Genomic DNA, 72,089 nt, shown 5'->3' on the forward strand with positions numbered 1-72,089 from the left:
GAAAACTCTAGACTAAAACCCTAGGGGGCTAAGTGCGAAACTAGTGCACTTTTGTACTAAAGTGCAAAAACCATGAAATTAAGGTGTCTTTAGTCATATGGTTCACATACTTGGGGATTTGCAAATGAAACCCTAAGTTTTGGGCCTATTTGCAAAAAAACCACTTTTGTGACCATATAGCTAAGTCTGAAAACAGTTGATCAGGGCTAACTTTGGAGCTCTGTAGATCGAAAAATTCAAAGAATTTGCCCTGGGTCAATGTAACAAAGTTGTAGAGCCATTGTAGAAGAACAACTTTGCTACAGGTGTTAAGTCTTGGTGCCATGAGGAATTTGGAGATAATTTGATCCAAAGATGGGCTATCAAGCGATTTTTTAACTGAAAATGGCGCATTGTTCATCGAACTTCAGAAAGATCTCGCCGGCGATAAGAACGCCACCGCGGTTGGGGATGGGTCTGCGGCCATGGTAAAGATCATCCGCGACGTGGCGTTAAAACATTGCGGTGGCACTGCCCGGTTAATCGGCGGTCACCGGACCATCGTCGTGGCTCTGCCCGCGCGGGTGAGCTCGCCATCGCGGTTACAGCTCCGCGATTCTCATCCAACTCCGGCCATCGGCCTATAAATTGAGCTCGGATCCTGCTTCTTCACCACATCATGCACACAAGCTCTTGTGCAATCGACTCAATTTCACCAGAAGAACTCACACAGTCCACAAAACCATTCCGCCCCTGTTCTTCGCACTGCCATGAAGAACTCCTCCGTGGACAGCACTCCTCGGGTCAATAACTCCCCGATTGCTTCTTGTTCTAGCTTGTTTATAGCTTTCTATTGCTCTCGGAGCCGACCAATTGAAGTTTGCTAGAGTCCCATCACCGGAACACTCCTCTGCTCCGTAGAACGCCGCCGCGACACCCTATCTGTCGACCCGCTTTTCTACTCTTTCCTAGTCCAAATTCAAGCGTGTACATAACCTCTGGTGAACGCGTGAAGCTTCCCCAAGCTTCAATTTTGTCATCCATGTCGTCGGTTGTTCGGAACGCATTTACCCATCCGATCATCCGCACTGTCGCCGTGAGCCGGGGTATTCAAAGCCCCGCTGGTGAAATTGATTGAGGGGAAATGGGCGGGAGGGGTCCAATCTGGTGTCTGCCGCACGGGAGCCCCAGCCGTTACTGTATCCAGCCGGCATAGGCTCGCCGGAGTTCGGCCTGTGTTGTTCACCGTCGTGGACCTCGGCCTACGAAGAATTAGAACAAGGGGGTCCTTGTAAACTGTCAGCGACTCACAGAAATAGTGCAGGGCACCCAGTTCGGGTTATTCAAAACGCCAGGGGTCTATTCGCAAAGTCTGCGCGGGCGCGCGGGCGCGCTTCTGCTTGTGTTAGGCTGACTTGGGCCGATTTCGGTCCAATACTGTTCATAGTTTTCCTTTTTCTTTTTCTACCAGAGCTAAAGAAATTCTAGAAAATTGTAGAAAAATCCTAAAAATGCAAGACCAATTTTGTTAGGCTTCTAATTTTCTATAGAATTTAACAAAAATAGTTTCATGATTTTTAGTCCAAATAGGAAATTATAGAGTATTTAAATAGCCAAAAGCCTTGCTTCTGGATTTTTAGAGAATAAATAATAAATCCAAAATTCACTAAACTTTTAGGGTAAACTCTAAATAGTATTTAGAGGCCTTGGGTAAAGTTTGGTATGGATTGGACCATGTTTGATACTTAGAACCCAAAACCCTAGCCCCTGCCCTATGAACTTCAATATTGACTCTGGAAACCCTAAGTTCTCGGAGATCCGTGAAGAAAAGTTGTATTCAAGACCTTAGATAATAAGCTTTTATTGTCTTTGCATCTTCATGAGAACTACATGAGCATTCATTATTATAGTTGGCTATATTTAGAAAACGAAGAGGAAGTAGAGGTTGAAGAGACAAGGACTTCATCACCACCACCACCTGAGGAACATCAGGCAGGCAACTGTTTCTATTTTGATATCTACGGAACAGAGCCTAATTCACTAGTAACACAAGGCAAGCCCCGGTGCATTTGTCACCTCCTTGTTCCTTTTAAAAGTTTTCTCACTTGCTTGATGCATTAGGTAATAAGAGTTGTGTGCTAAACCAATTCCTGCATTTCCCTCCTTGGATTGGATTACTTCTCCTCAAATCCCTGTTTTACATAAGGTTTTTCTTATGCTTAGCTTTGCTTTAGAAAAACAAAATGTTTTGTTTTCACAAAAGATGATGCTACAAAGTGGGAGGGATGTTTTCGAAAATAAAACTTGATGGTGGATCCATCATGGCCATGATGGATTCAACATCGGAAAAGATGTACCTCTGCTAGGTACCAAACTTTGGGTTTGAAAAGATAAAGTTGAGACCGGGCGGGTGACTTGCACGAGAAGAGAGTCTCGGTGTAGTGTCTCCGTCTGAGTCGATTAAGGACCGTGCCGATGTAGGCTTACTGACCGAGGACCCTTTAACTGGTCACATGTCTCATCATGGGTAAGCTTTGTCTCGGGCATACTAATACTAGAATAAGATAACACGCAATGGGAGTGGAGAGATGGCGAGAGTAGTGTGTACCCTCCATGGCAAGAGGCTGGACGCTGGTGTATCTATGCTCTCGGTTGGCGTGAACCTGATCTGGTCTTAAGAACCTCAGTGGCGAGTTGACATATGCAAGGGTTAAGTGCTACATATGCCGTGTGATTGGAGATCCTCAGCTGAGTATAATCGATTCGGATCGCCGTAACTTCACGGATATGAAGACTTGGTCACTGCCCTATACGTAGAAATCCAGTAAAGATGAAGGGTTGTTAAGAAATTGGCTAGTACAGGTCAAGTGATTGAACTAGGGTAGAGAGAACTCTAGATGCAGGTAATCTTACTTAACCTGTCAAATTAAAATTGAATTTTTAAGGATCCACTGTTAGTAAGCATTTCTGCAAACCGAGTCATTGATTATTGATAAGCCTTACCTTGACTCCCTTAAAAACAGCATATCCTTGAGAGTCTTTTACTTTGTCGGGTAAGTCTTGCGAAAGTACACTTCTTATTCAGGGCTTTGTCCCATGTTGTTTTAGGTGAAGAAGCAGCAAACTTTTGTTGCTTCTGTTCAAAGGTGGTACCAAAAGAAGAGAATCAAGACTAAAGCTGCGGGAGGAAAGGCTCTCCGTTAAAAACTTTTTACTGTTTATTTGGGAGGAGTTTTTGCCTCACATGTTTTGTAATAATAATACTCAACACTCATATATTTTGTTTTGGTCTGTAACTATATAATTATGTCTTACTTTTCAATAAAAGTAAGTTATTGTAACTGCTTCCGCAATTTCGTATCTCCGATGAATTGTAATGTCTGCGTGACAGGTGAAACGCTCTTGGAAAAGGTAAGGAATTCAGATACCGAACTTGTCAAGTGATCAGATGCATCTGCAGGGTTGTCTGAAGTCCGTTGGATAAGAACAACTGTAGGTGGACCTAATGACTTGGAAGGTTCCGTCATAGTTGATGTACTCTAGATTATCGCTTGCCTTGCGTTGGTAAAAAAATATTGTGCTGGAAAATTGCAATCCCGATCTCCGGCTGCACTGACCTGCATGCTGTAATTATTTGGTATTACTTTCACAAATGTGCATGCTTCATTATTTTGTTTCCAGAAACTCTTGCAAGTATATATGTTCATCACTGATTTGAGTTTCTAAAATCTTGTCGAGTCAGACAAACCCCTCGTAGTCTAGAGTCTAGACTACACCACATAGATCCGTCAGCCCGTTTAAACCAAAGCCCCAAGTCTCCAGGCGAATAGGCAGACAAAACATCATGACAGGGTACAAGGCGAATAGGCAGTCATAAATTAGATTATATATCTGATTCATACTATCAATTGGCTAGGTGCATTTTATTGCGAAACCTCTATAACCTTCCTCTCAACATAATAATGCATCCCTTTTTGGACAAGGGGTAAAACAATAAGGATGCACAGCGACAATGACAACACAAAAACTAACGCCTCTCATCTCTGTATACAACACATATACCACCCCACTCCAAAAACGGTGCCTCTATTCCTGAGTTCTACTGTCCGAGCAAACATTATGCTCCATAGTGATGTGGAATCGCCACTTCGCTGTCTCCTTATGCAGAAATCGAACTCGTTTTGGTACCTACAATCCATCTACTGACCGAAATGCTACAGACAGGATCTGGGCCCTCAGGTCATCTTGCTTTTGCATTTGCCAGCCTGACCCTCAGTTCATGTTGCCTTTGCATTCGCCTGGCCCTCAGGTCATCTTGCTTTGGATCTGCCTGTGGACATGCACGAGAAACTCCTCGTAGGAGAAGACGCCAGGTGCCTTGTCCTCTATTAGAAATGACCGGAAAAAATCTCCTGCAGGGAACCAAATATTCGGTCAGGCGTAAACACCTTGTAGGGTTTCTTTTTCTTTCTCCGCTACAACTAATAATTATGGGTTAATAACCGGTCGGCTCATGAGTTGCTCAGAAGACTAACCAGATGGTTCGCCCCTTCTGCATAGTCTCAACCTCAAGTATGAGCACCTCTGGCGCCTAATTTCATTTACAACTTCGTTAATCTTCCTCGAGAGTTCGTTGTCAAACTGCTCCAATGCTAACTGCAAGGAACTCATTTGACAAACACAGTAATGCAGCATATCTTGTTATATTCTAGCCACACAACAAATGATAAAACCTACAGCTTCAAGAATAGTATAAGAGAGATTGTAAGCAGACTTGCCTGGGCTGGTAATGCAGCCAAAGAAGAGACACCGAATATTTGTTCCAGGGTAGCCGGATTTACCATGTTTCCTACGTAGACTAGACCATCCTCACCGTTTTCCAATAAATAGACCCCATCCTCTTGTACATTTTCACTTTTGAGCATAAGTGGACTTGGTACAAGGGAATCATCATCATCCTGGAAGGTGTCCAAAGTTTAGATAATTTGTTTCCCTCAAGAAAGGAAGATCAGAAATTTGTTATAGCTTTGATTAACATGGCAACTTACCCTGGACGTGAGATCATGGATAGGAATCAATCTAGGGAACACCAGAGGAACAGCTAGTACTACAGAAACTGACGAGACCAGAGATATCCAATAGGAACGGTCATCTAATCGCCCATCAGTTCTCAAGCCTACACTTTTTACCAGTGCTGAAAAATAAAGTTAAGATGTTAGTGGAGCAAATGGGCAGCGAAGAAACTAGTAAAACGCTTACAGGAGGAATCATACCCAGAGTATATAAAGGCAGCAGTTTTAGAGCCTCTGGGAGAATCAACTGCCCCGATGAGGTTACAGATGCACAGTGTTTGCGGTAAGATTGAAGAATATTTATGCATGTGTTTGTTGCTTCATCCCGAATACGAGGTAATGAAGAGGTCGGGATGCCATTAGCAGCTGTATAGTACAAGATGTCGGTGTCATCCAGATACCACAGGTGATCAAGAAGACAGTTTCATTCACGGTGATTTTGCTAGCTGGAAAAAGTGAAGAGATATACTGAAAGTGCCTTCATTGTTTACCTTGCTTCAGGAAGCATGCAAACTGTGTCTCCAAATCAGCATACCGGAAAAGATTGGCAAGCAAATTTGTACATGAAAGTGAGAGGTTTATGACTCGGATCCTCCTTTGTCCATATACAGTAGTATAGAGAAGTGCACACTGAAAAGTGACAGGAAAAGAATGTCAAGAACATAAATGTATAGAAAACTAACCATTTTAGCAATTAATCAAACATAATTTCAATGCCCATGCTAGATGACTCATCAATAAATCATTAATACACAAGAACAGGACAGGGAGAGATCTCTAGGTTTGAGGATAAGCATAAGTCCTCAATGTGACTGAGAAATTATGGTATTCTTAAACTAAAACGAGCACATAGCACAGTTTCAGAAACTACAAGCAAATTGTATAACATTTAACGGGTGGTAATAGAACACTACTTCAAAAAATTACAAGCTGACGTTCCGATAGCTTGCCATAGATTTGCACTTAAATAAATTATTTAAATTTGCTGAGGGAAGTTCCAGATTTTTTCTTCAGTTTTCTTTAGAACTGATTAATATTTTAAAAAGAAGTTTCCAAAGCTTAAAAGCAAATGTTTATTACAGACTAGTTAGCACTCGGTAGTTTCTCTAGAGTAGATTGTTTTCCTGGGTCAATTCTGTCTCATACAAAGATAATAAGGGGGTGTTTGGTTTCTAGGGACTAATTTTTAGTCTCTTTTAGTCCCTAAATTGCCAAACGCAGGGACTAAAATAGAGATAATTCCTCTTTTAGTCACTTGTAGTTCCTAAATTGCCAAACACAGGGACTAAAAGAGGAATTATCTCTATTTTTATCCTTGTGTTTGGCAATTTATGGACTAAAAATTAGTCCCTAAAAACCAAACACACACAGCCAAGAACCTAGTCCAGCATTTGACTAATGGCCAATCCGGGTCTCATAAAAGAGTTAGAAAGTAGGATTAGCTGGGAGCTTTGAACAGATACTAGCAACTAGCAAGTGGCAAAAAATACCGGTAACCAATTTACCAAAACCACAAAAAAGGTAAAAAAAAAATGCTTGTGCATGCTCAATTCTTGCAGCTCATTAAAAACAGAAAGTATTTTCCGGGCCTCTAGATGAGTTTGTTAGGTGGTCTGAGTAGCACTACTAAGGAGCTCAGGTCCTTACACGGTTTCAAATTTCGCTCGAGATTCACCGAATCTCGCTCATTTTCCCATTTTCAGTACTCTATGAAATTCAAATTTCGGTCCGAAAATTATATATTTCAGTTCCAAATACAAAAAACAAAAGTCAAACTTTGTTCAAAAAACGAAATTTCGAACAGTACCAACGAAATTGCAAACCCAGGGTCCTGAGTATCAACTCATGACAGCAAATTTCAGACCAATGTTAAAAAAATCCTCATCTATCCCACACCAAAGCACAAAACATAGGCTACAGTACCGCTATATATGGGTGTGCAGAGGTTCGAAAGTTTTCTCGACTGGTGTGAGGTCTTCTTAATACGCTCGGGGGTTATCTTACGCTCTGAGGTCAAAAATTTTTATTTTTCAGCCCAAGATTTTGCTACATTTCTCCTTGTTGGAATATAATATAAGTGAATTGCTCAACTTCTCCTATCAACTTAAGTTTTTGAGTTGAATTGGTTAGTGTGGCCACTCTAATATGGTACCAAAGCCGAAGATCATGAGTTCAAATACTGGCTAGCGCAATTAAATAAAATAATTGTTGCTCACTCCTATTCCACGTCTGAGACCCAAGAGAGGCTCAAAGTGAGGAGTGTTGAAATATTATAATATAAGTGAATTGTCCACCTTCTCCTGTCAGCTTAATCTTTTGGTTTGAATTTATTGGTGCATGCAACTTAATACTCCTGACTTAGCATTGTCAAACCACCTATGACGTAAGTAGTGCTTAAATACCACGGACATGAAATGCATTACAAATTATCATGCAAAAAAACTTAGCCAGAACAAAAAAAGGGCAGACACAATCTTAAATAAAGAGAAACATTCATTCCATCTCATTATTACCTGGAAGCCACATTCCACATTTTCTGGTAACTTGTCATCATGCTTAAACGTGACCATCACAGTTTTGTCGGAATCAATCTGCACCCAAAAAAATCTTTTATTGTAGAGATTCAAGAGAAGTATAGATTACGAGATTGAAATGAAAAGGAGGATAAAAAAACTCTAACATGCATGAATAACAGAATAAAGTACATAAAAATATTAATAGTTATATAATAGCCTAAGCATCAGAAACAAGGAGCATGCTTCGCAATTTTGCATGCACTATTATCTAAACAAAACTCCAATGCAATTTAAGCCCATGCGTCTACCATATCAATTTTCTATTGTTTATCAAAGAAAATTAATGTTTTTTATAACTAAGAAAAAATAAATTTAAAAGTGAACCATAGAGGCAAAGCTTCACCACAGTTGACATAATAATTTTAACAAAAAATTATGTACACAAGTATTCATTACTGACCGCTGGAAGATCAATGTCAGTGGGAACACGCTTGCAGAAATTGCCAAAATAGTCCTGAACTTGGAGACCCTGATGAAGAGGTGAAAAGAAAACAAGTCACATTCAGACTCATAACGTAGAGTGCTAATAGAAATGACCTGAGATTAAACCCACCTGACTGCACCTTACACGCATAACAGCCTCAAAACCCTGGGGTCTACTGATATTCCATCTGAGATCATTGAAGAGCTTGGCTGGATCTGAAAGAGCAGAAAATGGATAGTAGTAGTAGACCTGCAAAATAAATAAATAATGTCCACAAAACTGTCAGAGAAGATCATTAGGAAAAAAAAGTTTAATAAAAGTACAACATCAAGATGAATAATGGAACAATAGAAGTAAAGATGGATACCACAAATGGGCCCTCCCTATTTCATTTCCCTAAAAACTAAAAATGCATGCCCCTTACTCGGCCGGTAAGGGAAAGACCGCCCCCACGGTATAATGTTGAGAAGAAGCTCAATCGGAGCCCCGACCGAGAAAGGTCACGAAAGTTGGTCCCCCGTGCAGTATGAGGGTCTGTACCGTTATAGGTCGGATATTTACTCGTGCTTTGAGCCCTCCCAGCTACACGAGGATCCGCCTCTCATAAGTCAGTCCATCTCATGCGCACACAACCATGGGAACCAGCGAGTGACCTTTTTTAAACTCAGCCTAAAATTCGCTCACCGGCATTCGAACTCAGCACCCGAGGAGTGCTACTTAGACCAGCTAACCAACTCAACTAGAGGCCCTTTCGCTCCCCTTACAAAATACAAAAAAATTATAGAAAATCACCGTTTTTGTAATTTTATCAGGAGGTCCAAAAAAGACTGGGGAAAACACATGCAAAACATATCCCTCATGTAGCTCTAAAAAACCAATTTGGGAATGGAAGAAAATGTAGAACATGACTTGTTTATAATATATTGGTCCCTTTTGTCTTTTTTCTATGTCACAGTTATAACAATATTTTCTGCCAATATTTGTCATCTAACAGGAATTCAGCTACCTAGTCATATATGCACCAATGGTTTTCCCTCAAACTTTTTTTTCTCGAACGCGCAGGAGAGCTGTGCATCATTATATTAAGAGAGGAAAGGTCCAAAGTGGATCGAAATACAACACCCAGAGGGCAGAAACGAAAAAACAAGAAAAACAGACCAAGACCAAACCCTCAAGCATCCACTCCAGCACTCCCACAAGGGGGGAGCCCCCCGTGCCCTACTAGACCCTATTTAAAGTGACAATAATCCCCAAACTGTCTAAATGCTTCGCTCCCGCCTTATTCCAACTGATCAATTCATCTAGAAACAACCTCTTAGTCAAACTAATGGAAGGGCTCACTCCATCAAAAACAGCCCTATTACGAGTGAGCCATAAGCACCAAACTCCAAGAATAATGACACTATTGAAACCCTTCCTCTTGCACCTACTCTTTTAGAAACCTTTTCCCACCACACAGCAAATGACTGTTCAGCAACTTGGAACAGTTCCTGGAGTTTAACAAGACCTACCTAGTCATAAATGCACCAATGATTTTTCCCTCTAATATTTAGAAAATGACCTGCTTCTCAAATCATTTTTGAGTTGTAAGCTACCCAGGCAAGACAGTTTACCTCCCTTCATTTTCGAGGCCTGTAAGCAGGTATGCCTAGTAGACAAGTTCCCAACACTAAAAAGAGCAAGCATACAACCACAATATAGATGGCAAACTTAGATCAAAAGACTTTATTCCAGATTATGGACACATAATTATGTTTGCACTTCTAAGAGTATCGATATAATAATTACTAAATAAAGTGTTCATGCAAGGCCCTACCACAAGGTCTCTTCCTAGACTAAAGATAATCAACAAGGTTTATAACTTCATATATTGTAGGGAGAATCCCTACCCGGCCACCTGTAGTCTGAGGCACAACGGATATAGAAGCAATATCAACGTAGGATTGTGTTGTGAGGAATACGTCCACACAGACCTGAAAGAGGGGAGAAAATAAAACATAATGTAACAACAACATGACAGCTCTTAACCCAGAAAATAAAAATCAGAAGCGCCGAACATGACATGCCTGATATTCAGCAAATTCTAGTGCCATTGTCTGGAGGGTATTGTCAACAGGCTGCAAAAGTTTATGGGCTTCCTGTAAACCACACAAGATTATTAGTGTTTTAACTGAGCATTCCAGATAAAAGGAACATGTGCTCCTGATGAAACAAATATATGGAGTTAGATAGTATTACATTGCGTCATTGCTAGTAACGCAAAATAAGTATATGGAACAATGCAGACCTTGTCACCAGTTGTAATGTTTGCTCTGCCTTCGGCTTCTCTAGCAGATAAAGAACCAATCCCAAGTGATGGCAGCACTGCCAACAATGCACATTATTAACAAAACAGCATCGAAATTTAAGACTTAAAACAGAAAAATCTCACAGAAGTATATAGGCCAAATTAGCAGCGGCTGAAAAAAAATCCTTTGAAACATAAAAAACAGATACGAGTCCTCTTGCCAGACTTAAAGTAAGGGTGTGTTTGGTTTGACTTTTGGCTTTGGCTTTTGCCTTCCTAAAAGCCAAAAGCCAACCAAAGAGCTGGATCCAGGAAGCAGCTTTTTCTAAAAGCTGACTTTCTCGCAGTGTAAATCTGAAAGCACCCCTGAACCTGCTTTTAGTGGCTTTTCGGATGAAACTGTGAAAACATATATCGAAGAACTTTTAATGACTTTTAGTGATTTCCACTAAACGGTTTTTAGCTTTTTAACAGCTTACAGCCTACAGCAGCTTTTTCTACAGCTCACAGTCCACAGTAACTTTTTTCACAGCCACAGCCCAACCAAACAGACCCTAAAAATGTCAAATAGCTTATGAAGACCAACTATAGATTTATGTGGCAGAAGTATAGCACTAGATCATTTGATATAGCACTGCCATTCCAATCTGGTACCAATAACAGGGAAAGCTTCCTGAAGTAGAATGCAAATATGCTCACTACAAAGACCAGACTCTAACAAATTGAATGCATAGCTCCCCAAATAGGACAGCATGCAACAGCAACAGCAGCAACAAAGCCTTTTAGTCTCAAGCAAGTTAGGGTAGGCTAGAGTTAAAAACCCAACAGAACCCACAAGTCAAGGTTCAGGCACATGGATAGCTGTTTTCCATGCACTCTATTCAAGTCTTAAACCTTCGTGCCGAAATAAGCCAGCATGCATTAACAAAAAAGCACCCAAGTATACTAAATAACCACTTAACAGAACCAGCATAAATGCACATCTTATCTCTGATAAGTTAACAAGCATACCTGATTGGAAAACAAGAAGTTTTCCGCCAGTAGATTTCATCGCCAGGAAGCCAGCCTACAGAACAGAACAATGAGTACAAAGTTATCTGATCAACCATGAGAATGGAACTATGGGAAAAAAAATACTGAGTGAATAAATCGATGAATTTGATTTGTAGCTCAGCCAAACCTGACACCAAAAGAAAATTGAACTAGCACCCATAAAAAATAGGGCACATACCTTCATTGCTGCTCCAAAAGCAGAATCAGCAACCCTATTATTCTCAAACATGTTTGGGATACTTTCTAGCAACTGCTCCAGATTCTCCCGGCACTAAAAATATGAAGAGTCAAAGAGAAATCAAGCACAACAGCTTTCTCTTAAATCTTAATGATGACATGAAATAGAAGTTACTGCCAAATTTCAGTTTAAATACAAACCTCAGAAACTGGAAGAATAAGGTCAGTCTGAAGAGGTGTATATACATCTTGAACATCAGGAACGATGAGCATCAAAGGCTGCAAGGGGAGAAAGGTTGCATAGACGATTCATCTCTCTAAAAGAATATTCAAGAACAAACTGTATTGAGAGAGAGATAGAAGATGGCATAAAAGACAAGAAAATTTGTATATGTTATTTCCACATACATAAATTTATTATACTCTCAAACAACAACAAAGACATATGACTCTATTCTAAACTTAATGGACAAGCAGAGAAATAATTTCTGACAAATTCAGAAGTTTCAGTCCCAAGAGTAAAAAGGAAAATTGAGACAAACTAACATTCCCACTGTAAGTTTCAGAATACCCATAGTGGTATGTCAGAAACAAAAAGTCAGAATGCAGTTACTGTGCTCTGCTGCACTTGGCAGCAGAATGCAGTAACAATTGATGTTGTCAATCCAAAAAGGATGGTTCTACAGTGAAAGCTACGCAACGCAACCAAGTCGGCACTCGGCAACAACTAAGTCATGAGTTTAAGAGAGTGCAAGTTAAAATACAACATCCAGTATGCCTTCAAATCACTGCTGATAAGACTAAGCAAATGAAACAAACTCATGTGTGCAATACCTGCTGCTGAGCACGTTTAAGACTGTAGAAGTGAATAGCAGAATCAAATGTTGCAATTCCAACCATTGTCCGAGGACCTTCCTAAATAAGACAGAAAAAACATTTAGTGTCACAAATCAACCAATACATCTAGTCAAAAAATACTCAAATACATGTGGTCAATTTTGGAATTGGAACAATGATGTCCATTCCATATGGACGAATGCATGAATTCCTTTCATGCTTTTTATTCAAAACATGCCAAACCATCAAAAAAAATGTTCATCTATATTCTGTTCAGTCATTGGGCCATAATGGAGATGCCAAAATCAACTAGATACTTAACAGTTCCTAGAAAAAAACAACACTAAACCAAAAGTAGCACCATAAACTTATTACCTATCTAATAATACTCAAAACTGATAAAATTCAGCAAATGGTCAAAATTAAAGAAATTGCTGTACTACAAATTCATAAAAACTATAATGTTCACTCAGGCATTCTTAAAGTTATGTTTATACACAACACAAGTGAAAGCATATAAGGAATTTCAAATGAAGAAAAAAATCGATTGTAGATTCTGCTAAAGTTATGTTTATTCAACTTATCACTGATGGCAGTTAGTTTACAATAATCGTGAATACAAAACCGGTACAGTTAATACCATGGTAGTGTGGAGTATATGTGTTTCTGAATAAGACTAAATGCAAAAATGTGCATATCCAAGCAGTAGTGAAGTGCAGCTGCTAGCTGACAGTCAGCAGTATGACTCCTGGTTCGTGCTCAAACAAGTTCCTCACCGGCAACCCAAAAGTACAGGGGAGCATCAGCTTGGAAATCCTGGCTGCTCATGTGGTGCCAGCCTGTGAATTGTGATGCCTGGCTACCTCTTGTGCTGGCACAGCGCCTGGTTGCCTAGGGCACCAGCCCAGGTTGGGATGCAACTGTACAAGGTGAAGCCGGGGTTTGGGGATTTTCTCATCTAGCATGGTTGAGGTTTTACTTTTACCTATATGCAATTCCCCAGGGAGGCTTTCCCATCCCAAGTTGACAAAGTTTTTTTTTCTGAACTAGACTAAAGAGTTCAGCATACAGAACTTACTGGTAGATCTGAAATAGACTGGGAAATAGCACTGCAAGCTGCAGCAGTTGCACCAGTTTGTATAGCATTCATGGAGACATCAATAAGGAAGAAGTATACAGCAGGCATTGGATCACGAACCTGAAAATTATTTTGATGGATTCTCACTGAACAGTATAAGCAAACGGCGAAGTAAATAAGAAACAAAAAATACAAGAGCGCACTGGATTGGCCAATGAACTCATTTTTTAAGTTAAAGCCTACCAATCCATGTTCCATAAATTTGCCAGTTTTGTGTGAATAGTGCATGAGGAAACATAAATAAACTGCAGTGTACAGAAGATACAAGTTCTACAATAACTGTTTAACGCATACACTATGAAGATGTTAATCGGAATTCATGGATTAGATTAGACAGACCAGAAATTCCTTCGTAGCAACAAATTCAACAGTTCCTCTAGACAATTCAGGCCTGTCATCAGCATCACGCCGCCTACCATCGGGCCCTAAGTTGCACATGTATTCTCTAGGAGTATCATTTCTGAATCCTACAGAGTTCAAGGATCATAATAAATTAGATTCTGTGTGACATGAAAACAAACAAAATATAATGACTGACAAGGATAATAAAGTAATAAGCAAACAAGAAACGGACGCTAAACAGTAAACGGTGCCCAGCTGTTTTGTTTAGGGGGTAAATGGAAATTAAACAGTTGACCGCTCAAACCGCCAAAAATACAAGAGAAAACAGTCTAAACGCCCCAAATGGAACCAAGGTAAACGGTATTAAACGGGCTAAACAGCTGTTTAAATGGCTGTTTCGGTGAACACCGGATAAATCCAGTTAAGTTTTACATGGATACATTTGTATACTTAAGTTTATTATGTTATATTCATAAATATGTACAAATGATTTGTTACATGCAAATATATGTATATTTGATTCTTTTAACATACACACACACACACGTGTGTAGAAATACTATTTGTCACCTTAGGTGATGATCACCCACCCTGGAATAACTTAACAAATTCATGTTATTTATAATCTTTATAAGTCATTTCTTAAGTCATTTCAGGGTGGGTGATCATCACCTAGGATGACGAATAGTGATGCCCTACACACACGCGCACGCGCACACACACACACACACATATACTAAAATAGTTTATTTTTACATGCATAAGAATGTATGAATGCTAGGATAATTGATTTTACATCAACAAATTTGCATATTTTGGTAATATTATGTAAAACTTTTGGGCCGTTTAAACGCTAAAATGGTGACAGACTGTTTACCGTTTACCTTTTACAATAACACTGGCATTGACACTCTGAGAAGTTCATATAGGGAATTAGGGATGTTCACAGAATGCCAATTTTTTACTCATTTCAAAGCATAGGCACGTAGCAAAATTGAAAGAACAGCAGTAAGTAGTAGCTAGTAGCTACTGTAGCATAAGCTTTTACAGAGAATGCTAATGAACCATCATGAGGATGGAACCAATGCAGCTTAAGCCCTCACCACATAAGTTACAGACGAAATGCCTCCCTTGATCAACAAATTTCATGAAAGGATTTATGTATGCTTTGCAACGAGAACACCGAATGGGTCCCATCTCTCCAAAGTCCACAAGCTAAAATACGAGGGAAGGGGTTAATCTTCAAACTAGCAAGTAGGAACAAAAAAACATATTCAGCGTATTATTTTTGCTGAATAGAACTGTGACTAAATTACATCAAGTGTACAATCATGGAACTGATAGAGTGGCTGTCGGTACTCTGTTACAGCTCCCTAAAATAAGATTGCACTTCAAATTGACGTTACAAAGAAACCAGCAATTAGAAAACCCATAAAAAACAAGTAGCTCATAGACAAGTGAATGCAATGAACACTTCTATGCATCAATAGGAAAAACAATTAACCATACCCAAAAAAACAAAACATTAAGGCATTAACATCATGCATGTGTGTTTAAAAGCTGGACTGCGTCAGCGTCCAGAGAAGGACATACCCTCGACTGTCGCCAAGACGCGCTCAAGGATCCGTACCCAAAAGACTGACTATTGGACCCACAATAGGAGTGTCACCACTCTTAAGACCTTACGACCAAGGGGCCTCCCTTGACCTTGATTAATGAAGAACTTCGACACTAACTACAGTTCATACAAGGGTGCTCCTGACTAAGCCTGCTAGACCAAATGACGTGACGTGCAGGTGTAAGCCCCCGGGCGCCTCGCACCTTGGGGCACCTGGCAGTCTAAGACCCATGGCCCCTCACGCCCCAAGGCACTTAGCAGTATAAGCCCCCGTGGGGGCATTGCTCCATGGGCATCTGACGGTATAAGCCCCTAAGGCCCTTCGCACCCAAGGGCATCTGACGGTATAAACCCCTGGGCCCCTCGTGCCCCAGGGCATCTAGCAGTATAAGCACCAGGGCATCTAGCAGTATAAGCACCAGGGCATCTAACCGTATAAACCCCAGAGGCCCCTCGCGCCCCAAGACACCTAGCGGTGTAAGCCCCCGAGGTCCCTCACGCCCTAGACGCCTGACGATATAAGCCCTCGAGGCCCTTCGTGTCTCAGGGCACTTAATGATATAAACTCCTAGGGGCTAAAAGGCCTCCTGAAGGAGATAAGGACTTGGTGGCAGCCTCGACCTGTTTTGGGTAGAATGGTGTGGCGGCGGGCCCACCGGAGGTAGTACAGCACCAGAATATGGGTACCACATTTAGATGTCCTAAAGATTGTCCCAATGTGATAGCTTAATGGATAAATAAGTCTCGAGTACAACGCATTAAATGTGTGATGTGTGACATGACATTACAGGGTTGTCACAGTGCGCAGGCACACAATGTAGCCTGCAAGGCACTTGAGACCACTAAACAGTGCACGCACCGGTCCTGTAACTACGCGGACACATGCATGTGATACCTAGAAGTATGATAAAACACAAGAAACAGTACCGGCGACCAATCACCTATGGACAGCAAGACCGCATCACTAAGATCGATGTCATAGGTTATAACACCTACCCCAGTAGCCAATATAGCGGTTGTATTACGGAGGGATAACAACAGCAATCCGGCATTAAATGTGATCTTACAGGCACATATTCGACCTAACACGTGGGCAGTCATACCTAGAGTAGCTATATGCATATATTTTAATATATATCACCGCTTCCGAACAAGAGATCCTGCACAAAATAGGTTGTCTTTGTAATAGGTTGTAGAACACTGGGTGAATGTGCCGAAATGAGGGACAATTAACAGTGGATCACTTAGGACTGTTTGTTTGGACCTTTGCTGGCTTCTATGGCTGCCTGAAAAGTTAAAAAGACTGTATTTTGTGAATTTTCTTCTGAATTAATGGAACAGGTAATATGTGTGATACCCCTCAAAACAGGGCCTCAATTGCCAGTAAAACCTCTTTAGAACTGCTATTGGATCCTAGTACAAATGCAGCTTTTGGCTTAAGCCATTTCAAAAGTAGGTTGTTTGTTTAAGCTTGTCTTTTAACCAGAAGCCAAAGGACCTCTGTTGACTCATTATAGCCACATATAACTTACAAGATCTCGGCACTGGCATTACCTGAGCAAAAGTGGCAATACTCTCTTGCAAGTGAAGTATGCAAGTTAGATAGCTTATGATTGTAATGTACAACAATATATAGCAAAACATTTTATGTTGAAGCACATAGGGCATAGCAAAACTACTCTTCTTCAAGATAAGAACAACAGTCCACAAAAGTTCCTTTCAGATAAAATTTGTTCATTTCGATTAGAAGATTTAATTCAATTATGCATGTATTGCATCCTTTAGTGGCATTATCATCCCAATGCATTTCTGTAAATTTAATTGGTTCGATAACACTTTAAAGGAAAAAAATAACAGTTGCACTTATTATAATACCTATCAACTCAGTCATTTATCTAAAAAGTTTGCTGAAATCAACAGTTGTACTTATTTACCAATAAAATCAGTCAATGATCTGAAAAGTTTCCTGAACATGTGCAGCATTTGCCTAGGTACAAGAAATGACAAAAAAATACCTGAATAGGTTCCTCGGATGGGTGAGGAAGAGAAAAAGGTTGAACCATCAGAGCTAAAGGCATACCCGAAGTCATCAAGAGATCACCGGTACAAGGTATCTGGTAGAAGTAGAACATGTATTAGCAGCAGATTACAAAGAAACAAAGACGCCAGAGAATTACAAGCAATAACAATTAAACAATGTTACTTGATTCACAGTGCAGCGCATTAAACGGGGGCTACAGTTCCCAGTGTCCTTCACAATAAATTCACTAGATGCAGCCTGTGATGAATAAGTTACTCTTTATGAAGCAAGAACAGTTTTGGGATGGAACAAAATATGAATGAAAATGGACACCATTTACACAATTATAGCTTCAAGACATACCGGGGGGATGGTTGCTTGGCCACCTTGACGGGTCTCATAAATGATGACTGATGATTCAGGCATAGGCCGTGGAATTTGATTGGGATCAATTTTGGATGGGGTTGATACCTGTGTTCCAGCATGTGGAGAATAAGTCATAGTCGGGGTGCCAGGGGGTCCTAGTGTGTTTGGCTGCATGCTACCAGGAATGCCTGGCATTCTCATAGGTGGCTGCATTGCACCAGACCCAGCTCCCTACAAATAATTTCATGCAGCATGTCAGAACTCAGAAGTCAAACTTCAATGGTTCCTAGAATCACAGGAGTTCAAGATTCAGTTATTCGCTGCTTACACTATGAAATCATGCACTTCAATAATTTAAGTTTCTAATTTTTCACATCATACTGACAAGAGTATTACTTCTAACTTCTAAGCTAGTAATCACAACAACCATGTATGCCAAGAATCCACATATATGCTATTTAGGCCAAACAAATAATTATGGAAATATAAGCAACACAGAACTTTGGAGTCCTTAACAAATTATGGGCCATCAGAATATGATTTAATAGAAAATCCAATATCTATGGCACATGATTACAGGTTCAATCAATCAACATAAGGCTCATATGTCATATCAGACAACCCAATTAAAATATCTAGCAAATAAACATTCAGACAAAATCATTGGGTATGTGAGATTGGAAACACCACAAAAAGTCTAAACCATCACCACTTCCCAGTGTCACTCACTCCCTCACAAAAAGAGAAAAAACTAAACTTTTGCGATAGAACTAGCAAGATCACCTGAGTTTGCCAGGATGGAGGCCCAAACGCCGGGGCATTTGCCCTGGGTGGCCCCATGAAGGGCAGCTGCTGTGCCACAGGCGCTGATTGCGTAGCAAAGGGCGGCTGCCCAACTGGCCGCGAACTGAATGGTGGTGGAGATTGTTGCGGGGCTCCAAAGCTAGGTGGTGTTGGCTGCGTCCAAGCTGCCGCGGATGCCATTGGCCCAGACTGGCCAGGGAATGTCTGCCGTAGTGGCGGTGCTGGATGAGGCCCTGCTCCAGGAGGCCCACCGAACGGCGGAGGATGTGACCCCGCAACAGGGGGGACGCCGAACGGTGCTGCCTGAGACGCAGCAACAGAGTGACCAACAAAGGGCGAAGGCACCTGCGATGCCATGGCAGGAGGGCCTCCAAACGGAGGAGGGGCCTGCGACGCCGCAGTAGGAGGGCCTCCGAACGGAGGCGGCGCCTGGGACACCACCCCGGGGGCAACACCGAACGGCGGCGGCGGCTGAGACGCCGCACCTGGAGGTCCCCCAAACGGTGGCGGCTGCTGGGACACTACCCCCGGTTGTCCGCCGAAGGGCGGCGAGACGGAAGCTGCCGCCGTCGGCGCCCGCACGAACGGCGGTGCGGGCGGGCTGCCAGGGAAGAAGGGCCGGGCTGCAGCCGGTGGAGGACCCGAAAGCGCGGCGAAGGCGGGCGGTGCCTGCTGAGGCGTGAGCCCCCGCGGGGCACCGGGCGGCGGGGCCGCGCCGCGGGAGATCTGGAGATTGGAGAACGCCCCGGGGAGTGCCCCCGTCCCCGAGACTGGAGGCCCCTGGCCTGGACCCTGCGCAGTAGGGTTTTGCGTGGCGAACGGCGGCGGCTGCTGCGGCGACGACGCCATGGATCGCGGCGAGATCGGGATCTGGCGCGCGATAGCAAGCGGGGGCAGGGGAGGCGGAGGCCCCTCTTGTGCACTCCTCCTGTTAGAACATGGATCGTTTCGTGCGCGGTGGGGTCTGGCCTGCCGTGTAGGTGGCCTACCAAGGCAGCACGCTGTATTAAGCCCACATGTCATTCTGCGTGGATCTTTGGGCTCGCGTTGCGGTGAGAGCCGCAGCCGCTGCCCGCTGGTCTCTTGGTGACGTGGCGATAATTTATTGGACAAACTGCGTGGAGGGCCATGGGTGCCCCGACCGTCCGACGTGGAACTTCCTACTATGGTTTAAACTATTTTGATAATATTAAGAGTAAAAAAACATAATATATATTTTACAATTGGTTAAATAATAAATCTCTATCTTTATCTCTTCTCTGTATCTATCTCTATTATATTAAATCACCAATTTTGATGGTTGTGCTATGTCACTAAAAAACCTCGATTTTCCCTTAATCAATCTGCGTCACCACGCCTCTCAATCCCACAACCGCATGTGAAACATTAGTCTCCTTCTCATCGTCCTCTCGAGCGGTGTGCCTCTCAACACATGTGGAGCCTTCTCCACAAACCCTTCGCGGGGAGGAAGAAGAGGCCAACGCGGGCCCGGCGTGTCCTCGGCAGCGCCCCCCGAGGACGCCATCGGGAGCGGCGCGGCGGTGGCAGAGTGTGCGGCAGTGTGTTGCGTGCTCTGCGCCTACCTTGTCGTGACCATGCTCTGTTGCATGGCGTGCTCTCCGCTCCGCGTCACATGGCGGTGCTGCAACCCCTTCACAGGGAGGAGACGGCGACCCACGCGAGCCCGGCGTGTCCCCTGCAGCGCCCCCGAGGACGCCACCGGGAGCGGTGCGGTGGTGGCGAAGTGCGCCGCGGCGGTGGCCTGTGCGGGGTCGGCGTGTCCTCGACAGTGCCCCCCCAGGACGCCACCGGGAGCGGCGCGACGATGGCGGAGTGTGTGATGTCGTGCTGCGTGCTCACTAGATCCATCGATCGATCAGACTGCTAAGTTGTGGGAGGTCAACACGGGGATGCAGCTCTTCAGCTTCTGCTTCAACGCGCCTGCTAGGTCCATTGAGTTCACCATCGAGGACGTGCTCGCTGTCGTCACCACCGACAACTTCATGGACCACGTCCCCACCGTCCAGGTTAAGCACATCGCCGAGGACATCGACTACCATCAGTGCGCTTTTGCCTTCTCAGCAACGCTTCATTCATGTCTCCTCCATTGTTTCGTTTGAATGGCAAACCAACACCCTTCCTTGAGATCATGTGTGCATACAGAGATCGAGAAGCGGCGGTGGTGGTGGAGTGTGCGGTAGTGTGTTGCGTGCTCTGCGCCTGCCTCCCCATGACCATGCTCTGTTGCATGGCTCGCGCTCTGCTCCGCGTCGAACGGTGGTGCTTATGGATGGCAGTGGGTTTTACCCGTCGGGTACGGATATGGTGGATTTTCGTATCTGCGGGTACGGGTATGGATATTATATAGTATCCGCGGTTATTAATTTCGCGGGTATGGATATATGCTATCCATATCCGTCACCCGTTGGGCATATGACATGTGGACCCAGATCATATTCTCCCATGCGCCAGCCGGCCAGCCCCGTGGGCCGTGAGTCCTTGACCCAGCGTCCCAGTCCTAGGCTCCCAGCCTCTTCAATCCGGCATCCAGCGAGCAGCAAGTCCTAACCCTAGCCGCCAGGCTACAGTGCTCCACCGCTCCAACAGATCCCGGAAGCAGCGAGGAAACACAGGCGACAGGACCGATCTGAGCGCGCCGCCCCGCCCCGCCCCGAGCCCCCGCCTCTCCCTCGGGCGTTGTTCGCGCCTCCGCGCCTCCGCGGTCCGCGTCCGGCCGTCCGCCCAGGGCGCAGGCAGTTGCTGGCTTGCAGCCGTCCGCCAGGCTGCCTAGGCACACAGTGATAGCACACTACTTCTACAGTTCTATGGTCAGTCCAGGTTAGTGCTTTTGCCCTTGCATCATTTGTTTGCCCTTGCACACAAGGACACATCACACTAGAGGCGTTGCTTTTTTTTGTTTGCTGCCCACACTAGGCCTTCTCTGTTTATACAGATTGTGATGTCAACTCCCAACGAAAATAGCAACACTCAATTTCAACCTCCCTCATCTCAAGCATCTGTTGAGGGTGGAAGTGGGCTTCCGGAGAATGTGATTAATGTTGAACAAGATGGTGATGAGGATGAGGATGAAGTAGAAGTAGAAGAAAATGGGAGAAAAAGAAAATTGAAATCTGCAGTGTGGAGTGAATTCAAGAGGGTAAAGGTTGGAGATGTTTGGAAGGCAAAGTGTAATTATTGTTCAAAGAAGCTTTCGGGTGTATCAAAGAATGGTACATCTGATTTGAAAGCCCGTCTAGAGACATGCATCTATCGAAAGAGGAATCCTGCTGTCCTTTAGCTATTAATTGATATACATGTTGTATGCCTGTATTTTTATATGTAGGTTCATTTATGTTCCATCTCCACATACTGCTGAAGCACTTAGTGATGTTCTTATGAAATGTCTAATGGATTGGCACAATGATAAGAACATATCTACCTTAACCCTTGATAATTGTTCCACTAATGATGCACCCATCACATTGATGAATCGAAAGTTGAGAGGAAAGAAACCTTTGTTGGGTGGCAAGTTGTTGCATATGCGTTGCTCCGCGCACATATTAAATTTAATTGTCAAAGATGGTTTGGAAGTAATGGGTAGTGGGATTGAAAAGATTAGAAATAGTGTTACATTTTTGTATGCTACTCTTAAAAGACATGAGAGATTCCAAGAAATAGCTGCACAAGTTAATGTTGAATGCAACAAGAAATTGTCACTTGATTGAAAAACTAGGTGGAACTCTACTTATATCATGCTCAGTGTTGCTACTTGTTACAAAGAGGCTTTTGATCGTTTGGCTGAATGTGAAAGAGCTTATGATTTTTCTCCAAGTGAGGATGAATGGAAGTTTGCTAGTGAAGTTTGCGATAGGTTGAAATTGTTCTATGAAATTACCGAATTGTTTTTTGGAACACAATATGTAACAGCTAATGACTTCTTTCCAAAGATATGTGCAATTAGAGGACACACGAGCAAGTGGCTAGAGTGAGATGATGAGTTAATCAAGTCCATGTCAAGTCGTATGATTACAAAATTTGATAAATATTGGACTGACATTCATGGTCTAATGGCTATTGTTGTTGTTCTTGATCCAAGATTCAAATTTGGAATGTTGAAAGCATGTTATACACGTCTATTTGGTGCACAAAGTAGAGCAATGCTAGAGATAGAAAATGTGAGGAAATTATTTGATGAACTGATTAGAGAGTACAACAACAAATGCATTAAACCTATTACTAGTGGTGGACAAAATGCATCATCATCTTGTGTTTCTAATGCTTCTACATATACGGATGAGTTGTTCTCTGCCATGGAAGAAGAGCTCGATGACATGTGCAGTGATGAAGAAAAGGCTAAGTCTGAGCTTGATATTTATGTGGATGAAGGTCGTATTCCCACGTCAAAAGAATTTGATATATTAGGCTATTGGAAAATTTTTGGGATACGGTACCCTACTCTAAGGATGATAGCCCGTGACATATTTGCTATTCCTGTTACAACTGTCGCTTCGGAGTCTGCTTTTAGTACTAGTGGTAGAGTGCTAAGTGATCATCGAAGTCGACTTACTCCCAAAACTTTAGAGGTTTTGATGTGTGCACAAAATTGACTTTGTGTTGGTCAAGCAAAAGGTACAAACAATACATCTTTAAAAATATTGTATGTCGTTGTAACTTGTATGTTTTGATTTCAGTTTACTCTCATTTGTTGTACTCTCACTTATTGTAGGAAAAGAAGATTATATGGGTTTGTGGACTTGTCTTGAAGGTATACAAGAAGAACTTGTGGTACGTTGTAAGAACTAGCATATTCTTTTCTGATAATTACCATGACTTCATGATATATCTATAACTAATTATATATCATTGTAGGAACTCTCTTTTGGATTCTCCATGATGCCAAATGAAGATATTTGAAGGAAAATTCACAAGATGTCAAATGAAGTTGAATGCCATTCAACCATGCTCATTATAATAATTTGTTGTTGCATTTGGAAACTATGTATGACTGTAATTTCATTCCAAGAACATGTTTTATGATGTATTGTACTGTCTTTGCTACTTCTACTACTTGCTATGGACTATGTCACTATGGTGAAATGTTGTTGTAAGCCTGGAATGTTATCTATTTATGTTGTTGGAATGTTGAAATTATTGTTTGGAATGTTGAAATTATTGTTTTGGAATGTTGAAATTATTATTTGGAATGTTGAAATTATTGTTTGGTGCTAAAATTATTATTTGAGGTTGTTGGAATGTTAAATTATGGTAAATTTCTGGTACAATGCTATTGGAATGTTGCTGAAATTTTAGTGGACGGGCGGGTAACGGATATCCGTTGGATAACAGATACCCGACGGGTACGGGTATGGATACAGATCCGTACCCACAAGCGTAAATGGGTATGGGTTTGGGTTTGGTTTTATCTCGTGGGTATGGATACGCGAACCATATATCCGCGTTTTACCCGCCCGATTGCCATCCCTAGTGGTGCTGCAACCCATTCGTAGGGAGGAGACAACGGCCCACGTGAGCCTGGCGTGTCCGACGATTCCTCCCATAGAATGCTTGAAACGATGATATCTTCAAACTGGCTTGGTAGCTATTGTTGTAGGAGAATTTTGCATAAGGTAGCATCTTATCCCAACCTAACTTATCTTGCAAAGCACAAACCCTTAACATGTCTTCAAGGATCTGGTTGGTTCTCTCAGTCTGACCATCTGTCTACAGGTGATTGTTGGAACTTGCTCTCGGTTGCAAGAGGATCCAACAAGGGTGAACAGTGGTGTCAACAGGGCTCACGCGTTAGATGGCAAAAGCTCTGTTAATCTGGCCTCTCACGGGCGCTGTACAGGGGTATTTATAGGTACCTGAGCGCGCAGCGCCTTGAGCTAAGGACGCATGTGCCCTCGGCTACCTAGATTATCCCCAGAATATTCCCATAAAGCGGGGTTACAGACCGTAATTACAGGGATGTCTTTACAAATTAGGCCCGTAGCGCACGGCGGCCACGCGGGGCCCGTAACGATGGGCCGGATTACACGTGGGCCTCTGAGCTGGACGAGGCTGCGCTATGGGATGCCCTTTGTCGCCAGTCTTCGTCTGGTGCGGTACATGCGAAGGGTGTCCCTGCCTGTTTTGTCTCTGTTAGCTCAGCTGCTGCAGCGAAGACTTCGAGCGAAGGGTGGCGCCTTTGCCTTCGCCCCAACAGTGATAAGCTGGACTAAACTTCAAATGTGTGCCCATAGCTTCATGCAACTGCTGCCAAAAGTGAGAAGTAACTGGGTTCTCCGATCCGATACTATCTTCTTTGGTACTCCATGCAAGCATACAATTCGGGACATGTATAACTCTACCAACACTGCACTATTATAGGTGGTCTTGACTCGTATAAAATGAGTTGTCTTTGTTAAGCGGTCCACTACTACCAGATAGAGTCATAATCGGCCCGGGTGCGAGGCAAGCCGACTATAAAGTCCATCTCAATCTCATCCCACTTCCACTAAGGAATCAGCAATGGTGCAACAAACTTGCGGGCCTTTGATGCTCCGCCTTAATTCTCTGACAGCTGTCGCATATGGCAACATACTCTGTGATCTCTTTTTTCATATCGTACCACCAGAATCTTTTCTTCAGGTCTTGGTACATTTTCTCGCTGCCATGGTGTATGGAGTAAGTTGTCTCATGGGCTTCCTTGAGAATCAGCTCCCGAATTGATTTAATGTCAAGAATACAAAGCCTATCCTTGAACCATACTACGCCTTCCGCGTCTTCCCAAAAATCCTTGCATTTGCCATCTAAGATCAGCTGTCGAATTTTATTGATCTTCTCATCATCTTTCTGTCCATCCTTGATCTCTCGCTCTAGAGTGGGCTCTAGCTCAACTGTAACTCCTTGGGTGTTGTTTAGAAATCCGAGACTCAGCCTATTGAATTCCTTTGCTAGTTCATATGGCATCAGATGAGTGACCATCATGTTGACTTGACTTATTCTGCTCAAAACATATGAAACCATATTTGCTTTGCCTGGGTGATAATGTATCTCCGGTCCATTGTCTTTGATTAATTCCAGCCATCTTCACTGCCTCATGTTTAACTCTGACTAGGTGAATATGTACTTAAGACTCTTGTGGTCTGTGTAAATATCACACTTCTGCCCATATAAATAGTGCCTCCAGGTTTTCAGTGCATGAACCACTGCTGGTAATTCCAGGTCATGTGTGGGGTAATTCCTCTCATGAATCTTCAATTGTCGGGACGAGTACGCCACTACTCTCCCTTCTTGCATTAGCACACATCCCAGACCAGTGTACAAAGCATCACAATACACTGAGAATGGCTTATGAACATCTGGCAGGACCAACACAGGTGTTGTAGTCAACTTCTTCTTCAATGTTTCAAAGGATTCTTGGCACTTTGGGGTCCATTTGAACTCAACTTTCTTTGCTATCAGGGTTGTCATAGGTCTAGCAATCTTGGAGAAACCTTCAATCAAACGCCGATAGTATTCGGCCATTCCAATGAAACTCTTGATTCCTCAGACATCTCTTGGTGCTTTCCAGTCCACGATATCTGTCACTTTCTTCGGATTGACAGCTAATCCGTCTCGATTTATGATATGACCTAAGAACAGGACTTCACTAATTCAGAACTCACATTTGCTCAACTTGGCATATAACTGATGCTCCCGTAATCATTGCAATACCATCTTCAAATGCTCCTCGTGCTCTTCCTCGTTCTAAGAATATCATTGATGAACACCACTACGAACTTGTCAAGGTAGTCCATGAACACACTATTCATCAAGTACATGAAGAAAGCCAATGCATTTGTCAATCCGAATGATATGCCTATGTACTCATATAGCACATACTTGGTGATAAATGTTGTCTTCGGTATATTCGAAGGTCGGATCCTGAGTTGATGATAACCTGATGTTGGGGACTTGTTCTCAAATGCTAAGAGTTAAGAACAAGGCAACACAAAGAATGTTAAACGTTAAAGTCCTTCGTCCTTCGAAGCATTATTTCACTTGGGATATAATGATTTTTGGACGAAGGTTACAAAGGACATACCTTCGTAAGCATTACATATCATAATGAAGAAGGAATTACATGGAATATAAAAAGATAACATAAACAATTATGTATTATTATCAACTCATTTCTATTTTATTGCTATGGAAAAATAGAAATGATATCGGGTTACAAATGTACCTTTGACTTGAAAGAAGGTAAAAGTAAAGCGTGACGCAAAAGCAAATGCCAAATCCACGTGAACAGTACGGGAGTACTGTTCACCTATTTATAGGCACGGGTCGCAGCCCATGCGAAATTACATCCAGGCCCTTTGCTTTTAATGATAACTCTATAGTAATTTATCTGGGTCTAGATAGCCTTTTCCTCTTTAAGTCGGTTTCCTTTTTCCAGCCAACATGCCGAAGCTTCCTTGCGCACAACTTCGGCTCTGTTCCATCCTTCGTTCTCCTTGTGTTTCTTCCTTCAGCGATTTTGACTCCGAAGGTACCTGCTCAAGTATTACACTCCAGAAACATTGTCAAATTATGTTTTTGAGGACCTTCGGAAGCCGAAGGCCCCCAATAGTAGCCCCTCGCAATATTAATTTGTTAGGATAATAAATTCCTATTGCGATATGGACGAAGGCCCTAAGCCGAAGGTCCAAAAAAACACCTTCCTCTTGCTAGAATAGCAACAGTCAATGACAAGCGGGACCCCCTCCACTTGCAATGCCCTGGGCGTATAAATATGTTACGATCGTGATGTCATTTGGTACACTTTCTCGCCATCTGCTCTTGCTTACTCAGTTTTTAGCTCTTTGCGCACCAAGACCTGCTTGGCTTTTTTTAAGTTTTTTAAGCTTTGGCTTTGAAAGCAGTTTTTTAGCATTTCCGAAGATGTTTGATAAAAAAGCTATTGCTGAAACGAAGCTAAGCCTCTCTGAGGAGAAGAATCTTGGCTTTATTAAATCAATATCAAAGACAAATACAGAGAAAATTAGAAGGGAGATTTTGGAAGGTTTATCTGAAGATACTGGTGATAGTGATAGTTATGATGTGGAAAGCGGAGGTGAAGACTCCGAAGACCGACCATGGCGACCAAGCCACTCAGTCTTCGGAAAATCGAGTATTAAACAAAGTCATCTTGATAGCATGAGGGGGAGATATTTTCGAGACATGTCTACTGTGAGGGCAGATGACAGAGAGAGGACTGTGCCAACTCCTGAAGATAATGAAGTCGTGATCTTCCGAAGCTTTTTTAAAGCTGGGCTTCGGTTCCCGTTAAATAGATTTGTGGTTGAAGTTCTGAAGATATATCAGATCTACCTTCATCAACTTACCCCCGAAGCTATAATAAGAATGGGAATCTTCGTATGGGCCGTGAAGAGCCAAGGTTTGGAGCCAAATGCAAAAAGTTTTTGCAATATACACGAGCTAGTATATGAGACGAAACCCTGGGGTAAAGAGCAATATCATAACAATTTTGGCTGTTACAGCTTCGGTGCTCGCTCTGGGTCAAGCTGTCTCGTGCCGACTTTTCGGAAGAGATGGCCTGGAGACTGGATGAAGGAATGGTTCTATGTGAAAAACGATTTGAAGGCACGAGAGGATATTAAAGATATCATTATGCGCCCTATCTGGCAGCGCTTCGGCCTCCGGAAACCGAAGGTGGAAATGGATGAAGCAGCCAAAGAATGCCAGAGGGCCTTCGACGTAGTTTGTTCTTTCATCGGGACAAGAGATTTAGTCCAGGAGCACATAGCTTTCAGAGTATGGCCACTTGTAGAAAAGTGGGAAATGCCAAAAGAAACTATCACCAAGCCTGACGAAGGTGGGCTGATTAGGATGAAGTTCACCTTCAGATATGAGGGTAAATTTGTCGAGCCAGATGATGATTGGCTGAAATGTATTGAAGCCACAAGCGATGAACTGCTTGAGCCATACTCCAAGACAGAAGATAATGCGCTATCAGCGACCTTCGAAGGTCGGAAAAAGAAGAGACTGAACAGAGTTTTTGATGCTATTGGATTCGTCTATCCTGACTACCATTACCCGTTACGGGGTCAAAAAAGAAAAGGTACAGCTTCTGCGAAGGAAGTTGCTTCGGCCGCTCCTAGTGAGCCAACACCGAAGAGAAAAAAGGTGAAGGTTCTTACCCACCGGCCACGCTACATTGAGCCGGCCACAGTGCCCGAGTTTGTCGGCGAGGCTTCTTCGGCTTCTGAAGCCAACAAACCTATACCTGCGCAGAAAGCTGAAGAGTTGTCTTCAACACCGAAGGCTGAAAGAATTGAAGAGCCGAAAGTTGAAGGGACAAAAATGTCAGAAATTTTAAGCCCTTCGGCAGAAGTTGGAGTGCCACAAACTCAGAAGGGTCCAGCTGTGACCCCCAAAAGGAAAAGGATGGTTAATGTTTTGGATGTACTGGAGACAATAAAGTCTTCAAGCTCTACGCCGAAAAAAGTTGCCGAAGCTCAAAAAGCACAAATTGAAACAATAGCCTCTGGAGGCGAAGCTACAAAGCACCAAGCTGAAATCAAAACTGGACCTTCAGAGTTTGCCAAAGAAAAATCCTTGGAAACCGAAGGAGAAAGTAGAAAGGAAACTTTAAAGCAAATTTTGTCTGAAAAAACTCTTTCTTCAACTCCCGAAGCACCTTCCAAATTGCCTGATTATATTATGCGACATGCTTCGGGCAAAATATTATGTGAAGAAGAAAAACGAGAAGCTCATCATTATGCCCAAAAATTAAAATATCCGAAAGGGGCGTTGATATTCAATGGCAGTGGAGAAGAAGACTTCTTGTACTGTCTCCCAGACAGCAAGGAGATCTCTGTCTGCCGGGAGATGGCACGAAGCTTCGGATTCCCAACTCTAGAAGATGGGCTTTCAGTTTTGTCAAAAGATGAATTGGCCGATAGCTTAGCATACAACATCTTAAAGGTGAGAAAATAAACTTTTTGCGTGGTTAAAAATTCATGTGTTTATTTCTTAATACCACATTCCTTTTGCAGGGCCTTATTCTTAGCAATGCCCTCAGAGCGCAGAAAAGCGCTGAAGACGAGGGATGTACCATGGCATTGAATAACCTTCGTTCCGAAGTGATTGAGCTAAGGAACAAAGGTCTTGAGAAAGATAAAATATTAAATTCATTGCTTATCAAAATAAAAGAAGACGAAGCTGCTTCCAAGGCCCAAGCTGAAGCCCAGAAGTGCGAAATTGAAAATCTTCAGAAACAGCTGGCTGAGGCGAACTTAAAGTGTGCAACTACCGAAGCTGACCGAGATGCCAGCGACTACTATAAGAATCATTGGGAGAAAACAACTGCGGAACTTCGGTCTTCAAAAGAAAGATGTTATGAAAAATCCATGAAATGTGTGGAAACAATTAAGACTAGTTTCGCCAGTGTCGGCGCATTTTTGAATGAAAGCAACTTCGTTCTGGGAGATCCCGAAGGTCCAATCGACTGGATCAACGGCGAGGCCGAAGCTTTTGAAGAAATTTTGAGTGGCCGTGGGGACATTTGCGTATTCTCGGGTGCTAGGGGGATTGCCACTATCTTGGAGAGAAGAGGCTGCGATCATGTGAAATCCTTGGCGCAAACCGAGGCCGCCTTATCTACTAAAGATATAAAAGACCCCTTGGCCGAAGCAAGCTTGGTTGGTGGAAAATTTTTCACCGACATCTGGGAAAATGGCGGTCGGGAGATGGCTCAAGATCATAAGGAGAAGTGAAAAAGACATTCACGATGCTAGAAAAGTGGCAGAGGCCGCTGAGAAAAGTGCGGATCTCGAGAGGCAAATAGGTATTGACTACTAACTTTTGACTTTATGTTGTAATTTTACGACTTCGGACTTATTTACACTTTGTAACACAGCCGCACTATCTCCTCCCCCAGAGCCCGCCGAGCCATTGGCGGACCCCAAAGCAAAGGGGGATGATGAAATTAGAAAAATGGCTGAAGCTATTATGGATAAAGTTGTTGATCAACTACTAAACGAAGCTACAGAAGTAGTTTTAAGAGAATATTAGCTGTTATTGTAAAGACATTTGGAATGTAATATTTGCTGGGCAATATGTGTAATATTTTGTAATTTTGAATGTAATATATAAGCTGTTTATGATTCAACTCTTTACGATGCATGAAACTTTACGTACATACCGTTTTTGAGCCTTCGGCGAAAAAACACCTTCCCTTCTTTTCATGCTTCGTGAAGAATATCCATGTTTCATAAAAACATCCAATCGTCGTAAAATCAGTAAGCAATATATCTTCTCATTTTAGAGTTTGACGAAGGTATGCTTCTTCAATAATTATTTTGTGCCTTGGCACTGCTTCTTCGAGACAATCTCCGAAGATCAACATTGAACCCCCTTCTTGCGTTATTGATGCAATATGATGTATGATGTTATGCTATGCAAATGATGTGATGATGTGATGTTATGCAAAATGATATTTGTGCCGAAGATCAGCGCTGACTTTTCGCTGCAAGCCTCCCTTAGGAGCTTCTTCGCCTTCTATTTCGGCGGTATCAGCGTTTATTTTTCGCTGTAAGCCTCCCTTAGTAGCTTCTTCGCCTTTTACTTCGGCGGTATCAGCGTTTATTTTTCGCTGTAAGCCTCCCTTAGGAGCTTTTTTGCCTTTTACTTCGGCGGTATCAGCGTTTATTTTTCGCTGTAAGCTCTGCATTCCCTTTGGAACGACTTTTGAGCAGAAAACTTACGCTGCGCTCCCTTAGGAACGGCTTTTTGTTGCTTCGGGAAACTTTCGCTGCGTTCCTTAGAATGACTTTTTGTTATTTCAGAGGTTCTCCTTGTGACCATAAGTTCTTATGCTTCGGCAACTCCGTTATTCTGTGGAGAAGGTATATTTTTACTATGGTAAAAACAAAGCTATTACAAGAAATTGAAAACGACAAAAAACACTTAGGCTTTCATTAATTGTTCCTTATTAAAAAGAAAATTATACTGAATGCAAAAACTGTTGCCGAGGTAGGATATCTGTTAGTAGATATGCTTCGATTCTGGCACAGTACTATTGACTGTGCGAGCTTCGGACTCCTCTCTAAAGTCTCGTTGGTGGTGAGTGTGCTGACTCCCTTCTGGCTGCTGGCCTCGTTGCATTGGTGGTGGAGGTGGAGGCTGTTGCCAAGATGCCTGAGGTTGGCTTGCCGAAGCGATAGAAGCTGCAGGGTGGTTACCCACATACTCTGGAATATACGGTGAGTGGTACGAAGCAGTATGCATAACTTGCTTCGGCTGGCTCTGTTGGGCTGTAGCTTCTGCTATCTTTTTCTGTTTCTGGATGGTGACATGGCACATCCTGGTAGTGTGGCCCTTGTCCTCACCACAGAATAGGCAATAAACTTTTCTGGGCTGATCCCCAAACCTTCGTCCGAAGCCCCTGGCGCCTCTGCCCCTTGGAGCTGGGGGCCGAGGATAGCTCTGTTGCTGCCCCGAAGCCTGGGAGGAATATTGCGGCCTCTGCTGCTGACTTCCCCTGTCGTCATTCTGAGCGGAATGAATTGATCTGACATGCCTAGGATGGATTCTCCCTTCGAAGCCTGGCCATTTCGGAGAACCTGTAAGCTTCCTCCCTTCTCTGTCGAAAGTCATTGTCAGCGTGGATGTATTCATCCATTTTCTGAAGCAGTTTCTCCAGGGTCTGAGGGGGCTTCCTGGCGAAGTATTGGGCTGAAGGTCCTGGCCAAAGCCCCTTAATCATGGCCTCAATGACAATTCCATTGGGCACTGTTTGCGCTTGTGCCCTCAGGCGCAAGAACCTCCGGACATACGCTTGGAGGTATTCTTCTTGATCTTGCGTGCACTGGAACAAAGCTTGAGCGGTGACTGGCTTCGTCTGAAACCCTTGAAAACTGGTGACCAGCATGTCCTTCAGCTTTTGCCATGATGTGATTGTTCCTGGCCGAAGAGAGGAGTACCAGGTTTGTGCAACATTTTTGACTGCCATAACGAAAGATTTCGCCATGACCGCTGTGTTGCCGCCATAGGAAGATATTGTTGCTTCGTAACTCATCAGAAACTGCTTCGGATCTGAGTGTCCATCATACATGGGGAGCTGGGGTGGCTTGTAAGATGGAGGCCAAGGTGTAGCCTACAGTTCTGCTGACAGAGGAGAGGCATCATCAAAAGCAAAATTTCCACGATGGAAATCCTCATACTAGTCATCCTCGTTGAAGAAGCCCTCTTGATGAAGCTCTCTGTGCTGAGGCCTTCGGTTTTGCTCGTCTTGAGCAAGATGACAAACTTCTTCATAGGCTTCGTCTATCTGCCTTTGTAGATCAGCTAGCCGAGCCATCTTTTCCTTCTTCCTTTGTACTTGCTGATGGAGCATCTCCATATTCCTGATCTCTTGGTCCAAGTCGTCCTCCTGGGGCGTTGGACTGGTGGCCTTCCTCTTCTGGCTTCGGGCCTCTCGAAGAGAAAGGGTCTCCTGGTTCGGGTCCAGCGGCTGCAGAGCTGCAGTCCTTGTTGCTGAAGCTTTCTTTGGCGGCATGACGAAGGTCGATGCTTGCCGAAGGTGTTCGAAACTCAAAAAGTGGAAGTGAGTTCACTGGAGGTGGGCGCCAATGTTGGGGACTTGTTCTCAAATGCTAAGAGTTAAGAACAAGGCAACACAAAGAATGTTAAACGTTTAAGTCCTTCGTCCTTCGAAGCATTATTTCACTTGGGATATAATGATTTTTGGACGAAGGTTACGAAGGACATACCTTCGTAAGCATTACATATCATAATGAAGAAGGAATTACATGGAATATAAAAGATAACATAAACAGTTATGTATTATTATCAACTCATTTCTATTTTATTGCTATGGAAAAATAGAAATGATATCGGGTTACAAATGTACCTTTGACTTGAAAGAAGGTAAAAGTACAAGCGTGACGCAAAAGCAAATGCCAAATCCGTGTGAACAGTACGTGAGTACTGTTCACCTATTTATAGGCACGGGTCGCAACCCATGCGAAATTACATCCAGGCCCTTTGCTTTTAATGATAACTCTATAGTAATTTATCGGGGTCTAGATAGCCTTTTCCTCTTTAAGTCGGTTTCCTTTTTCCAGCCAACATGCCGAAGCTTCCTTGCGCATAGCTTCGGCTCTGTTCCATCCTTCGTTCTCCTTGTGTTTCTTCCTTCAGCGATTTTGACTCCGAAGGTACCTGCTCAAGTATTACACTCCAGAAACATTGTCAAATTACGTTTTTGAGGACCTTCGGAAGCCGAAGGCCCCCAACACCTGACCTCAGGTCTATCTTTGGGAACACTTCGGCTCCTTTTAACTGATCAGACATATCTTCAATTCTTGGCAGAGGGTACTTGTTCTTGATAGTGACTTCATTCAAGGATCTGTAGTCAATGCACATCCTTTTGTCCCATCTTTCTTCTCCACGAACAGAACTAGAGCAGCACAAGGTGAAGTACTTGGTCTAATGTAATCTTTCTCTAATAGCTCGTCGATCTGCTTCTTGAGTTCCACCAATTCTAGTCTAGACACTCCATAAGCTCTCTTAGAAATAGGGGTGGTGCTAGGTTCAAGCTCTATGGCAAACTCGACTTTACGTTTGGGTGGCATGCCTCGTAAATCCTCAGGAAACCCATCGAGGAACTCCGACACAACTCTGATGGCCTCAAGCAGGCTGGCCTCTTTACCATCTACAGACATATGGTGACAGGCTCCTTCCTCTAGATCAGGCATGAATAGTCAGTTACTACTTCTTTCCCCGATGGGGACACTAACTTTACTATCCTCTTGTCACAGCTGACGGTTGCTTGATTTCTGTGCAGCCAATTCATCCCTAGGATGACATCTAACCCTTGAGTACCCATTACTGCTAGGTTAGCGGGGAAATCTATCCCCTTATTTCAATCCTTAGATTCGATCACATCTTATCTGACTGAACTTTTCCCCTAACTGAATAAACCCTTAGAGGTGGAATCATTGGTTCTACGGGGATGTTATGTGCTTCTACCCATGATGTAGAAACAAAAGAATGTGTGGCACCAGTATCAAATAGTACTTTTGCTGGATGTGATTCGACTAGGAACATACCTACTGCCACATCTAGTGCATCCTGGATTGCTTTGGCCTCCAAGTGGTTCACCTTTACACGGTTGTAGGCCTAGCCACGACCTCATGATGCTTGTTGTGGTGCTCCTTGTCTTGCTGGGATGTTGAAAACTGGCTGCTCCTGAGTTGCTTTCTTCAGGAAATGTGATGCCCAGTGGCCTTGTTCCCCATAGTGGAAACTTCCTCGGCCTCCTCCTTGCGCTGGAGCTGCTTGGTTGTTCTGGTTGGTTGCTGGGGCAGGAATGCGAGGTGCCTGACTGCTCTACCTCTGGTACTGACTTCCTCCTGGTTGGTTGTATCGGCGATACTGTTGTTGCTGCTTAGGGAACTGCCTCTGGAATTGCTGATGATGTTGATGTTGATGCTGGTGCTAGTGTCCTTGAGGTTGACTCTGCTTGAACTGCTGGGGTGGATTGCGTGAGAAACGGGGACGACTGCTGCTCCCGGCTTGCGGTCCACCAATCTCGCACTCCCGATCTTCCATCTCCTGGCGCTTCCTCTCAGTCATTATTGCTATGTCAATCAGATGCTGGAAGGTAGGGAAGGTATGGTTCATTAGCTGGTAGTGAAGGGGATCAACCAAACCTCTCAGAAACCTGTACTGCCTCTTAACATCAGTGTTGACATCCTCAGGTGTGTAGCGAGATAGCTGCAGAAATTTGTCCCTGTACTCACTGACAGACAGGGGGCCTTACTTCAATGCCAAAAATTCCTCCTTCCTTACTACCATCAAACCTTCTGGAATGTGGTACCGACGGAAGTTGTCTCTAAACTCCTCCCAGGTAATAGCTTCAAGGTCGGCATCGGTGGCGAGGTAGGACTCCCACCAGGACTAGGTTGCTCCCCTTAGCAGAAGGGGACCATATAAAACCTTCTCTCGGTCGTTGCACTGCGTGGTATGCAGCTCCCGCTCCACCGTGCGCGACCAGTCTTCGGCATCCATGGGGTCTGCAGAGTGAGCAAACACAGAGTGATGACCCCTCATGAACTCCGCACGCTTGTCTCTCGGCATCACGACATCTGCACTTGCGGTTGAGGTTGAGGTTGAGGCTGATGTTGTTGCACCTGTTGCATAGCTATCAGGGTCTGACCAATTGCTTGAACTGTCTAGGTCTGCATCAGAAACATCTGCTCTATTGTCATTGGGGGTGGTGGTGGCAACTGCTGCTGGGGTGCCTCGTCCTGGAGTGTTTGCTGCTCTGGCTGGGCACATCATCCACCTCGGCGCCTATTGTCAGACATCTGTAGAAAGCATACACACATCAGACCTGACTCCACAATCTTTCAGCATAATAAAAGATATATAGAAGTCTTCATAACACTAAACAAATGAGCATCTTCACTGACTTTCAACATAACCCACACAACTTCTCAGATAAAGGGACAATTGGAAATAATAGGTTGCCCAATTAAATGACTAACTTTATTAATAACTACACCAAATTGCAGGGGATACCCACACTTTGGTTGCCCAACTAAATCAAAAGAGATTGGATTGGACAAGTTTGGCTACGCCCAGCTAAACTTGCACCAGCATGTGGTCCACCAGACTGTCTGTGTGCACTGGATGGTGTCCGGTGCTCAGGCTGGCACGCTCGGCGAACTGGCTGGTCTCGGGAAAACCTCAGCGCGCCGCGGCTATAATTCTCCGGACTGTCTAGTGAGCCAGCCGCGCCAAAGCCAACGGTTGATCGTGCGATCAGCGGGTGACACGTGGACTTCACCAACGGTCGGAAGGTCACACCGGACAGTCTGGTGTTCCACGAGGGTCGCGACTGCAATGGTCGGCTTCGCCAGAAAATGAAGGAAATCGTGCACTGTTTATTGTCCGGTGGTGTACCGGACTGTCCAGTGCGCCCACGGACAGAAGGCGACTATGGCCTTCCAAATGGAGTTCCAACGGCTCCTAGCTGCCTTGGGGCTATAAAAGGGACCCATAGGCGCATGGAGCAGTATACTAAGCACTCATTGAACATCCTAAGATGCAAATACTTCGTTTTCATGCACTTGGTTCATCATGATATAGATTCGAACACTTTTCTGAGCTGTAACTCTGCTGTGTTGGCTTCGTTTGCCCGTTCTTGTCTTTTGTGTGTGTTGGTGCCGCAACTCTCGCTTTTGTGTGTGTTGCTATTCCCTCCTTACTCCTATGCTCATTTGAGATCTTTTGTGTAAGGTGTGAGAGACTCCAAAGTGTGGAGATTCCTCATAAAGGGATGTTGTTGAGATAAAGAGAACTATGGTATTCAAGTTGATCTTTGGATCACTTGAATGGGGTTGAGTGCAACCCTCGTCCGTTGGGACGCCACAACATGGAGTAGGCAAGTATTCTACTTGACCGAACCACGAGATAAAAATTGATGTGTCACTTGTCTTTATTCTTGTGCGATTCTCTCTATCTCCATTCACTTCACTTGCATAATTGCTCTAAGTTTAATACTCATATTGTGGAGAGCAATTAAGTGAAGAAGTTTACTCCGCTTGTACTTCTCTCTTAAACTTGGACTCAGTTTTCACTAACCTAATATTAGTCCAAGTTTGTGTTGTTAAGCTATTTTTACAGAATCACCTATTCACCCCCTTTAGGTGCTCTCAATTGGTATCAGATCTGTTATCTTCATCAAGGGACTAACCGCCTGAAGATATGGATCCTAAGGGAAAGGGGATCGTTATCAACGACAAGGAAAAGGACAAGGAGACCTCTATGTTGATGAGCCAAAAGGTGATAAGCCCACCGACCTAGGCTCAAACAACAAGGTGAAGGATGGGAAGAAGTGAGAGCACCTAGAGGGGAGGGGTGAATAGGTGATCCTGTAAAATCAAACACTAAATAGCCACAAAATTTAGTTTAAAGTGTTAGTACGTCTAAGTAGCTTTGAAGCGAGTTCTTGTGAACACAACAATCACAGAGAAAGCAACACAAGGGACACACTATTTTTATCCCGTGGTTCGACCAAGTAACACTTACCTACTTCCACGTTGTGGCGTCCCAATGGACGAGGGTTGCACTCAACCCCTTTCAAGTGATCCGATGATCAACTTGAATACCACCGTCTTTTCCTTTAGAGTCTTTTCCTGTGTGTGAGGAATCTCCACAGTTTGGAGTCTCTCGCCCTTACAATAGAGATCACAAAGAAAGCACAGAGTAAGGTTGGGGAGAGCAACACACACAAGACTCAAATTCGCAGCACAACCACGCACACAAGTCACGACTTGAGCTCGAAACACAACACACGGAGTTTGCAACTCAAATGGAGCTCAAATCACTAAAATAGAGAATCAAATGCGTGGAGTCGGAGTCTGGGAGTCTTAGAATGTTTCTTGAAAGCTTGGTGTCCTCCTCCATGCGCCTAGGGGTCCCTTTTATAGCCCCAAGGCAGCTAGGAGCCGTTGGAGATCAATTTGGAAGGCCATTCTTGCCTTTTGTCAAGTGGTGCACCGGACAGTCCGGTGGACCACCAGATAGTCACTGTAGCAGTCCAGTGCGCGATCTCCTTCCATATCTGGCGCATCGGACCGTTGGTCCTCAGGGTCGGTTGGCGCACCGGACACTGTCCGGTGCACACCGGATAGTCCGGTTTGCCCAACTGACCGTTGGCACGGGCCACGTGTCGCACATTGATCGCGCGGCCGACCGTTGGCCGCTGGCGACGTTGGCTCACCGGACAGTTCGGTGCGCCACCGGACAGTCCGGTGAATTATAGCCACATCACCTTTTCCGTTTCCCGAGAGCGGCGAGTTCATCGTGGATGACTCACCGGACAGTCTGGTGCACCACCGGATAGTCCGGTGAATTATAGCCGTACAACTCTGTCGCTTCCCGAGACTGCCTACTTCACCGTTGACCAGCCTGGCACACCGGACACTATCTGGTGCACCACTGGACAGTCCGGTGTGCCAGGCCCAAGCAGATACTTGGCTGTTCACAGCCAAGTCTTTTCCGATGCTTTTCTTCTTTTGTTGGCCCTGTTTCTAGCACTTAGACAAACACATTAGTATACAAAATAATATACTAGGTCTAGAAACATACCTTACACTTTGATTTGCGCTCTTCACACATTTTGCACATAAGTACTCAATTAATGTGTTGGGCATCTAATCACCAAAATACTTATAGAAATTTCCCAAAGGCACATTTCCCTTTCAATCTCCCTCTTTTTGGTGATTTATGCCAACACATCCAAAAGCAACCAAAAGAAGTGCAACATCAATACAATTGAATACCAAATTATTTTTGCTTATGATTTGGCATATTTGGATCACTCTTTGCCACCACTTGGTTTGTTTTTGCAAATCAACTTCTTTTTCCTATCTCTAAGTCAAACACACTTGTTTGGGCAAATCGAGAGATATTCCAAGAGAAAAGTTTATCAAGTGCCAAAAACTCTCCCTTTTTCCCATAATCAAAATTCTCCCCCATAAGAGACCAAATTTTGCAATAAGAGTATTTTGGACAAATCACAAATTCTAACTCTACTATTTTCAAAATTCTCAAGTGGTTGGCTGATCCTCCAGTTGCTTTGGCCTTAATTTCTCCCCCTTTGGCATTAAGCACCAAAACAGGATCATTTTTGGTCCTTTAACCCTATTGCCTCACCAAAAATGTCAATTAAGAGCAAAAAGACTATGAGATTGCAAGTATGAACTTGGAAGTAAGTACACTAATACCGGAGTGCAATGGAAGTCTTTTCATCGTCCAAGTTCACTTTTCCCTTTCAATGCACCTTTGAGGCTAAATCAAGTGTACTCAAACAAATAGGTTAGTCTCAAAGGGTCAAGTTGTAGCACATCTCCCCCTTAATATGTGCATCATTTGCATATGGACTTGTGAGGTCCGGGGATCACTTGTACAACTTGAGCACCATAAATAAACAATAATGCATAAAGGAACATGATCAAGGCATAGAACACATGTATGCTATAGATCAATCCAAATTACGTGAATTTAAGACATTTAGCTCACTACACAACCTACAAAACCTTTTCTCATCTAAAGACTTAGTGAAGATATCGGCTAGCTGGTTCTCGGTGCAAATACGGTACACCTCGATATCTCCCTTTTGCTGGTGGTCTCTCAGGAAGTGATGCCGGATGTCTATGTGCTTAGTGTGGCTGTGTTCAACAGGATTTTCCGCCAAGCGGATTGCACTCTCATTGTCACATAGGAGTGGGACTTTGCTCAGATTGTAGCCAAAGTCCCGGAGGGTTTGCCTCATCCAAAGTAGTTGCACGCAACACTATCCTGCGGCAACATACTCGGCCTCAGCGGTGGATAGGGCAACGGATGTCTGTTTCTTGGAACTCTAGGACATCAGTGACCTTCCTAGAAATTGGCACGTCCCTGATGTACTCTTCCTATCTGAGAGCACCTAGAGGGGGGGGGGTGAATAGGTGATCCTGTAACACTTCAAAATCTTAAGCCACAAAACTTGATTAATTGTTAGCACAGTAATTTGCCAAGTGGCTAGAGAAGGATCTCAACACAACACAATAACCAAGAGATATCAATCACAGAGATGGCACGGTGGTTATCCCGTGGTTCGGCCAAGACCAACGCTTGCCTACTCCACGTTGTGGCGTCCCAACGGACGAGGGTTGCAATCAACCCCTCTCAAGCGGTCCAAAGACCAACTTGAATACCACAGTGTTGCTTTGCTTTTCTTAATCCCACTTGCGAGGAATCTCCACAGCTTGGAGCCTCTCGCCCTTACAAAAGATGTTCACAAAGAATCACGGAGCAAGGGAGGGATTAGCAACTCACACACGACACAAAGATCACAGCGAATACGCACACACAAAACTCAGACTTGAGCTCAAGAGACTAGCACACTAAAACGGAGCTCAAATCACTAGAATGTCGAACAAGTGCGCAAGAATGTAGTGTGAGTGATCAACAATGCTCAAAGGATGCTTGGTGTTATCCTTCATGCTCCTAGGGGTCCCTTTTATAGCCCCAAGGCAGCTAGGAGCCGTTGAGAGCAAATCTTGAAGGCTGATCTTGCCTTCTGTCGACTGGTGCACCGGACAGTCCATTGCACACCGGACACTGTCCGGTGCCCGATTTCTTTCCTTAAACGGCACAGCCGACCGTTGGCCGCCAGAGAGCCGTTGGCGCACCGGACATGTCTGGTGCACACCGGACAGTCCGGTGCCCCCTTCTAGCCGTTGGCTCGGCCACGTGTCCCGCGCAGATCGCGCGGCCGACCGTTGGCTCACCGGACAGTCCGGTGCACACCGGACAGTCCGGTGAATTATAGCCGTACGTCGCCGGTAAATTCCCGAGAGCGGCCAGTTCGCCCAAGTCAGTCTGGCGCACCGGACACTGTCCGGTGCACCACCGGACAGTCCGGTGCTCCAGACCGAACAGCCTTTTGGCTGTACACAGCCAACTTTTCTCTGACACGATTTCTCCTGTTTCAAGCACTTGGACACAATACATTAGTCTTCAAAACAATGTACTAAGGCTTAGAAACATACCTTTACTCTTGATTTGCACTTTGTCCATCCATGGGTATAGATCCACATTTAAGCACTTGTGTTGGCACTCAATCACCAAAATACTTAGAAATGGCCCAAGGGCACATTTCCCTTTCAATCTCCCCCTTTTTGGTGATTTATGCCAACACAACATAAAGCAACTAGAACAAGTGCAATATCACTTCAAATAAAACTCAAATTTATTTTGATTCAATTTTGGCATATATGGATCATCCTTTGCCACCACTTGGTTTGTTTTTGCAAATCAAAACTCAAATTTCTATCTCTAAGTCAAACACACATGTTAAGTCATAAAGAGAGTCATTTCAGGAGTATTTGATTCAGGATTCCAAAAACTCCCCCTTTTTCCCATAATCAACATTTCTCCCCACAAGAAACCAACTTTTGACAAGAGAGACAATAAAAGAGTTTTGACAAAACAAAAAACTCTATTCTACTATTTTTAAAATTTCTCAAGTGGTAGCCGATCCATTTATCACTTTGGCCTTTATTTTCTCCCCCTTTGGCATCAAGCACCAAAACGGGATCAATCTTGGCCCTTTAACCCCATTGCCTCACCAAAATCTTCAATTAAGAGCAAATATGCAATAAGAGTTAAAAGATGAACTTGGAAAAGTTCCCCTTTTCATTGGAGTGCAGTGGAAGTCTTGCATGGTCCAAGTCCACCTTTTCCCTTTTAATTCTCCTTCGAGACTAAAACAAGCAAACTCAAGCATATGGTTAGTCTCAAAGGGTCAAGTTGTAACACATCTCCCCCTAAAACTGTGCATCACTTTGCAACGGACTTGTGAGGACCAGGGAGTGTTTGTACAACTTGAGCACCATACTTAACAACAAAATGCAAACAGGAACATGATCAAAAGCATAAATACATGTATGCTACAATTCAATCCAAGTTCCGTGAATCTAAGACATTTAGCTCACTACGCAGCCTGCAAAAGGTCTTCTCATCTAGAGGCTTGGTAAAGATATCGGCTAGCTGGTTCTCGGTGCTAACATGAAACACTTCGATATCACCCTTTTGCTGGTGGTCTCTCAGAAAGTGATGCCGGATGTCAATGTGCTTTGTGCGGCTGTGTTCAACAGGATTTTCCGCCATGCGGATAGCACTCTCATTATCACATAGGAGTGGGACTTTGCTCAGATTGTAGCCAAAGTCCCGGAGGGTTTGCCTCATCCAAAGTAGTTGCGCGCAACATTGCCCTGCGGCAACATACTCGGCTTCAGCAGTGGATAGGGCAACGGAGGTTTGTTTCTTAGAGTTCCACGACACTAGGGACCTTCCTAAGAATTGGCACGTCCCTGATGTACTCTTCCTATCGACCTTACATCCAGCATAGTCGGAATCTGAGTATCCAACCAAGTCAAAGGTAGACCCCTTTGGATACCAGAGCCCGAAGCAAGGCGTAGCAACCAAATATCTAAGAATTCGCTTCACCGCCACTAAGTGACACTCCTTAGGATCGGATTGAAATCTAGCACACATGCATACGCTAAGCATAATATCCGGTCTACTAGCACATAAATAAAGTAAAGACCCTATCATTGACCGGTATGCTTTTTGATCAACGGACTTACCTCCTTTGTTGAGGTCGGTGTGTCCGTCGGTCCCCATCGGAGTCTTTGCGGGCTTGGCGTCCTTCATCCCAAACCGCTTCAGCAAGTCTTGCGTGTACTTTGTTTGGGAGATGAAGGTGCCGTCCTTGAGTTGCTTCACTTGAAACCCAAGGAAGTAGTTCAACTCGCCCATCATCGACATCTCGAATTTCTGCATCATAACCCTGCTAAACTCTTCACAAGACTTTTGGTTAGTAGAACCAAATATTATGTCATCGACATAAATTTGGCACACAAAAAGATCACCGTTGCAAGTCTTAGTAAAAAGAGTTGGATCGGCTTTCCCAACCTTGAAAGCATTAGCAATTAAGAAGTCTCTAAGGCATTCATACCATGCTCTTGGGGCTTGCTTAAGTCCATAGAGCGCCTTAGAGAGCTTACACACGTGGTCGGGGTACTGTTCATCCTCGAAGCCAGGGGGTTGCTCCACGTACACCTCCTCCTTGATTGGCCCATTGAGGAAAGCGCTCTTCACATCCATTTGGTACAACCTGAAAGAATGGTGAGCGGCATATGCTAGCAAGATACGAATTGATTCTAGCCTAGCCACGGGAGCAAACGTCTCCTCAAAGTCCAAACCTGCGACTTGGGCATAACCTTTTGCCACAAGTCGAGCCTTGTTCCTCGTCACCACCCCGTGCTCGTCCTGTTTGTTGCGGAACACCCACTTGGTTCCCACAACATTTTGCTTGGGACGAGGCACCAGTGTCCAAACTTCATTGCGCTTGAAGTTGTTGAGTTCCTCCTGCATGGCCAATACCCAATCCGGATCTAGCAAGGCCTCCTCTACCCTGAAAGGCTCAATAGAAGAGACAAAGGAGTAATGCTCACACAAATTAACTAATCGAGATCGAGTAGTTACTCCCTTGCTAATGTCACCCAAAATTTGGTCGATGGGATGATCCCTTTGAATCACCGCTCGAACTTGGGTTGGAGGTGCCGGTTGCGCTTCTTCCTCCATCACGTGATCATCTTGTGCTCCCCCTTGATCACACGCCTCCTTTTGACGAACCTGTTCATCGTCTTGAGTTGGGGGATACACCGTTGTTGAGGAAGAAGGTTGATCTCGTTCATCTTGTTCCTGTGGCCGCACTTCTCCAATCGCCATGGTTCATATAGCGGCCGTCGGAACATCTTCTTCATCTACATCATCACAATCAACAACTTGCTCTCTTGGAGAGCCATTAGTCTCATCAAATACAACGTCGCTAGAGACTTCAACCAAACCCGATGATTTGTTGAAGACTCTATACGCCTTTGTATTTGAGTCATAACCTAGCAAAAACCCTTCTACAGCTTTGGGAGCAAATTTAGAATTTCTACCCTTCTTCACTAGAATGTAGCACCTGCTCCCAAATACACGAAAGTAAGATACATTGGGTTTGTTGCCGGTTAGCAGCTCATACGACGTCTTCTTGAGGAGGCGGTGAAGGTAGACCCTGTTGATGGTGTGGCAAGCCGTGTTCACGGCTTCCGACCAAAAGCACTCGGGGGTCTTGAATTCTCCAAGCATAGTCCTCGCCATATCTATGAGCGTTCTGTTCTTCCTCTCTACCACACCATTTTGTTGAGGTGTGTAGGGAGCGGAGAACTCGTGCTTGATCCCCTCCTCCTCAAGGAACTCTTCCACTTGAAGGTTCTTGAATTCGGACCCGTTGTCGCTCCTTATCTTCTTCACCTTGAGCTCAAACTCATTTTGAGCTCTCCTTAAGAAGCGCTTGAGGGTCCCTTGGGTTTCAGACTTATCCTGCAAAAAGAACACCCAAGTGAAGCGGGAAAAGTCATCAACAATAACTAGACCATACTTACTTCCTCCTATGCTCAGATAGGCGACGGGTCCGAAGAGGTCCATATGTAGCAGCTCCAGGGGTCTTGATGTTGTCATCACATTTTTGGTGTGATGAGAGCCTCCCACCTGTTTCCCTGCTTGACAAGCTGCACAAGGTCTATCTTTTTCGAAATGAACGTTGGTTAGACCTATCACGTGTTCTCCCTTTAGAAGCTTGTGGAGGTTCTTCATCCCCACATGTGCTAAGCGGCGATGCCACAACCAGCCCATGCAAGTCTTAGCCATTAAGCATGCATCTAGACCGGCCTCTTCTTTTGCAAAATCAACTAAGTAAAGCTTGCCGTCTAGTACACCCTTAAAAGCTAGTGAACCATCACATCTTCTAAAGACAGACACATCTACATTTGTAAACAAACAGTTATATCCCATATTGCATAATTGACTAACAGATAGCAAATTATATCCAAGACTCTCTACTAGAAACACATTAGAGATAGAATGCTCATTTGAGATTGCAATTTTACCTAACCCTTTTACCTTGCCTTGATTCCCATCACCGAATATTATTGAATCTTGGGAATCTTTGTTTTTGACGTAGGAGGTGAACATCTTCTTCTCCCCCGTCATATGGTTTGTGCATCCACTGTCAATAATCCAGCTTGAACCCCCGGATGCATAAACCTGCAAGGCAAATTTAGGCTTGGGTCTTAGGTACCCAACTCATGTTGGGTCCTGCAAGGTTAGCACAAATATCCTTAGGGACCCAAATGCAGGTTTTGTCTCCCTTGCATCTTGCCCCTAATTTTCTAGCAACTATCTTCCTATCCTTTCTACAAATAGCAAAAGAAGCATTTAAAGCATGATATATTGTAGAAGGTTCATCTACTTTCCTAGGAACATTAACAACATTTCTCCTAGGCAAATTATGAACAACATTTCTCCTACCAACATTTCTATCATGCACATAAGAAGAACTAGAAGCAAACATGGCATGAGAATCAAAGGCATTATATGCATTACAACTCCTATAAGCATTTCTAGATTGTCTCCTATCATGGTACATAAAAGCATGGTTCTTTTGCACACTACTAGCCATAGGGGCCTTTCCTTTCTCCTTGGCGGAGATGGGGGCCTTATGGCTTGTCAAGTTCTTGGCTTCCCTCTTGTAGCCAAGTCCATCCTTAATTGAGGGGTGTCTACCAATCGTGTAGGCATCCCTTGCAAATTTAAGCTTGTCAAATTCATTCTTGCTAGTCTTAAGTTGGGCATTAAGACTAGCTAATTCCTCATTTAATTTGGAAATTGAAACTAAACGATCACTACAAGCATCAATGTCAAAATCTTTACACCTATTACAAGTTTCAACAATTTCTACACAAGAATTAGATTTACTAGCTACTTCTAGTTTAGCATTTAAATCATCATTAACACTTTTTAACTTAGCAATAGTTTCATGACAAGAAGATAATTCACTAGAGAGCATTTCATTCCTCTTAATTTCTAGAGCAAGAGATTTCTGAGCTTCTACAAATTTATCATGTTCTTCATACAACAAATCCTCTTGCTTTTCTAAAAGTATATTCCTATCATTCAAGGCATCAATCAATTCATTAATTTTGTCTACCTTGGTTCTATCTAATCCCTTGAATAAGCATGAGTAATCTATCTCATCATCACTAGACTCATCCTCACTTGAAGAATCATAAGTACTAGTATTATGAGTGCTTACTTTCTTCTCCCTTGCCATGAGGCAGGTGTGACGCTCGTTGGGGAAGAGGGATGACTTGTTGAAGGCGGTGGCAGCGAGTCCTTCATTGTCGGAGTCGGACGAGGTGCAGTCCGAATCCCACTCCTTGCCAAGATGAGCCTCGCCCTTTGCCTTCTTATAGTTCTTCTTTTTCTCCCTCTTGTTCCCTTGATCCTGATCACTATCATTGTCGGGACAGTTAGCAATAAAATGACCAAGCTTACCGCATTTGAAGCATGAGCGCTTCCCCTTGGCTTTGGTCTTGCTTGGCTGTCCCTTGCGACCTTTAAGCACCGTCTTGAATCTTTTGATGATGAGAGCCATCTCTTCATCATTAAGTCCGCCCGCCTCAATCTGTGCCACCTTGCTAGGTAGCGCCTCCTTGCTTCGTGTTGCCTTGAGAGCAAGGGGTTGCGGCTCGTTGATCGGACCATTCAAGGCGTCGTCCACGTACCTCGCCTCCTTGATCATCATTCGCCCGCTAACGAATTTCCCAAGAACTTCTTCGGGCGACATCTTGGTGTACCTGGGATTTTCACGAATATTGTTCACCAAATGAGGATCAAGAACGGTAAATGACCTTAGCATTAGGCGGACGACGTCGTGGTCCGTCCATCGCGTGCTCCCGTAGCTCCTTATTTTGTTGATAAGGGTCTTGAGCCGGTTGTATGTTTGTGTCGGCTCCTCGCCCCTTATCATCGCGAACCTTCCAAGCTCGCCTTCCACCAACTCCATTTTGGTGAGCAAGGTGACGTCGTTTCCCTCATGAGAGATTTTGAGGGTGTCCCAGATCTGCTTGGCATTGTCCAAGCCGCTCACCTTGTGATACTCGTCCCTGCACAAAGAGGCTAGCAACACAGTAGTAGCTTGTGCATTTTTATGAATCTGTTCATTAATAAACACAGGACTATCTAAGCTATCAAATTTCATTCCACTTTCCACAATCTCCCAAATGCTTGGATGGAGACAAAACATGTGAGTACGCATTTTGTGGCTCCAAAATCCGTAGTCCTCTCCATCAAAGTGAGGGGGCTTGCCAAGTGGAATGGGGAGCAATTGAGCATTTGAACTATGCGGGATGCATGAATAATCGAAAGAAAAGTTTGAGTTAACCGTCTTTCGTCTGTCGTGGTCATCATCGTCCTGTTGGGAGGAGGAAGATTCGTCGCTGTCGTAGTAGAAAATTTCCTTGATGCGCCTTGTCTTCTTCTTCCTCCCGTCTTTTCTTTTGTGGCCCGAGCCTGAGTCGGTGGGCTTGTCATCATTGAGCTCGTTGACGAAGGTCTCCTTCTCCTTGTCGTTGATCACCATCCCCTTGCCCTTAGGATCCATCTCTTCGGGCGGTTAGTCCCTTTCTTGAAGAGAACGGCTCTGATACCAATTGAGAGCACCTAGAGGGGGGGGGGGGGGGGGTGAATAGGTGATCCTGTAACACTTCAAAATCTTAAGCCACAAAACTTGATTAATTGTTAGCACAGTAATTTGCCAAGTGGCTAGAGAAGGATCTCAACACAACACAATAACCAAGAGATATCAATCACAGAGATGGCACGGTGGTTATCCCGTGGTTCGGCCAAGACCAACGCTTGCCTACTCCACGTTGTGGCGTCCCAATGGACGAGGGTTGCAATCAACCCCTCTCAAGCGGTCCAAAGACCAACTTGAATACCACAGTGTTGCTTTGCTTTTCTTAATCCCACTTGCGAGGAATCTCCACAGCTTGGAGCCTCTCGCCCTTACAAAAGATGTTCACAAAGAATCACGGAGCAAGGGAGGGATTAGCAACTCACACACGACACAAAGATCACAGCGAATACGCACACACAAAACTCAGACTTGAGCTCAAGAGACTAGCACACTAAAACGGAGCTCAATTCACTAGAATGTCGAACAAGTGCGCAAGAATGTAGTGTGAGTGATCAACAATGCTCAAAGGATGCTTGGTGTTATCCTCCATGCTCCTAGGGGTCCCTTTTATAGCCCTAAGGCAGCTAGGAGCCGTTGAGAGCAAATCTTGAAGGCTGATCTTGCCTTTTGTCGACTGGTGCACCGGACAGTCCGGTGCACACCGGACACTGTCCGGTGCCCGATTTCTTTCCTTAAACGGCACAGCCGACCGTTGGCCGCCAGAGAGCCGTTGGCGCACCGGACATGTCCGGTGCACACCGGACAGTCTGGTGCCCCCTTCTAGCCGTTGGCTCGGCCACGTGTCCCGCGCTGATCGCGCGGCCGACCGTTGGCCCGGCCGACCGTTGGCTCACCGGACAGTCCAGTGCACACCGGACAGTCCGGTGAATTATAGCCGTACGTCGCCGGTAAATTCCCGAGAGCGGCCAGTTCGCCCAAGTCAGTCTGGCGCACCGGACACTGTCCGGTGCACCACCGGACAGTCCGGTGCTCCAGACCGAACAGCCTTTTGGCTGTACACAGCCAACTTTTCTCTGACACGATTTCTCCTGTTTCAAGCACTTGGACACAATACATTAGTCTTCAAAACAATGTACTAAGGCTTAGAAACATACCTTTACTCTTGATTTGCACTTTGTCCATCCATGGGTATAGATCCACATTTAAGCACTTGTGTTGGCACTCAATCACCAAAATACTTAGAAATGGCCCAAGGGCACATTTCCCTTTCACTATCAACCTTGCACCCGGCATAATCGGAGTCTGAGTATCCAATTAAGTCAAAGGTATACCCCTTTGGATACCAGATCCCGAAGCACGACGTAGCAACTAAATATCAAAGAATTCGCTTAACGGCCACAAGGTGACATTCCTTGGGGTTGGATTGATATCTAGCACACATGCATACACTAATCATAATGTCCGGTCTACTAACACAAAGATAAAAGTAATGAACCTATCATGGACCGGTATGCCTTTTGATCAATGGACTTACCTCCTTTGTTGAGGTCGACATGTCTGTCAGTTCCCATTGGTGTCTTCGCGGGCTTGGCGTCCTTCATCCCAAACCTCTTGAGAAGATCCTGAGTGTACTTCGTTTGGGAGATGAAGGTGCCGTCCTTGAGTTGCTTCACTTGGAATCCAAGGAAATAGGTCAACTCATCCATCATCGAAATCTCAAACTTTTGCGTCATTACCCTGCTATCGTCCTCAAAGCCAGGCCACGTATACCTCCTCCTTGATTGGCCCATTGAAGGAAGCGCTCTTTACATCCATTTGGAACAGCCTAAAAGAATGGTGAGCGGCATAGGCTAACAAAATTCGAATTGACTCTAACCTAGCCACAGGAGCAAAAGTCTCCTTGAAATCCAAACCTGCGACTTGGGCATAACCTTTTGCCACAAGTCGAGCCTTGTTTCTTGTCACCACTCCGTGCTCGTCTTGCTTGTTGCGGAACACCGACTTGGTTCCCACAATGTTTTACTTTGGACGTGGCACCAGGCTCCAGACTTCGTTTCTCTTGAAGTTGTTGAGCTCTTCCTGCATGGCCAACACCCAGTCCGGATCCTGCAAGGCCTCTTCTACCCTGAAAGGCTCAATAGAAGAGACAAACGAGTAATGCTCACAAAAATTAGCTAAGCGTGAGCGAGTGGTTACTCCCTTGCTGATGTCACCCAGAATTTGATCGATGGGGTGATGTCTTTGGATCGACGCTCAGACTTGAGTTGGAGGGACCCGTGGTGCTTCTTCCTCCATCACTTGATCTTCCTGTGCCCCCCTTGATCCCGCTCCTCTTCTTGAGGTACCTGTCCATCATCTTGAGTTGGGGGATGCACCATTGTAGAGGAAGATGGTTGATCTTGCTCCTGTTGTTTCTGTGGTCGCACATCACCTATCACCATCATGTGCATTGCGGCCGTTGGAACTTCATTCTCATCTATGTCATCAAGATCAACTTGCTCTCTTGGAGAGCCATTAGTCTCATCAAATACAACGTCGTTAGAGACTTCAACTAATCCTGATGATTTGTTGAAGACCCTATACGCCTTTGTATTTGATTCATACCCTAGTAAAAACCCTTCTACTGCCTTGGGAGCAAATTTAGAATGTCTACCTGTCTTCACCAGAATGTAGCATTTGCTCCCAAATACACGAAAGTAAGAGACATTGGGTTTGTTACCGGTCAGGAGTTCGTAGGAGGTCTTCTTGAGGAGGCGATGCAGATAGAGCCAGTTTATGGCGTGGCAAGCTGTGTTCACAGCTTCCAACCAAAACCGCTCAGGCGTCTTGTACTCTCCAAGCATTGTTCTCGCCATGTCAATTAGCGTCATGTTCTTCCTCTCTACCACACCATTTTGCTGTGGTGTGTAGAGAGCGGAGAACTCGTGCTTGATGCCTTCCTCCTCAAGAAACTCTTCAACTTGCAGATTCTTGAACTCGGACCCATTGTCGCTCCTTATCTTCTTCACCTTTAGCTCAAATTCATTTTGAGCTCTCCTTAGAAAGCGCTTTAGGGTCCCTTGGGTTTCTGATTTGTCTTGCAAAAAGAACACTCAAGTGAAGCGGGAAAAGTCATCAACAATTACAAGACCATACTTACTTCCCCCGATGCTAAGGTAGGCAACGGGTCCAAAGAGGTCCATGTGAAGAAGCTCCAGTGGTCTTGATGTTGTCATCACATTCTTGCTGTGATGAGTACTTCCCACCTGTTTCCCTGCCTGACATGCTACACAAGGTCTGTCTTTCTCAAAACAGACATCGGTTAGTCCTAACACATGATCTCCCTTTAGAAGTTTATGAAGGTTCTTCATCCCAACATGTGTTAGACGGCGATGCCAAAGCCAGCCCATATTAGTCTTAGCTATTAAACATGCATCTAGATCGGCCTCCTCTTTCGAAAAATCAACTAAGTAGAGTTTGCCGTCTAATACACCCTTAAAAGCTAATGAACCATCACTCCTAAAGACAAATACATCAACGTTTGTAAAAAGACAATTGTAACCCATGTGACACAATTGACTTACAGGTAACAGATTATACCCGAGCGATTCAACTAAAAACACATTAGAGATAGAATGCTCGGATGTAATGGCTATTTTCCTAATCCTTTGACTTGCCTTGGTTCCCATCTCCAAAGATGATCATATCCTAGGAATCCTTGTTCTTGACGTAGGAGGTGAACATCTTCTTCTCCCCCGTCATATGGTTTGTGCATCCGCTGTCGATTATCCAGCTAGAGCCCCCGGATGCATAAACCTGCAAGGCAATTTTAAGCTTGGGTTTTAGGTACCCAACTCTTGTTGGGTCCTACAAGGTTAGTCATAATAGTTTTTGGAACCCAAATACAAGTCTTGTCTCCCTTGCATTTGGATCCCAACTTCCTAGCAACTACTTTTTCATTCTTACATGAAAGTACAAAAGAAGTGTTGCAAGCATGAAAAACAGTAGTGGATTCATTGCACATTTTACTAGGCACATGAGGCACAACATGATTTCTTCTAGGCCTACTTCTACCATGAACAAAAGTAGATCTTGAGGCAAACATAGCATGTGAATCACAATAAGCATCATGATCATAACATCCATCATTATAAGTATTCCTAGAATATTTCCTATCATAAATATAGGCATGATTCTTTTGGGAACTACCAGCCATAGGGGCTTTCCCTTTCTCCTTGTTGAGAACGGGAGCCTTTTGGCTTGTTAAGTTCTTGGTTTCCTTTCGAAAACCAAGTCCATCCTTAATCGAGGGGTGTCTACCAACAGTGTAGGCATCCCTAGCAAACTTTAATTTATCAAAATCAACTTTGCATGTCTTAAGTTGAGCATTAAGACTTGCCACCTCATTGTTTAATTTGTCAATAGAAATAAGATGTTCATCACAAGCATTAACATCAAATTCCTTGCATCTATTGCAAATAACTACATGTTCCACACATGATCTAGTTGCATTTGCTTCCTCTAGCTTAGCATTTAATTCATCATTTAAATTCTTTAAACTAGAGACCGATTCATGGCAAGTAGACTACTCAGAGGATAGCATTTCATTTCTCTTAGTTTCTAAAGCAAGAGATTTTTGCACACTAACAAATTTTTCATGTTCCTCATACAAAATGTCCTCTTGCTTTTCTAGCAGTCTATCTTTTTCATTTAGAGCATCAATTAATTCATTAATTTTCTCTATGTTGGCTCTATCTAAACCTTTAAATAAACCAGAGTAATCTACTTCATCATCGGAGGATTCCTCATCACTAGAAGAAGAGTACTTAGGGGAATCTCGAATACGTACCTTCTTCTCCTTGGCAATGAGGCCAGTGTGGCGTTTGTTAGGGAAGAGCGAAGACTTGTCGAAGGCCGAGGCAGCCAATCCTTCATCGTCGGAGTCAGATGAGGAGCAATCAGAGTCCCATTCCTTTCCAAGATGCGCCTCGCCCTTCGCCTTCCTGTAGTTCTTCTTCTTCTCCTTCTTCTCATGTCTTTCTTGTGCCTGGTCATTTTCATTATCGGGACATTGAGCAATAAAATGACCAGTCTTACCGCATTTGAAGCAGGAGCGCTTTCCCCTTATTTTGTTCTTGTAGGGGTACTCCTTGCGTCCTTTAAGCGCGGTCTTGAAGCGCTTGATGATAAGCGTCATCTCATCTTCATTGAGCCTGACAGCCTCTACTTGTGCCACCTTGCTTGGTAGCGCCTCCCTGCTGCTGGTTGCTTTGAGAGCAACGGGTTGTGGCTCGTAGACGGGTAGTGGACCGTTTAGTGCATTGTCCACATATTGAGCCTCCTTCACCATCATACGCACGCTCACAAATTTTCCAAGGATCTCCTCGGGCGTTATCTTGGTGTACCTGGGGTTTTCACGAATAAGATTGACAAGATGGGGGTCAATTACAGTAAATGACCTTAGCATGAGTCGGAAAACATCATGATCCGTCCATCTTGTGCTTTCGTAGCTTCGGATCTTGTTGACCAGGGTCTTGAGCCTGTTGTAGGTCTGAGTTGGCTCCTCTCCCCTGATCATTGCAAATCTCCCCAGTTCGCCTTCCACCAGCTCCATTTTGGTGATCATGGTGGCATCGTTTCCCTCATGAGATATCTTGAGGGTGTCCCAGATTTGCTTGGCGTTGTCCAAGCCGCTCACCTTATTATATTCATCCCTGCAAAGAGATGCTAGCAAAACAGTAGTGGCTTGGGCATTTTTGTGAATTTTTTCATTTATAATCACAGGGTTATCAGTACTATCAAAATGCATCCCATTCTCTATAATTTCCCAAATACTAGGATTGAGGGAAAATAGATGACTACGCATTTAATGGCTCCAAAATGAATAGTCTTCTTCATCAAAGTGTGGAGGTTTTCCAAGGGGAATTGATAGTAAATGCGCATTTGTATTGTATGGCATGCGATGATAGTCAAAAGAGTAGTTCTGATTAACTGTTTTCTTTTTCGATGAAGAGTCGTCGTCGTCTCTTGGTGAAGAAGATGATGCATCACTGTCGTAGTAGATGATATTCTTGATGCGTCTCTTCTTCTCGTCCCTCTTCTTGTGACTCGAGCCTGAGTCAGTGGGCTTATCGTCCCTTGGCTCGTTGAAGAGGAACTCCTTCTCCTTATCGTTGACCACCATTTCCTTACCCTTAGGATCCATCTCTTCGGGCAGTTAGTACCTTAGATGAAGAGTACGACTCCGATACCAATTGAGAGCACCTAGATGGGGGGGGGGTGAATAGACGATCTTGTAAAATCAAACACTAAATAGCCACAGAACTTAGTTTAAAGTGTTAATACAACTAAGTAGCTTTGAAGCGAGTTCTTGTGAACACAACAATCACAGAGAAAGCAACACAAGAGACACGCTATTTTTATCCCGTGGTTCGGCCAAGTAACACTTGCCTACTTCCACGTTGTGGTGTCCCAATGGACGAGGGTTGCACTCAACCCCTTTCAAGTGATTCGATGATCAACTTGAATACCACAGTCTTTTCCTTTAGAGTCTTTTCCCGTGTGCGAGGAATCTCCATAGTTTGGAGTCTCTCGCCCTTACAATAGAGATCACAAAGAAAGCACAGAGTAAGGTTGGGGAGAGCAACACACGCAGGTCTCAAATCCGAAGCACAACCACGCACACAAGTCACGATTTGAGCTCGAAACACAACACACGAAGTTTGCAACTCAAATGGAGCTCAATTCACTAATATAGAGAATCAAATGCGTGGAGTCAGAGTCTAGGAGTCTTAGAATGTTTCTTGAAAGCTTGGTGTCCTCCTCCATGCACCTAGGGGTCCCTTTTATAGCCCCAAGGCAGCTAGGAGCTGTTGGAGATCAATTTGGAAGGTCATTCTTGCCTTCTGTCGAGTGGTGCACCGGACAGTCCGGTGCACCACCAGACAGTCACTGTAGCAGTCCGGTGCACGATCTCCTTCCATATTTGGCGCATCCGACCATTGGTCCTCAGGATCGGTTGGCGCACCGGACACTGTTTGGTGTGCCCAACCGACCGTTGGCACGGACCACGTGTCGTGCGTTGATCACGCGGCCGACCGTTGGCCGCTGACGCCGTTGGCTCACTGGACAGTCCGGTGAATTATAGCCACATCGTCTTTTCCGTTTTCCGAGAGCGGCGAGTTCGTTGTGGATGACTCACCGGACAGTCCGGTGCACCACCGGACAGTCTGGTGAATTATAGTTGTACAACTCCGTCGCTTCCCGAGACTGGCTACGTCACCGTTGACCAGCTTGGCACACCGGACACTGTCCGGTGCACCACCGGACACTGTCCGGTGCACCACCGGACTGTCCGGTGTGCCAGGCCCGAGCAGATACTTGGTTGTTCACAGCCAAGTCTTTTCCGATGCTTTTCTTATTTTGTTGGCCCTGTTTCTAGCACTTAGACAAACACATTAGTATACAAAATAATATACTAAGTCTAGAAACATACCTTACACTTAGATTTGCACTCTTCACACATTTTGCACATAAGTACTCAGTTAATGTGTTGGGCATCTAATCACCAAAATACTTATAGAAATTTCCCAAAGGCACATTTCCCTTTCAAGAAGAAGAGGCGCATCAAGAAGATTATCTACTACGACAGCGACGCTCTCTCTTCTGCACCATGGGACGACGACGACGAAGACTTTTCCATAAAAAAGAAAACAGTTAATTAGAATTACTCATTCGATTATTCTCGCATGTCGTACAATTCAAATGCTCATTTACTATCTATTCCAGTTGGTAAACCCCCCCCCACTTTGATGGAGATGATTACTCTTTTTGGAGCCATAAAATGCGTAATCATTTATTCTCTCTCCATCCTAGCATTTGGGAAATAGTTGAGAATGGAATGCATTTTGATAGTAGCGACAATCCTGTATTTGTTAATGAACAAATTCATAAGAATGCACAAGCTGCTATTGTATTGTTAGTGTCTCTATGCAGGGATGAGTACAACAAAGTCAGCAGCTTAGACAATGCCAAGTAAATATGGAATACCCTCAAAATCTCTCACGAGGGTAATGATGTCACCATGATCACAAAGATTGAACTAGTGGAAGGAGAACTAGGAAGGTTCGCCATGAAACGGAGAGAGGAGCCAACTGAAACCAACAACAGGCTCAAAACCCTGGTGAACAAGATTCAAAGCTACGGAAGCACAAGATGGATGGATCATGACGTCGTTCGACTAACGCTAAGGTCATTTACTGTTATTGATCATCATCTTGTAAACCTTATTCGTGAGAATCCTAGATACACCAAGATTACGCCCGAGGAAATACTCAGAAAATTTGTGAGCGGGCGCATGATGGTAAAAGAAGCAAGGTATGTGGATGATATTGCAAATGGACCACTGCCTATTTATGATCCACAACTCGTTGCTCTCAAGGAAACAACCAGCAAGGAGGCACTACCTAACAAGGTAGCACAAGTGAAAGCTGGCAGACTAGATGAGGACGAAATGACGCTTGTAATCAAGCGTTTCCAGTCCGCCTTGAAGGGACGCAAGGAGTACCCAAACAAGAACAAGACAAAGGGAAAGCGTTCTAGCTTCAAATGTGGTAAGTCCAGTCATTTTATTGCACAATGTCCCAATAATGAAAATGATCAGGGACAAGAAAAAGAAAATGGAAGAAGGAGAAAAAGAAGAACTATAGGAAGGCGAAGGGCAAGGCGCACATTGGCAAAAATGGGACTCCGACTGTTCTTCATCCGACTCCGACGATGAAGGACTAGTTGCCTCCGCCTTCGACAAGTCCTCCCTCTTCCCCAACTGACATCACACATGCCTCATGGATAAGGAAAAGAAGGTACGTACATGAGATACCCCCAAGTATACTTTTTCTAGTGACGAGGAATCCGATGATGATGATGATGTAGATTACAGTGATCTTTTTAAGGGGTTAGATAGATCTTAGGTAGATAAAATCAATGAATTAATTGATGCCCTTAATGAGATAGATAGGTTGTTAGAAAAACAATAATATATTCTTTATGAGGAACATGATAAATTTATTAATGTTCAAAAATCTCTTGCTCTAGAAATTAAGAAAAATGAACTATTATCTTCTAAGCTATCTTTTTGTCATGATTCTATTTCTAGTCTTAAGAATTTAAATGCTGATTTAAATGCTAAATTATACAAAGTAAATGTTGCTAGTTCAACAATGGAGCATGTTGTTATTTGCAATAGGTGTAAAATTTTTGATATTGATGCTTGCAATGAACATGCTTCCACCATTCTTAAGTTGAATAATGATGTTGCTAATCTTAGTGCTCAACTTAAAATTTGCAAGAGTGATTATGAAAACTTAAAATTTGTTAGGGATTCCTACACCATTGGTAGACACCCCTCTATTAAGGATGGACTTGGTTTCCAAAAGGGAACTAAGAACTTAACAAGCCAAAGGACCTCCAATCTCAACAAGGAGAAAGGAAAAGCTCCTATGGCTAGTAGCTCTCATTCTTCACATGACAAAGAGAACCATGCCTATCTTTATGCTCATGTTAAGAATATTCATCATGCTAGATGTTATAATCCTATTGTTTTACCTACTTGTCATGCTACTTTTAATTATCATGCCATGTTTGCATCATCTAGCTCTTTTCATGCTCATGGTAAGAGTAGACCAAGGCACCATCATGCTGCTTCTCATGTGCCTAGGAATGCATCAAATGGACCAACCATGCTTTATCAAACATATGATGCTTCATTCGTTCTTTTGTGCAAAAATGATAAAGTAGTTGCTAAAAGTTTGGGGCCTAAGTGCAAGAGAGATAAAACTTGCATCTGGGTTCCAAAGTCATATGCGACTAACATTGTAGGACCCAACAAGAGTTGGGTACCTAAAACCCAAGCTTAAATTACCTTGCAGGTTTATGCATCCAGGGGCACAAGCTGGATTATTGATAGCGGATGCACAAACCACATGACGGGGGAGAAGAAGATGTTCACCTCCTACGTCAAGAACAAAGATTCCCAAGACACTATCATCTTTGGAGATGGGAATCATGGCAAGGTTAAAGGTCTGGGTAAAATAGCCCATCACCGTCGAGCATTCAATTTCTAATGTGTTTCTAGTAGAATCGCTCGGTTACAATTTGCTTTCTGTAAGTCAATTATGTCATATGGGATACAATTGTTTATTTACAAATAATGATGTATCTGTCTTTAGAAGAAGTGATGGTTCATTAGCTTTTAAAGGTGTATTAGATGACAAGCTCTATTTAGTAGATTTCTCGAAAGAGAATGTCGATTAGATGCATGTTTAATAGCTAAGACTAATATGGGCTAGCTCTGGCACCGCTGTCTAGCACATGTTGGGATGAAGAATCTTCATAAGCTTCTAAAGGGAGAACATGTGTTAGGACTAACCGATGTCTGTTTTGAGAAAGATAGACCTTGTGCAACGTGCCAGGCAGGAAAGCATGTGGGAACTACTCATCAAAGCAAAAACGTGATGGCGACATCAAGACCACTCGAACTACTTCATATGGATCTCTTCAGGCCCGTTGCTTATCTTAGCATACGGGGAAGTAAGTATGGTCTTGTAATTGTTGATTATTTTTCCTGCTTCACTTGGGTGTTCTTTTTGCAGGATAAATTTGAAACCCAAGGTACCTTTAAACGCTTCCTAAGAGGAGCTCAAAATGAGTTTGAGCTCAAGGTGAAGAAAATAAGGAGCGACAATGGACCTGAATTCAAGAATATTCAAGTGGAAGAATATCTTGAGGAGGAAGGCATCATGCATGAGTTCTCCGCTCCCTACACACCACAACAAAAAACAGTGCTTGGTGAATACAAGCCGCCTGAGCGGTTTTGGTCGGTAGCTGTAAATACAGCTTGCCACGCCATAAACCGACTCTATCTTCAATGCCTCCTCAAGAAGACATCTTACGAGCTCCTAACTATTAAACAAACCCAATGTTTCTTACTTTTGTGTATTTGGGAGCAAATGCTACATCTTGGTAAAGAAAGGTAGACATTCGAAATTTGCTCCTATAGCTGTAGAAGGGTTTTTACTAGGTTATGATGCAAATACAAAGGCACATAGGGCTTCAACAAATCATCAGGATTAGTTAAAGTCTCTAACGACATTGTATTTGATGAGACTAATTGCTCTCCAAGAGAGCAAGTTGATCTTGATGATGTAGATGAGGATGAGGTTCCAACGGTTGCAATGCGAACAATGGCGATAGGTGATGTGCGACCACAGGAACAACAAGATCAAGATCAACCATCTTCCTCAACACTGGTGCATCCCCCAACTCAAGAAGAGGAACAAGTACCTCAAGATGAAGGCATGGATCAAGGGGGAGCACATGAAGCAAAAGGATAAGGAGGAAGAAACACAACAAGCACCTTCAACTCAAGTCTAGGCGACTATATAAAGAAATCATCCAGTGGATCAGATTCTAGGGGACACCAGCAAGGGAGTAACTACTCACTCACGTTTAGCCAACTTTTGTGAGCATTACTCGTTTGTTTCTTCTATTGAGCCTTTCAGGGTAGAAGAAGCCTTGCAGGATCCGGACTGGGTGTTGGCCATGCAGGAAGAGATCAATAACTTCAAGCGGAATGAAGTATGGAGCCTGGTGCCAAGTCCGAAGCAAAACGTTGTGGGAACCAAGTGGGTGTTCCGCAATAAGCAAGATGAACAAGATGTGGTGACAAGGAACAAGACTCGACTTGTGGTAAAAGGTTATGCCCAAGTCACAGGTTTGGATTTTGAGGAGACTTTTGCTCCTGTAGTTAGGCTTGAATCAATACGCATATTATTGGCCTATGATGCTCACCACTCTTTTAAGTTGTTTCAAATGGACGTGAAAAGCGCCTTCTGAAAGAAACAGGTGACACCTAAGAGGGGGTGAATTAGGACTTCTAAAACTTCTTCTAAACTAGGCCACAAAAAAATCCTAGAGCAAAACCTATGCAATTAATCAAACTAGAATGTGCAAACTAGGTTTTGTCTAAGTGTTTGCTATCTCTACCGCAATGGCTAAGTTTCAATCCTAAACAATATAGGTATGAATACAAGATTGAAACTTAAATGCTTAATGTAAATGCAAAAGCTAAAGAGCAAGGTAGAGATGCAAACTCTTGTGGATGACGCCGGTATTTTTACCGAGGTATCCAGAACCACGCAAGGTTCTTACTAATCCTCGTTGGTGCCCCTATGCAAAGGGAAGCCCACGCGAGGGCCAAGCACCTCGGTCGAGTAACTCCATAGAGAGTCGCGGGCCTTCTCCACACACAAAGTGGTGCTTCGCTTCCGGCTCCTCTTGGACGCTCCCGCCGTCTCCACTATCGAGCTTCTGGCCGAAACACTGTGGGCCTCATTCCCTCTGGTACACGGTGGCGGTCGTGACACAAACACTATTGTCACAATCTCGCAAGACTCTCGCCCCACTCAGTACAAATACAATGGCTCACACAAGAGCCGAGGGGTTGTGTGGTTTTACAAAACTCACTCAACTAACTAGGGTTCACCTAGAGCAAGCACTAAAGCGGTCTAACTAACCTAAGCACTTCGCAAAGCAGCTACACTAATCACCGAGTGATTCTATTAAGCACTTGTGTGTATGAGCACTTCGGAATGTCTACTATATGCATTGGTATGTTGCTTGGGCTCCCACACCTTGGAATGGTCGGTTGAGGGTGTATTTATAGCCCCCAACACAAAACTAGCCGTTGGAGAAAAGTTGCTGCTTTCTGTGGCACACCGGACAGTCCGGTGCCCCTGTCCAGTACGCCTAGCCGTTGGACTGACACCGCAGGTGACCGTTGGCGCGCAGGCTTTTCACACCGGACAGTCCGGACTTCACACCAGACAGTTCGGTGGTCTTTTCTCCACAGTGCCTCCTGGAACTAGCCGTTGGGCTACAGTTCCCTGGTGCACCGAACAGTGTTGCACATAACTACTTTGGATGAGGCAAACCCTCCGGGACTTTGGCTACAATCTGAGCAAAGTCCCACTCCTATGTGATAATGAGAGTGCAATCCGCTTGGCGGATAATCCCGTTGAACATAGCCGCACTAACCACATAGACATTAAGACATCCAAAATCACTTTTTGAGAGACCAACAACATAGGGGGGATATCTATATTTATCATATTAGCACCGAGAACCAGCTAGCCGATATCTTTACCAAGCCTTTAGATGAGAAAATGTTTTGTAAGTTGCGTAGTGAGCTAAATGTCTTAGATTCGCGGGACCTTGATTGATCTGTAGCATACATGTGTTTTATGCCTTTGATCATGTTACTTGAAGCATTAATGTCTTTACTTGCTTAATTTGGTGCTCAAGTTGTACAAGTCATCCCCAGAACTACAAGTCCCTATGCACATGATGCACATGTTTAGGGGGGATGTACAACAACTTGACCCTTTGAGGCTAATGTGTTTGCTTGAGTACTTTTGATATAGTCTTAAAGTTGAATTGAAACTGAAAAGGTGAACTCAGACAAAGAAAGGGCTTCCACTGCATTCCAGTATCAATGTATCTTGTCCCAAGTTCTTATTCGTGTTTTCTCATTGCCTTGATCTTATTTGTCCTTTTTGTGAGGCAATGAGGTTAAAGGGCCAAACAGTTCTCCTGTTTTGGTGCTTCATGCCAAAGGGGGAGAAATTAAGACCAAAGCAACTGGATCAGCCAATCACTTGTGAATTTCAAAATTTGAGAGTTAGAACTCTTGGTATTTGATCAAAACCCTCTTATTGCAAAAACTGTTCTCTTATGGGGGAGAAATTCGATTATGGTAAAAGGGGGGGTTTTGGTATTTGATCAAAACTACACTTGAAAGATCTTTGATTTGCCAAAACAAGTGTTTTTGACATAGAGATAGGAAAAGGAATTCGTTTTGTGAAAATAAACCAAGTGGCGGCAAAAGTGATCCAAATATGCCAAATCCTATGCGAGATTAATTGGTCTTCAATTTGCTCTTTTTAGCTTATCCTTGAAAATGTTGCTGTATTTTGAGTTGCTTTTGATATGTTGGCATAAATCACCAAAATGGGGGAGATTGAAAGGGAAATGTGCCCTTGTGCCATTTCTATAAATGTTTTGGTGATTAGATGCCCAACGCATATTGTTTTGGTTGATATAAGCTAAGTATCAAATAGATGCAAATGGGAAAAGAAACATATGATTCTAGCCTCAGTAAATTGTTTTTGGTACTAACATTATTCCAACGGACAGAAGGCAACTATGGCCTTCCAAATGGAGTTTCAACGGCTCCTAGCTGCCTTGGGGCTATAAAAGGGACCCCTAGGCGCATGGAACAGTATACTAAGCACCCATTGAACATCCTAAGACGCCAAGACTTTGTATTCATGCACTTGGTTCATCGTGATAGAGATTCAAGCACTTTTCTGAGTTGTAACTCTGTTGTGCTGGTTTCGTGTGCTCGTTCTTGTCTTGTGTGTGTGTTGGTGCTACAACTCTCGCTCTTGTGTGTGTTGTTATTCCCTCCTTACTCATGTGCTCATTCGAGATCTTTTGTGTAAGGTGTGAGAGACTCCAAAGCATGGAGATTCCTCACAAACGGATATTGTTGATATAAAGATCAGAACCGTGGTATTCAAGTTGATCTTTGGATCACTTGAAAGGGGTTGAGTGCAACTCTCGTCCATTGGGACGCCACAACGTGGAGTAGGCAAGTATTATACTTGACCGAACCATGGGATAAAAATCATTGTGTCACTTGTCTTTATTCTTGTGTGATTCTCTCTATCTCCATTCACTTCACTTGCATAATTGCTCTAAGTTTAATACTCATATTGTGGAGATCAATTAAGTGAAGTTTACTCCGCTTGTACTTCTCTCTTGAACTTGGACTTAGTTTTCACTAACATAATATTAATCCAAGTTTGTGTTGTTAAGCTGTTTTTTACAGGATCACCTATTCATCCCCCCTCTAGGTGCTCTCAGCGGTAAGGGTGCTGAGTCCCAACAGGAGCAGGGGAACTAGAGATGGCAACGAGGCTATCCCTGTCATAGATCATTGGAACGTTTCCATCCCTATTTGAAATATACCCCATGTTCCCCATCCCCGTCCCCGCTCGCGGGGGTAGAATTTCCCCGTCCCTGTCCCCGTCCCCAAATGGGGATATCACCCCCGATGGGTATCCCACCCCCGAAAAATCCCCGAGACAAATAGCATTCCAGCAACAAGACTAACATGTTTTTAGATGCAAAATGAACAAAGATCAGCAACACTACACCATGCATAAAGACTCCAGAAATATAAAATTCACATATCCACCCAGTTTGATATTACTTGTTCTCCTCATACCAGCACCAGTTCAACATAGGCATAAAGTTTAAGGCGTCAAGCTACCAGGTAACATCATCATCACACATAATTCATTACTCATTACACAAAAGGTTACATAAATAGATAATGCTGAATTGAGTGAGCAGTGAGCACATTGCAAATGCACACCTTCTTGACATCTGATTTCATGAATCTACACTTCCCTAGAGAGCACTATGTTGTTCTAAATTGAACTTAATGTAAAATTTCGTGTAAGAATATATGTGAAAACACAAACTAGTTATAATGTAGCAAAATAAAATACACAATGAATGGATTGTTCATCTTATTTTATATGGACCACCTGTAGCCCTTCCTACACATCTTGGAGAACAGACCAGAAGGTAGCAAGTTGCCCTTCATCATTCACCATCCCTACACATATGTAGATATGCAAGTGTCATTTGGAGAGAGAAAACTCTAAATTGAAGAGAAAGAATATGAGCTACATAAGAGATATAACTTTGTATTTGTTTTGGATCCAATCTTGTGAGCGCATTAGAGACTCCAACATTTGAGAAGTCAACCTGCTACGATGCTCACTTAGGACTCGATCGCTGGTGCTAAATGCAGATTCTGAAGCAACCGTGGTTATTGGAATGGCAAATATATCTCTTGCTATCTTCCTCAAAGTAGGGTACCTTGTTCCTGCAACCTTCCACCAATCTAAAATATCAAATCCAGCTGTATGTATGTCCACCATCTCATCATCTAAGTAGCGATCTAGTTCAGATTTGTTCCTGAAGGATGCTGGTTTAGTGCTTGCAATACGGGCACTAAAGGAAGACAAGAACCCTAAATTGCCTACTGAAGGTGTCGCTGATTTTGCACTACTACCACATCTACCTTCATTCTCTTCCAAATTGTACTGAAGCATCAAATCAACCAATGAGTTTTTAACCTTTTCAACCTCATACTCACAATCCATTCCAGGTGTACCAAGTAACACCTCAAAGCACTGAAGCAACATGATTTGTTTGAAACATGGATCAAGCATAGTAGCAATCCCCATCAGCCCTTGAATATTAGTCCAATATTTCTTAAATTTTACATCCAAGTGCATAGTCCTACCCAGTGTCTCTCCTCCAAGCTTGGTGAAGCAGTAGTTACATTTTGCCTTTATTTTTCCATTCCATCTCACTCTCTTGAACTCCTTCCAAATGACTGATGTGAGCTTCCTCTTTGAACCTACCTCAGCACCATCTTCTTATGCACACTCCTCCTCATCCTCTATTTCAATTGCTTCTGATTCATTAACAAATTCAGGATGTGATTCAGATTCAAGCTGCGAACCAATTGGAGCTTGGCTACTGTTACCACTGTCAATTGACATCTGAAACCTATAAATCAGCATAGATTTGCACAATATTTATAAAAGTTGGATAGTAACATCTATAAAAATCTCATATACATTGTAGACAATAACATATATAGTTCTATACCAAATAAATCAGCAAAAAACATCTATCATATTTATATATTACCCTAGTTGAATTAGAAGCAAACATACTAAAATCCATAAGTAAATGCCTAGCAATAAGCTCAATTTCACAAATACACAAATGCATTTAGCATGCGTACACATTTCCATTTAAAATATATATTTGAAAGTCGCCTAGAGGGGGAGTGGATTGGCGGAATCTGAAAATTATAAACTTAAGCACACACTACTAGCTAGGGTTAGCGTTAGAACAAATATCAAGTCTGGGAGAGAGGGGAAAACAAATCAACCAAGAAGTAAAGCGGATGAACATGGTGATTTGTTTTACCGAGGTTCGGCTCTAAAGAACCTAGTACCCGTTGAGGTGGTCACAAAGACTGGGTCTCTTTCAACCCTTTCCCTCTTTGAAACGGTCACTTAGACCGAGTGAGCTTTCTTCTTACTTCTCACGGGTCACTTAGACCCCGCAAGGACCACCACACAGGTGGTGTCTCTTGCCTTGCTTACAAAGCACTTGAGAGTAACAAATGAAATGAAAAGAAAGCCAACCAAGCAAACAAGAGCAACAAGAAACACAAGTGATCCTCTCACAAGCCCTAATGCACTAGAGTTGAATTTGGGACTTTGAGTGGATCGATCGCTTGATTTGTTTCTTAGAGTGAAGTCTATTGCTCTTGTATTGAATGCAATGTGTGGAATGCTTGGATGGTTGGAGTGGAGGTGGTTGGGGGGGTATTTATAGCCCTCAACCACCAAACAACCGTTGAGGTTGGGCTGCTGTCGATGGGCGCACCGGACAGTCCGGTGCGCCAGCCACGTCACCCAACTGTTAGGGTTTGGGAGTTTCTGACCGTTGGAGGCTTTGTCCTCTAGTGGCACCGGACAGTCCGGTGCGCCTGTGACGAGCGGCTCCGACTCTGCGCGCACTGTTCTTCACTGTTCATCTGATTCTCCAGCTTTTGCAGTCGACCGTTGCGCGAAAGAGTCGTTGCTCCGCTGGTGCACCGGACAGTCCAGTGAATTATAGTGGAGCATGCCCAGAGAAACCCGAGGGTGGCGAGTTTGGAGTTGTACGGTCCTGGTGCACCGGACACTGTCCGGTGGCACACCAGGCAGTCCGGTGCGCCAGACCAGGGCACTCTCGGTTCCTTCGCTCCTTTGCATTTGAACCCTAACCTGATCTTTTATTGGTTTGTGTTGAACCTTTATGCACCTGTAGAATATATAATCTAGAGCAAACTAGTTAGTCCAATATTTGTGTTGGGCATTCAACCACCAAAATTATTTATAGGAAAAGGTTAAACCCTATTTCCCTTTCAATCTCCCCTTTTTGGTGATTGATGCCAACACAAACCAAAGCAAATATATAAGTGCATATTTGAACTAGTTTGCATAATGCAAGTGCATAGGTTGCTTGGAATTAAACCAATTTATACTTTTACTAGATATGCATGGATTGCTTTCTTTTATTTAACATTTTGGACCACGCTTGCACCACTTGTTTTGTTTTTGCAGATTCTTTTGAAAAACCTTTTCAAAATCTTTTTGCAAATAGTCAAAGTTATATGAATAAGATTGCGAGAAGCATTTCCAAGATTTGAAATTTTCTCCCCCTGTTTCAAATGTTTTTCCTTTGACTTAAACAAAACTCCCCCTTAATGAAATTCTCCTCTTAGTTTTCAAGAGGGTTTTAATAGATACCAATTGGAAATGTATTGAGATGCTAGTTCGAAAATATACCAATTGAAAGTAAACATACCAATTTGAAATATATCAATTAAAATTTTTCGAAGGGTGGTGGTGGTGCGGTCCTTTTGCTTTGGGCTAATACTTTCTCCCCCTTTGGCATTAATCACCAAAAACGGAGACTTTGTGAGCCCTTATTACTTTCTCCCCGATTGATACAAGTAAATATGAGTGAAAGATTATACCAATCGAAGAGAGATGTGGAGTGACGACGAAGAATAAATGATACCGTTAGAGTGGAGTGGAAGCCTCGTCTTCGCCGAAGACTCCATTTCCCTTTCAATCTATGACTTAGTATAAAACTATACTTGAAAAAGACATTAGTCATATCCTTGGTACATAAATAATAGGAAATATGCATTTGTACCAAAATAAAGAGATATGACCAAAGATATATAAATGAGCTATGTGTGCAATGTTTCAATTAAAATTCCGAGAATCAAGTATATTTAGCTCATTCCTAACTTTGCTAAAGGTTTTCTCGTCTAATGGCTTGGTAAATATATCAGCTAATTGTTCTTTGGTGCTAACATAAGCAATCTCAATATCCCCCCTTTGTTGGTGATCCCTCAGAAAGTGATACCGAATGTCTATGTGCTTAGTGCGGCTGTGTTCAACGGGATTATCCGCCATGCAGATTGCACTTTCATTGTCACATAGGAGAGGGACTTTGCTCAATTTGTAGCCATAGTCCCTGAGGGTTTGCCTCATCCAAAGTAATTGCGCACAACAATGCCTGCGATAATATACTCGGCTTTGGCGGTAGAAATAGCTACTGAATTTTGTTTCCTTGAAGCCCAAGACACCAGGGATCTTCCCAGAAACTGACAAGTCCCTAATGTGCTCTTCCTATCAATTTTACACCCTGCCCAATCAACATCTGAATATCCTATTAAATCAAAAGCGGATCCCTCTGGGTACCAAAGTCCAAACTTAGGAGTATAGACTAAATATCTCATGATTCTTTTCACGGTCCTAAGGTGAACTTCCTTAGGATCGGCTTGGAACCTTGCACACATGCATACAGAAAGCATAATATCCGGTCGAGATGCACATAAATAGAGTAAAGATCCTATCATCGACCGGTATACCTTTTGATCTACAGATTTACCTCCCGTGTCGAGGTCAAGATGCCCATTAGTTCCCATGGGTGTCTTGATGGGCTTGACATCCTTCATTCCAAACTTGTTAAGTATGTCTTGAATGTACTTTGTTTGGTTGATGAAGGTGCCGTCTTGGAGTTGCTTGACTTGAAATCCTAGGAAATACTTCAACTCCCCCATCATAGACATCTCGAATTTCTGATCATGATCTTACTAAACTCTTCACAAGTAGATTTGTTAGTAGACCCAAATATGACATCATCAACATAAATTTGGTAGACAAACAAATCTTTTGCAATAGTTTTAGTAAAGAGAGTAGGATCGGCTTTTCCAACTTTGAAGCCATTAGTGATAAGGAAATCTCGTAGGCATTCATACCATGCTCTTGGGGCTTGCTTGAGCCCATAAAGCGCCTTTGAGAGTTCATACACATGGTTAGGGTACTCACTATCTTCAAAGCTAGGAGGTTGCTCAACATAGACCTCTTCCTTGATTGGTCCATTGAGGAAGGCACTTTTCACGTCCATTTGGTATAGCTTAAAGCCATGGTAAGTAGCATAGGCAAGTAATATTCGAATTGACTTAAGCCTAGCTACGGGTGCATAAGTTTCACTAAAGTCCACACCTTTGACTTGTGAATATCCTTTGGCCACAAGTCGGGCTTTGTTCCTTGTCACCACACCATGCTCATCTTGCTTGTTGCGGAATACCCACTTAGTTCCAACAACATTTTGGTTAGGACGTGGAACTAAATGCCATACCTCATTCCTCGTGAAGTTGTTGAGCTCCTCTTGCATAGCCAACACCCAATCCGAATCTCCTAGTGCATCCTCTACCCTGTATGGCTCAATAGAGGAGACGAAAGAGTAATGTTCACAAAAATGAGCAACTCAAGATCTAGTAGTTACCCCCTTATGGATATCACCGAGAATGGAGTTCACGGGGTGATCTCGTTGAATTGTTTGGTGGACTCTTGAGTGTGGCGGTCTTTTACCCTGAATATCTTGATCATCTTCCTTGTCTTGATCAACTTCATCTCCCCCTTGATCATTGTCCTCCTCTTGAGGTGGCTCATCCTCTTGATCTTGATCTTTGTCATCTTGAGCTTGATCCTCATCTTGAGTTGGTGGAGATGCTTGAATGGAAGATGACGGTTGATCTTGTGCTTGTGTAGGCTCTTCGAATTCCTTAGGACACACATCCCCAATGGACATGTTCCTTAGCGCGACGCACGGAGCCTCTTCATCATCTAGCTCATAAAGATCAATTTGCTCCACTTGGGAGCCATTAGTCTCATCAAACACGATGTCACAAGAAACCTCAACTAATCTAGTGGATTTGTTGAAGACTCTATATGCCCTTGTGTTTGAGTCATAACCAAGTAAAAAGCCTTCTACAGCCTTAGGAGCAAATTTAGATTTCTACCTCTTTTAAAAAGAATAAAGCATTTGCTACCAAATACTCTAAAATATGAAACATTGGGCTTTTTACCGGTAAGGAGTTCATAAGATGTCTTCTTGAGGATTCGATGAAGGTAGAGCCGGTTTGTGACAGAACCTCCCAAGTCATTAGGCCCACCTACAGTTGTCCTTGTCCAACGGGCCTCAGACAACCCTGTAGGTGCCCCTGATCACTTGACAAGTTTGGTATCTGTATTCCTTACCTTTCCCAAGAGCGTTTCACCCGTCACGCAGACATTACAATACATCGAGGTACGAAAATGCGGAAGCAGTTACAATAACTTACTTTATTTTAAAGTAAGAAAGAGTAGTAATATTACAGACCAGAGTAAATATAGGAGTGCTGAAGTAATATTATTACATAACCTAGGAGGCAAAAACCCCTCCCGATAAACAGTAAAAAAAATTTCTTAAAGGAGGACACTTTCTCCCGCAGCTTCAGTCTTGGTTTTCTTCTTTGGGCACCACCTTGGAACAGAAGCAACAAAAGTTTGCTGCCTCTCCACCTAAAACAACATCGAACAAAGCCCTGAGTACGAAATGTACTTTCGCAAGTCTTACCTGTCAAAATAAAAGACTCTCAAGGATATGCTGGCCTTTGGGGATCAAGGTATAGCTTATCAATAATCAAAGACTCTGTTTGTAGAAATGCTTACTAATAGTGGATCCTTAAAAATCCAGTTTTACTTGTTAGGTTAAGTAAAGTTACCTGCATCTAGAGTTTTTTCTACCCTAGTTCAATCACTGGACCTATACTAGCCAATTTCTTATCAACCCTTTCTTATTCACTGGAATGCTACGTGTAGGTCAGTGACCAAGTCTTCATGTCCACGAAGTTACGGCGATCCTAATCGATTAATACTCAGCTGAGGATCTCCAATCACACAACATATGTAGCACTTAACCCTTGCATATGTCAACTCGCCACCGGGGTTCTTAAGACCAGATCAGGTTCACGCCAACCGAGAGCACAGATACACCACCGTCCAGCCTCTTGCCACGGAGGGTACACGCTACTCTCGCCATCTATCCACTCCCATTGTGTGTTATCTTATTCTAGTATTAGTCTGCCCGAGGCAAAGCTTACCCATGATGAGGCATGTGACCAGTTAAAGGGTCCTCGATCATCAAGCCTACATCGACAAGGTCCTTAATCGACTCAGACGGAGACACTACACCGAGAATCTCTTCCCGTGCAAGTCACCCGCCCGGTCTCAGCTTTACCATTTCAAACCCAAAGTTTGGTACCTGGCAGAGGTACATCTTTTTCGATGTTGAACCCATCATGGCCATGATGGATCCACCATCAAGTTTTGTTTTTGAAAACATCCCACCCACTTTGAAGCATCATTTTTGTCAAAACAAAACATTTTGTTTTTCTAGAGCAAAGCTAAGCATAAGAAAAACCTTTTTGTAAATCAGAGGATTAAGGAGAAGTAATCAAATCCAAGGAAGGAAATGCAGCAACTAGTTTAGCACACAACTCCTATTACCTAATGCATCAAGCAAGTGAGAAAGATTTTAAAATAGCAAGGAGGTGGCAAATGCAACGGGGCTTGCCTTGTGTGATAGGTGAATCAGGCTCTGCTCCACAGATATCAAAGTAAAAGTAGTTTCCTGCCTGAGGTTCTTTAGGTGGTGGTGGTGTAGTCCTCGCTTCTTCAACTTCTATTTCTTCCTCATTTTCTATATATAACCATAAATAATCATGAATGCTCATGTAATGCTCATGAAAATGCAGAGATAATGAAAGTATATTATCTAATGTCTTGAATATAACTTTCCTTCATGAGTCTCTGAGAAACTAGGGTTTTTGGAGTCTATAGTGAAGTTCATAGGGTAGGGGACTAGGGTTTTGGGTTCTAAGTACCAAACATGGTCCAAATCATACCAAATTTTACCCAAGGCTTCTAGACATTACTTAAAGCTTGTCTAAAAAGTTTGGTGAATTTTGGGATTACTAATTACTTTCTAAAACTCTAGAAGTATGGATTTTGGCTATTTTAAATATCCCAAAATTCCCTATTGGAACTAAAAACCATGAAACTATTTTTATTAAATACTATAGGAAATTAGAAGCCTAGCAAAATTGGTCTGGTATTTTTAGCATTTTTCTATAATTTTCTAGGAATTCCCTAAGTCCAGAAGAAAAAGAAAAAGGAAATGATGCTACAGGATTGGGCTCATTCCAGCCCGAGACGGCCCAGCGAAGACAGAATTCGCCCGCGCGCGCGCCCGCGCGGTCAGTTTTGCGCAGGGAACCCTGGCGGTTTGAGTTTTTTATAAAGAATCCTTCCCACTATTCCTCTGTCTCGCTGACACTTGCAGAAACACCCCCGCACTTTCATCTCATTACATCCCGAAGTCCACGACGCCGCACGGCGGAGAACCGAGCTCCGGTGAGCACATACCGGTCGGACCACTCAATGACCGGTGCTCTACTTCGGCTGAGACCTAATTCAAGCCCTAACAAGTGTTTTCCCTCAATTAATTTCATTAACGGAGCTCTAACTCGCTCTGTCCATGGTGACAGCGGGCACAACGGACAGCACAACGTGTTCCCGACGATCTAAGGCAGCTTAACTCAATCGAATTGGCCGAGGAGCATCAGGAGAATCTAAGGATGCTGAAACAAGAGAGCAGGGATCACGAATAGACCTGGAATTTGCTGACCACGGTGGCGCGGAGAACAAAATTGGGGGAAGAGAGAAATTGGGAGGCTCTAGTGGATAATCCGAGGCAAAGACTGATGCAATGGATGCGTAATTACCTAGCAGAGCCGCGGGTACGCTCAATTTATAGGCTCTAGGAACGGTGGCGCATGAATTTGGGTTGGCGCGGTGGCGGTCGGAGAAGAAAAGGGTCACTGGCGCACGAGATTAGTGGCTTTCACCGTGGCGGCTCTCCGGCGATCACCGGGCATGCATGACTCGATTCACTGCGACGTGGTTCAACGCTTTAGCACGTGGCACACAGCGGTAAGCGGCCAACGGCGGCGAGGTCTATCCCGGCTGATCGACGAGCAAGTGGGTACGGTGAAACTCAACCGCGACCGAGCCCGAGTCGATCTAGGCGCCGAGATCTTTACTATCCTCAATTATCCACTTGTGTTGTGCACGAATCATAGCGGCCAGCGTGAATCGCAGCGCGGAGGTCACCGGCGACGAGCTTCTCTGCG

General features: G+C 43.7%; 1 protein-coding gene across 1 annotated transcript; it reads right to left on the reverse strand.

Moving 5' to 3' along the window:
- Window positions 1–3,825: 3,825 nt before the first annotated feature.
- Window positions 3,826–19,613, reverse strand: LOC100382471 (Protein transport protein Sec24-like CEF). Its single transcript, NM_001175211.1, has 23 exons — window positions 18,673–19,613; window positions 17,887–18,120; window positions 17,707–17,781; window positions 17,519–17,617; window positions 14,989–15,100; window positions 13,883–14,010; window positions 13,484–13,603; window positions 12,403–12,483; window positions 11,770–11,847; window positions 11,570–11,662; window positions 11,350–11,404; window positions 10,339–10,415; window positions 10,118–10,189; window positions 9,941–10,024; window positions 8,181–8,300; window positions 8,028–8,096; window positions 7,565–7,642; window positions 5,543–5,681; window positions 5,253–5,417; window positions 5,028–5,173; window positions 4,758–4,937; window positions 4,515–4,635; window positions 3,826–4,391 (listed from the first exon to the last, which is right to left on the reverse strand). Exons 1-23 carry the CDS (start codon window positions 19,540–19,542, stop codon window positions 4,285–4,287), a joined length of 3,303 nt encoding a protein of 1,100 aa, NP_001168682.1. The 5' UTR covers window positions 19,543–19,613; the 3' UTR covers window positions 3,826–4,284.
- Window positions 19,614–72,089: the final 52,476 nt, after the last annotated feature.

Source organism: Zea mays, chromosome 4 (assembly GCF_902167145.1).
Source record: "Zea mays cultivar B73 chromosome 4, Zm-B73-REFERENCE-NAM-5.0, whole genome shotgun sequence".
Taxonomy (NCBI): domain Eukaryota; kingdom Viridiplantae; phylum Streptophyta; class Magnoliopsida; order Poales; family Poaceae; genus Zea; species Zea mays.

Coding starts and splice junctions, on each gene's coding strand:
- LOC100382471 (NM_001175211.1), bottom strand. CDS start 19,542: ATGGCGTCGTCGCCGCAGCAGCCGCCGCCGTTCGCCACGCAAAACCCT. Junction 10,025..10,117: donor TAGAATTTGCTGAATATCAG/GCATGTCATGTT, acceptor CCCCTCTTTCAG/GTCTGTGTGGACGTATTCCT. Junction 5,174..5,252: donor GCTGCCTTTATATACTCTGG/GTATGATTCCTC, acceptor TTTATTTTTCAG/CACTGGTAAAAAGTGTAGGC.